Source organism: Salmo salar, chromosome ssa01 (assembly GCF_905237065.1).
Source record: "Salmo salar chromosome ssa01, Ssal_v3.1, whole genome shotgun sequence".
Lineage (NCBI taxonomy): Eukaryota > Metazoa > Chordata > Actinopteri > Salmoniformes > Salmonidae > Salmo > Salmo salar.
In genome coordinates this window covers 31,198,411-31,270,499 of record NC_059442.1, presented here as the reverse complement: position 1 = coordinate 31,270,499, position 72,089 = coordinate 31,198,411, and the positions used below count along the sequence as shown (strand labels likewise).

General features: G+C 45.3%; 2 protein-coding genes across 4 annotated transcripts; both read left to right on the top strand.

Moving 5' to 3' along the window:
* Positions 1-22,998: 22,998 nt before the first annotated feature.
* LOC106599624 (1-phosphatidylinositol 4,5-bisphosphate phosphodiesterase beta-1) lies at positions 22,999-62,218 on the top strand. 2 transcript variants are annotated; one of them, XM_014190918.2, is made up of 32 exons: positions 22,999-23,500; positions 24,258-24,335; positions 24,806-24,874; positions 25,120-25,260; positions 25,425-25,504; positions 25,675-25,728; positions 25,994-26,069; positions 26,241-26,341; positions 26,502-26,665; positions 35,374-35,520; positions 38,477-38,634; positions 40,412-40,494; positions 40,587-40,671; positions 40,849-41,035; positions 41,217-41,287; positions 41,418-41,517; positions 42,036-42,120; positions 42,802-42,926; positions 43,146-43,300; positions 43,446-43,610; positions 43,882-43,981; positions 50,646-50,750; positions 51,069-51,181; positions 51,321-51,459; positions 51,626-51,679; positions 51,781-51,997; positions 52,240-52,399; positions 52,465-52,541; positions 52,661-52,750; positions 52,884-52,941; positions 53,099-53,185; positions 60,020-62,218. In XM_014190918.2, exons 1-32 carry the CDS (start codon positions 23,402-23,404, stop codon positions 60,191-60,193), a joined length of 3,597 nt encoding a protein of 1,198 aa, XP_014046393.2. In that variant the 5' UTR covers positions 22,999-23,401; the 3' UTR covers positions 60,194-62,218. The 2 variants fall into 2 exon arrangements, 1 of the variants encoding a protein (XP_014046393.2); XR_006769608.1 differs by lacking the exons at positions 52,661-52,750; positions 52,884-52,941; positions 53,099-53,185; positions 60,020-62,218 and having other exon boundaries at positions 51,781-51,987.
* Positions 62,219-62,786: 568 nt separating this feature from the next.
* Positions 62,787-68,926, top strand: LOC106599634 (cell division cycle-associated protein 4). 2 transcript variants are annotated; one of them, XM_045716866.1, is made up of 3 exons: positions 62,837-63,006; positions 66,281-66,417; positions 66,738-68,926. In XM_045716866.1, exon 3 carries the CDS (start codon positions 66,747-66,749, stop codon positions 67,656-67,658), a length of 912 nt encoding a protein of 303 aa, XP_045572822.1. In that variant the 5' UTR covers positions 62,837-63,006; positions 66,281-66,417; positions 66,738-66,746; the 3' UTR covers positions 67,659-68,926. The 2 variants fall into 2 exon arrangements, with proteins under 2 accessions (XP_014046415.1, XP_045572822.1); XM_014190940.2 differs by lacking the exon at positions 66,281-66,417 and having other exon boundaries at positions 62,787-63,006.
* The last annotated feature ends 3,163 nt before the right edge of the window (positions 68,927-72,089 follow it).

Genomic DNA, 72,089 nt, shown 5'->3' with positions numbered 1-72,089 from the left:
CTGTCACTTGCGCAATACGTAAACAGCTGTGCTGCGCTGGCCTCCTTAAAAAAAACATCCCATGCAGGAAAAGCTCGTCTACGCGCGGTGGCGATCTATAGCAGTTATTTATTCAGACCCATAACCATTCAATCTTTGTGAAGAGAAGTGAAAGCCTGCATCTAATTCTAGTCCTACACTACCGGTCAAAAGTTTTAGAACACCTACTCATTCAAGGTTTTTTCTTTATTTTTACTATTTTCTACATTGTAAAATAATAGTGAAGACATCAAAACTATGAAATAACACATATGGAATCATGTAGTAACCAAAATAGTGTTAAACAAATCAAATTTGAGATTCTTCAAATAGCCACCCTTTGCCTTGATGACAGTTTTGCACACTCTTGGCATTCTCTCAACCAGCTTCATGAGGAATGCTTTTCCAACAGTCTTGAAGGAGTTCCTACATATGCTGAGCACTTGTTGGCTGCTTTTCCTTCACTCTGCGGTCCGACTCATCCTAAACCATATCAATTTGGTTGAGGTCGGGGGATTGTGGAGGTCAGGTCATCTGATGCAGCACTCCATCACTCTCCTTCTTGGTAAAATGGAGGCTTGGAGGTGGGTTGGGCCATTGTCCTGTTGAAAAACAAATGATAGACCCACTAAGCCCCAACCAGATGGGATGGCATATCACTGCAGAATGATGTGTTAGCCATGCTGGTTACGTGTGGCTACCACAGTGTGCCTTGGTTAAGTGTTCCTTGAATTGTGCCTTGAATTCTAAATAAATCACAGACGGTGTCACCAGCAAAGCAGCCCCACACCATAACACCTCCTCCTCCATGCTTTACGGTTTGAAATACACATGCAGAAATAATCCGTTCACCCACACCGTGTCTCACAAAGACACAGTGGTTGGAACCAAAAATCTCCAATTTGGACTCCAGATCAAAGGACAGATTTCCACCGGTCTAATGTCCATTGCTCAGGTTTCTTGGCCCAAGCAAGTCTCTTCTTCTTAATGGTGTCCTTTAGTAGTGGTTTCTTTGCAGCAATTTGACCATGAAGGCCTGATTCACACAGTCTCCTCTGAAAAGTTTATGTTGAGATGTGTCTCTTAATTGAATTCTGTGAAGCATTTATTTGGGCTGCAATTCCAATTCTAATGGTAGCTCTAATGAACTTGTCCTCTGCAGCAGAGGTAAGTCTGGGTCTTCCATTCCTTTGGCGGTCTTCATGAGAGCCAGTTTCATCATAGCGCTTGATGGCTTTTGCGACTGAAATTTTCCGTATTGACTGACCTTCATGTCTTAAATTAATGATGGACTGTTGTTTCTCTTTACTTATTTGAGTTGTTCTTGCCATAATATGGACTTGGTCTTTTACTATCTTCTGTATACCCCCCCTACCTTGTCACAACACAACTGATTGGCTCAGACGCATTAAGAAGGAAAGTCACCACAAATTAACTTTTAAGGTTGAGAGAATGCCAAGAGTGTGCAAAGCTGTCATCAAGGCAAAGGGTGGCTATTTGAAATATAAATATATTTTGATTTGTTTAACATTTTTTTGGTGACTACATGATTCCATATGTGTTATTTCATAGTTTTGATGTCTTCACTATTATTCTACAATGTAGAAAATAGTAAAAAATTAAGAAAAACCTTTGAATGAGTAGGTGTTCTAAAGCTTTTGACCGGTAGTGTATATTATTGAAGCTTGACATTAGGATGAAGATGAGGACAACAAAATGTATTTAATTTAACTGTTCGAAGCTTAGGAAGGAATGAAGAAACAACAGAGAGAGAAAAAGGTAGGCTAATAACATTAAGGGAAATATTATGAAAGGTATATCTGCGTCAGCCTGCTAATTATACAAATAGGCCCTATTATATTTCAAAATTAATATCAAATTAGCTAGCCTATACTTGTAACTTTGTAGGTCGCATGTGCTGCACCAGAATCGCATGTCCTCTTCTGTTTTATCATGATTTGTGTAATTCCAGTCCATATAATACAGTATAATACAATACAGTACAGTAATACAGTTCACACTCAAAAAGACTAGCCTACTGGAGCTAGTTTAATTTATTTACCCAAGAGAGCATATAGCTAACTACATCTATGGACTTTTATGTTTTTTTGTCATGTGTAATGCACAGTAGCCTATATCATATAGATAAGGGAGGATGATTTTTGTCTAATTGCCTAATTTCTGTTACAGCATATTGAATGTCTGTCATTCATATTCCATTCACCTAGCTCAATGTAACATCGATAGGTTTAGGCTGCTACATGATACTCAAATTTTCCTTATACCCATCATGAGCTGGCTACAACCTAGCCTATGATTAAAAGTTTACAACATAGGTGCACAAGTTGAGAGAAATTTGAGTAATCAAGGTGACAAACATTGACACATTTAATACCGCCTTGCACAATCTTGTCTGCATCCAGCTGATCTAGGATGTAATCATTAGTCCAACAGTTGCAAACAAGAGTTTTTATTGGACAAATCCAGGTATGTTTATTCCCGTTTTGTTCAATTTAAGAAACGTTTTTCAACAGAATCGGCGGAATGAATACACCCCTGATCACACATAAACACAGTTCACTTTCATATAGGAGGGTGCCTTGTAGTCAGACAAAACAAGTATCGTAACGGATATGGGACATTTTCTGGATACGATGATGATCGGAGTATTATTTGTAATTATTCGTGAAAAACGTTATTTTCGGGCAGGGGCGTAACTGTCACGTCCTGACCAGCAGAGGGAGGTATGGTATCAGTTTTGGGTCAGGATGTGGCAGGTTTTTTGTGTGTTGGGGGGTTTGTGTTGGTGATTGGACTCCCAATTGAAGGCAGGTGTGTTGAGTTGCCTTTGATTGGGAGTCTTGTGTAGTGGTGTGTGTTTTTCTTTGGGGTTGTGGGTAGTTGTTTGTGTGCACTGCATTTGTTTTAGCCTGCCACACTGTTGCCGTTGTGAGTATTGTTTTTTTGGTTTTCCAGTGGATACTTTACTTGTTTTTATCCATAAACATGAGTATCCACATTCCCGCTGCGCCTTGGTCCATTCCTAACGACGGTTGTTACAGAACTACCCACCACCAAACCAGGACCAAGCAGCGGAAGAGGAGGGAGCAGCGCCAGGAGGAACGAAAGGAATGGACCTGGCAGGACGAAAGACGATTCTGGGAGGACAAGTTAAGGGAGCTAAGGGAACCCGAGAGTCAGCCCCAATAATTCTTTTGGGGGGGGCACAAGGGCTGTTTGGCGGGGCGAGATTGGAGCCCCAGGCCAGCTCCCCGTACCCTTGTAGGGCAGACTGGACAGGTCCTGTGCTTTGGGGTTGGGGCTGTGGTGAGGCCTGGGATTTTCAGGCCGGTAGGCACAGTACCAGCGCCCCGCATGTGCCAGGGCGAAGTAGGCATCGAGCCGGAAGGGGTGATGCCAACCCTGCACTCAAGACCACCAGTGCGCCTCTACGGTCCGGTGTTTCCCGCCATACGCACTAGCATGGAGGTGCGTGTCTCCAGGCTGGCACGTCCAGTACCAGCCCCACGCATCAGGCGTCTAGTGCGTCAGCCTCACCAGTCAAGAGTCACCAGAGCTGTCTGCCAGTCAAGAGTCACCAGAGCTGCCTGCCAGTCAGGAGTCGCCAGAGCTGCCTGCCAGTCAAGAGTTGCCAGAGCTGCCTGCCAGTCAGGAGTTGCCAGAGCTGCCTGCCAGTCAGGAGTTGCCAGAGCTGCCTGCCAGTCAGGAGTTGCCAGAGCTGCCTGCCAGTCAGGAGTCGCCAGAGCTGCCTGCCAGTCAGGAGTCGCCAGAGCTGCCTGCCAGTCAGGAGTCGCCAGAGCTGCCTGCCAGTCAGGAGTCGCCAGAGCTGCCTGCCAGTCAGGAGTCGCCAGAGCTGCCTGCCAGTCAGGAGTCGCCAGAGCTGCCTGCCAGTCAGGAGTCGCCAGAGCTGCCTGCCAGTCAGGAGTCGCCAGAGCTGCCTGCCAGTCAGGAGTCGCCAGAGCTGCCTGCCAGTCAGGAGTAGCCAGAGCTGCCTGCCAGTCAGGAGTCGCCAGAGCTGCCTGCCAGTCAGGAGTCGCCAGAGCTGCCTGCCAGTCAGGAGTCGCCAGAGCTGCCTGCCAGTCAGGAGTCGCCAGAGCTGCCTGCCAGTCAGGAGTCGCCAGAGCTGCCTGCCAGTCAGGAGTCGCCAGAGCTGCCTGCCAGTCAGGAGTCGCCAGAGCTGCCTGCCAGTCAGGAGTCGCCAGAGCTGCCTGCCAGTCAGGAGATGCCAGAGTGGCCCGACTGCCCGGAGATGCCAGAGTGGCCCGACTGCCCGGGTCTGCCAGAGTGGCCCGACTGCCCGGGTCTGCCAGAGTGGCCCGACTGCCCGGGTCTGCCAGAGGTGCCCGCCTGTCCGGATCTGCCAGGGTGCCCTGCCTGTCCTCCGGCCCAGCCCGAGTGGCCCGCCTGTCCTCCGGCCCAGCCCGAGTGGCCCGCCTGTCCTCCGGCCCAGCCCGAGTGATCCGTCTGCCAGGGTCAGCCAGAGTGGCCCGTCTGCCCGGCGCAGCTATCGGCGCCACCGAAGTGGGCGATGCCGAAGGTGGAGCGAGGTCCACGTCCTGCACCTGAGCCACCTCCAGGATAGGTGGGTTGGGGAGGGAGGGTGTAGCACAGTGCCGTCGTTGACGGCAGCCACCCTCCCTTCCCTCCCTTATTGTTTAGGGGTTATTGTTTATTGGTTTTGTTGGGGTTGCATTTTTTTGTGTTTTCTGTTGTTGGGTGCATTCCGGGGTCTGCACCTTGAGGGGGGGGTACTGTCACGTCCTGACCAGCAGAGGGAGGTATGGTATCAGTTTTGGGTCAGGATGTGGCAGGTTTTTTGTGTGTTGGGGGGTTTGTGTTGGTGATTGGACTCCCAATTGAAGGCAGGTGTGTTGAGTTGCCTTTGATTGGGAGTCTTGTGTAGTGGTGTGTGTTTTTCTTTGGGGTTGTGGGTAGTTGTTTGTGTGCACTGCGTTTGTTTTAGCCTGCCACACTGTTGCCGTTGTGAGTATTGTTTTTTTGGTTTTCCAGTGGATACTTTACTTGTTTTTATCAATAAACATGAGTATCCACATTCCCGCTGCGCCTTGGTCCATTCCTAACGACGGTTGTTACAGTAACTTTGATTTTAGAAGTGAGGGGGACATAACCTGGCGGTGGGTCTGTGGGTCCTCCCTGAGAAGTGTTTGGGGAATCTAAAGCTCATTTCCTGCATTTCTACTAAGGCTGTCCCTTAGTCAACCAAGAGCAGTCTTTTCTTTCAAGCAATCAATTGGTCAATTTTTTTTAACATGTATATTTCCATATATAGACACACCCTATGTGTTTTAATAAAATCAACTAGGCTATATGTACTGAGATTGTCTGATTCTTTGAGCAGGCTGTTTGATAAAATAATTAAGACACACAAATGACTCAAGAGGGAGCCAGAGATAAAGATTGCCTAACCTGTTCTTGACTCTCCTCCCACTGCTGATGGCCTTAGAATATTCTGTCATTATGCACCTGAAGTTGCCGGTAATAGGCTATATCTGCGGTCGGCAACCTTTTCCATTTGGAGTGCCAATTTATGTTACCATTTCTACCAATCTGCGTGCCAGTTATGATTTTCATGAGCACAATTTCGTTGAACAGTTTCTTTTCATTAAAGTAGTCTTTGTATCTCAAAATCATTGTCCGTGGTTAATCTACAGTCTAAATTTAAATGAAAATCATACAAATCTAAAAAAATCTAAACTTTTATTGCCATTGCCAACTACGTCAAAATAGCCTACATAAAAACATTTCAGCCTGCATGTAGAAAATATCCTGATAAAAATAAATATCCTATAAATCACATTGGCTACGCATGGCCTGTCTGCAAGGAACTTGAAACATTGGATAAAATATTAGAGTTTCCTGCACCAGTGAGCTCGGGACAGACACAGCTGTAGGCTATTTGCGCAAGGGATAAGAAGTAATCAAATCAAATTGTATTTGTCACATGCTCCGAATACAACAGGTGTAGAACTTACCGTGAAATGCTTACTTACAAGCCCTTAACCAACAATGCAGTTCAAGAAAGAGTTTAAGAAAGTATTGACTAAATAAATTAAAGTAAAATCAAACAAAACAGGGAGACGGGTGAATCTGTAGACATGCTGAGATAAAATAACATTCTCTGACAGAATTCAGCCAGCCTTCAAATCAAATCAAATCAAATGTATTGGTCATATACATGTGTTTAGCAGATGTTATTGCGGGTGTAGCGAAATGCTTGTGCTTCTAGCTCCAACAGTGCAGTAATATCTAACAAGTAATATCTAACAGTTTCACAACCCAAAATACACGTAAATCGAAGTAAAGAATGGATTAAGAATATATACATCAACTCAGCAAAAAAAGAAACTTCCCTTTTTCAGGACCCTGTCTTTTAAAGATAAATAGTAAAAATCTAAATAACTTCACAGATCTTCATTGTAAAGGTTTAAACACTGTTTCCCATGCTTGTTCAATGAACCATAAACAATTAATGAACATGCACCTGTGGAACGGTCATTAAAACACTAACAGCTTACAGATGGTAGGCAATTAAGATCACAGTTATGAAAACTTAGGACAATAAAGAGGCCTTTCTACTGTCTCTGAAAAACACAAAAGAAAGATGCCCAGGGACCCTGCTCATCTGCGTGTACGTGCCTTAGGCATGCTGCAAGGAGGCATGAAGACTGCAGACGTGGCAAGGGCAATAAATTGCAATGTCCATACTGTGAGACGCCAAAGACAGCGCTACAGGGAGACAGGATGGACAGCTGATCGTCCTCGCAGTGGCATACCACGTGTAACAACACCTGCACAGGATCGGTACATCCGAACATCACACCTGCGGGACAGGTACAGGATGCCAACAACAACTGCCTGAGTTACACCAGGAATGCACAATCTCTCCATCAGTGCTCAGACTGTCCGCAATAGGCTGAGAGAGGCTGGACTGAGGGCTTGTAGGCCTGTTGTAAGGCAGGTCCTCACCAGACATCACCGGCAACAACTTCGCCTATGGGCACAAACCCACTGTCGCTGGAACAGACAGGACTTGCAAAAAGTGCTCTTCACTGACGAGTCGCGGTTTTGTCTCACTAGGGGTGATGGTCGGATTCGCGTTTATTGTAGAAGGAATGAGCGTTACACCGAGGCCTGTACTCTGGAGCGGGATCGATTTGGAGGTAGAGAGTCCGTCATGGTCTGGGGCGGTGTGTCACAGCATAATCGGACTGAGCTTGTTGTCATTGCACGGAAATCTCAACGCTGTGCGTTACAGGGAAGACATCCTCCTCCCTCATTTGGTACCCTTCCTGCAGGCTCATCTTGACATGACCCTCCAGCATGACAATGCCACCAGCCATACTGCTCATTCTGTGCGTGATTTTCTGCAAGGCAGGAATGTCAGTGTTCTGCCATGGCCAGCGAAGAGCCCGGATCTCAATCCCATTGAGCACGTCTGGGACCTGTTGGATCGGAGGGTGAGGCTAGGGCCATTCCCCCCCAGAAATGTCCAGGAACTTGCAGGTGCCTTGGTGGAAGAGTGGGGTAACATCTCACAACAAGAACTGGCAAATCTGGTGCAGTCCATGAGGAGGAGATGCACTGTAGTACTTAATGCAGCTGGTGGCCACACCAGATACTGACTCTTACTTTTGATTTTGACCCCCCCCCCTTTTTCAGGGACACATTATCCCATTTCTGTTAGTCACATGTCTGTGGAACTTGTTCAGTTTATGTCTCAGTTGTTGAATGTTGTTATGTTCATACAAATATTTACACATGTTAAGTTTGCTGAAAATAAACGCAGTTGACAGTGAGAAGACGTTTCTTTTTTTTGCTGAGTTCATATGTCAGAGTGGCATTGGACTAAGATACAGTGGCATAGTATAGAATACGATATATACATATGAGATGGGTGATGCAATATTTACACACAATTAAAGTGTCTAAGATACCGTAGAATAGTATAGAGTACTGATTACACATATGAGATGAGTAATGCAAGATTACAGAGATTATTAAAGTGGCTAGTGTTTCATTTTCCTTAAAGTGGCCAGTGATTCCTAATCTATGTCTATAAGCAGCAGCCTCTGATGTGCTGGAGATGGCTGTTTAACAGTCAGTGGTGTAGTATAGAATACAATATATACATATGAGATGGGTGATGCAAGATGTAAACACAATTTAAAAGTGACAAAAATACCGTAGAATAGTGTGGAGTGCAGTTTATACATATGAGTTGGGTAATGCGAGATACAGAAACATTATTAGAGTGGCTAGTGATCCATTTCTAAAATCACCAGTTTCAACGTCAACAGTGAAGTGGCGACTCCCGGGATGCTGGCCTTCTATGCAAAGTTGCAAAGAAAAAGCCATATCTCAGACTGACCAATAAAAAGAAAAGATTAAAATGGGCAAAAAGAACACAGACACTGGACAGAGGAACTCTGCCAGCATCCCGGAGTCGCCTCTTCACTGTTGAAGTTGAGACTGGTGTTTTGCGGGTACTATTTAATGAAGCTACCAGTTGAGGACTTGTGAGGCGCCACGACGGCCCTCAAAGAACTTCAGTGGACTTTATGCAAACTGGAAACCACATATCCTGAGGCTGCATTTATTGTAGCTGAAAGTTCTGGTGAGTTACCGTTACTCTAATATCCAATAGTTCTTCCCGGCTGTATGTAATGACACAAAACAATTCCTGAGCTAATAATGTAAAAAATAGTACATAAACAAAATACTGCAGAGTTTCCTAAGAGCTAGTCGTGATGCTGCCATCTCCATCAGCGCCATCATGTCAGATGATGCCAGAAGTTTCAAAGATTGAAACTATTTTAAGGCAGTCTGACAAACCTCAAGGTGATTTCCAAACTGTATCAAAGGTTGATAGTGGCTTTTCCTGATGACACAAAGCATGATCATAACATGCAAATATGTTCCCTTTTGTGTTTTATACCTTAAGCAGAGGAATGACATTTCTGAGTGCATGATATTTAGTTTCACTGGCATATATTATGTTCTATGGATGGTCTTAAACTGGAGTGATGTATGTCTGAGATTATGTGAACATGACTGGGCATTCAAACATATCTGTTTACATTCATCATCATCAATAGTGTCTGCCAGGTCTTTCTCAAATTTTTGTTTGACACGTTTTGTGTCATCAGGAAAAGCCGCTGTCAACCTTTGATACCGTTCGGAAATCAACTTGAGGTTTGTCAGACTGCCTTAAAATAGTTTCAATCTTTGAAGCATCTGGCTTGTCCAGTGTTTTCTGCACAGAGAGAATAAAGTGTTGTATCTATAAATGTTCTCCTGAGCGCCGTCACAGACTGGACTTCCCTGGTTGCCTGACCCAGCTGAGACCCCTGTCACCATCTGATCCTGCTCAGATGAGGCATGACAAAGAATTACCTTGGTGTAGATTTATACATTATATTATCCAAGAATAGAATCAATGGTTCAATCATTTAAATTACCATTATTCCCAGATCCCAGACTGTAGCCTACCCATGAACTCAGATGGAATTTTGTATCTGTTCACTGATTGTTATAATATAATGCAAAATTCACCTGAGCTCCGTAGACTGGTCTTCCCTGGCTGTCTGATGAGCATAGTATTTGTGTACTGACTGTGCACCTGACAGTATAGCTTGTAGAGCTGTTTATACCTTGTCATTGTGAAAAGTAGGCAGTTAGCTAGGGAAACTGACAAATCAATAGCAGTATGTTGCTATACTCACATTGCGCTGTCAAAATGTTAAAAAAAATTGTTTGGCCACTGGTTTCATCATTTGATTCGGGTCTAGTGTGATTGAGGCACAAATAATAGCTAAAGTTGGTGAGCTAGCTAATGTTAGCCAACTTTTGGTTAGCTCTAATAGTAAGGTTACATCAACTGAAGAAAACTAGCCAAGTTAATTTACTTCTGTTGAAACAGGACAAAAAGGCTACAAAACATTTCACACACACAACAGCTGTTAGATACAGTTAACCTGACAGATGGCTAGAGACTAGAGCTGAACTGGCTGTGGTAGCTACTAGCTAGTTTATTCTCTTCAGACAGAACTTCAGTCGAGAGGGAATTAAATATTACTGTAGCTAACGTTACATGTCAGTTACACTGATAGCTCAGCACTGGGAATATTTATATTTTTTCTGTTAAGTCAAACAGCAGTTACCTTGCCAGCTACATCATTCAAATAAAGTGTAGCCAGTTTCTGCTCTCATTGCTTTTATGACTTGGAGAAAAAGCGTAACACACACAGAGACAGCAGCACCATGCCTTTCAGAAGCTTTGCCTTCACACAGCCTGTCCACATGATCTGTGGTGTCTGCTTGGTCCTAAATCCAGCTGGCTGAAACCGGCCAAACAGCCTACCCAACCACTCTGAGGCGCCCGCATGATCCTAAAGCACACCGATGCCGCTTTTAGTATCACAGTGCAATGATAAAACTGGGGGGGACAAAAATTATATTTTAGAATGCAACTGTTTTCGCAGAATGCAACACCCTGTTTTCGGGTGCCAGCAAGCATCTTTTTCATGTCAGTCAGTCACAGAGTTTCTAAACCATACCGTACTGTCTTTGAGTCAGTCATGTTGGGTCTAGATAACTCAACTGGCTAGTTTGCCCGTCTGTAAAGAGAAGGGCGGGCTGTACGTTGATCCTGCTGCTCTGATTGGATAGAGTGAAGCTTTATTTCTTTGTCCACTTGCTTCATAATTTCACCTGGTCACTTTTCCTCGCATCGGTCTGATCATTTAGATTGCTGCTGCCTGCTACTATGATAAATCAAATGGCGAGGAGGTTTGCTATCACGCTATCAATATGCATAATATCTAACAAGTGCGGCAAGGGTAGAGAAAAAAGATTAAACTAATGCACATTCTGACAGCAAATTTGGCTGCCTGCTACAAGTTGAGGACACAAACACACCCACCCCTCCACACTACTCCTAATCTGTAGCTTTTTTGCAGTGAGAATGTGCAGGGAGGTATTTTGCCAACATCTATTTAAGCATATTTTTATTTATTTAACTAGGCAAGTCAGTTAAGAACAAATTCTTATTTACAATGACAGCCTAGGAACAGCTTAGTGGGTTAACTACCTTGTTCAGGGACAGAATGAAAGATTTTTACCTTGTCAGCTCGGGGATTCGATCTAGCAACCTTCCAGTTACTAGTCCAACACACTAACCACTAGGCTACCTGCCGCTACAGTTCTTTCTACACTACAGTTTTTTCCAATCACTAGTATCATCCGATCCGACTATCAACTGTCAATTTACGGATACGAGTATGGTGGCCATGTCGGCACACCCCTACTTTCAAAGCAACCACATACAAACAGCATGAGCACTTTGATTGTTGGATAATTCCTTCTCGCATCCATGCTCTCACCTCTTCCCTTCGCTTTTGGACTTCAGTGCACAACACATCAGCTGTCTGTGACCAGGTGAAAATACCTTTCCAAGCCATATCATAACCGCTACACACAGCCTACATCGTTGTCACCATATTAGCTAACATCAAGTCAGCATAACTACTAGAACTTACACATCAGTAAACCCGTTGTAATCATACAGTACAATGTACAGTTAGCAAGCAGTTTAGCAGCTACACGATCGTGCCCCGGTGGCAATAAATTAATAAAACCAAAAGCTTACCTTGACTTGGTTGAGTTCCAGTGTTGGATAGCCATAGCCAGCTAGGTAACATAGCATCACTCTCTGATTGAACCGGGTGTTTGAGTAGGCTAAACTAGCTAGCTGCATTTGATAGTAAGTGAAAGTGAAAAAAATATGAAATATAGCTAGCTCTCTCTCGCCCTCTCTCTTGCTTCTCCTTCATTTTTGAAGAAATTAATATGTTAAAAACTTTTCAACTATTGTCTTTCTCTCTCTTTGAGTCAACTACACACCACATGTTATGCACTGCAGTGCTACCGAGCTGTAGCTTATGATTTCAGTACTAGATTAATTCTCTGATCCTTTGATTGGGTGGACAACATGTACAGTACCAGTCAAAAGTTTGGACACCCCTACTCATTCCAGGCTTTTCTTTATTTTTTGTATTTTCTAGATTGTAGAGTAATAGTGAAGACATCAACACTATGAAATAACACATATGGTAACCAAAAAAGTGTTAAACAAATCAAAATATATTCTATAATTTAGATTCTTCAAAGTAGTCACCCTTTGCCTTGATGACAGCTTTGCACACTCTCCTGGAATGCAGTTCAATTAACAGGTGAGCCTTGTTAAAAGTTAATTTGTGGAATTTCTTTCCTTCTTAATGCGTTTGAGCCAATCAGTTGTGTTGTGACAAGGTTGGGGTGGTATACAGAAGATAGCCCTATTTGGTAAAAGACTAAGTCCATATTATGGCAAGAGCAGCTCAAATAAGTAAAGTAAAACAACAGTCCATCATTAATTTAAGACATGAAGGTCAGTCAATCCGGAAAATGTCAAGAACTTTGAAAGTTTCTTCAAGTGCAGTCGCAAAAACCATCAAGCACTATGATGAAACTGGCTCTCATGAAGACCGCCACAGCAAAGGAAAAGCCAGAGTTACCTCTGCTGCAGAGGATAAATTCATTAGAGTTAACTGCACCTCAGATTGCAGCCCAAATAAATGCTTCACAGAGTTCAAGTAACAGACACATCTCAACATCAACTTTTCAGAGGAGACTGCGTGAATCAGGCCTTCATGGTCGAATTGCTGCAAAGAAACCACTACTAAAGGACACTAATAAGAAGAAAATACTTGCTTGGGCCAAGAAACCCGAGCAATGGACATTAGACCGGTGGAAATCTGTCCTTCTGTCTGTTGAGTTCAAATTTGATATTTTTGGTTCCAACCACCATGTTTTTGTGAGACACAGAGTAGGTGAATGGATGATCTCTGTATGTGTGGTTCCCACTGTGAAGCATGGAGGAGGAGGTGTGATGGTGTGGCGGTGCTTTGCTGGTGACACTGTCAGTGATTTATTTAGAATTCAAGGCACACTTAACCAGCATGGCTACCACAGCATTCGGCAGCGATACACCATCCCACCTGGTTTGTGCTTAGTGGGACTATCATTTGTTTTTCAACAGGACAATGACCAAAAACACACCTCCAGGATGTGTAAGGGCTATTTGACCAAGGAGAGTGATGGAGTGCTGCATCAGATGACCTGGCCTCCACAATCACCTGACCTCAACCCAATTGAGATGGTTTGGGATGAGTTGGACCGCTGAGTCAAGAAAAAGCATCCAACAAGTGGTCAGCATATGTGGGAACTCCTACAAGACTCTTGGAAAAGCATTCCTCATGAAGCTGGTTGAGAGAATGCCAAGAGTGTGCAAAGATGTCATCAAGACAAAGGGTGGCTACTTTGAAGAATCTCAAATATAAAATATATTTTGATTTGTTTAACACTTTTTTTGGTAACTACAATAGTAAAACTAGTAAAAAATTAAGAAAACCCTGTAATGCGTAGGTGTGTCCAAACTCTTGACAGGTACTGTATGTCTCTGGGCTTAGCTATACCACAGCCTCTGCCATAGAAGCAAAACAGAGCATGGCTTTGTGTCCTTGGTTGCACCTTTGCAATGCAGAAAACCTCTCGTCAGTAGCTCAAATTGTTCAACACTAGAGACCTATTTTACCAGAGCTAAAAAAAATATATATACCTAAATTAACCATCAAGAGCAAGGAACTATCAAAACTATTTCAAATAAACCCTATTTAATTAATTTAAAAAACATACCGAAATGTGCAGTATGGATCAGATGAGATAGGGGTCATTACCACTAAATAAGTTCTGTGAATTTTATATCCTATCAAGGTGTGCCACGGTTCAAAAAAGGTTTTGTAACCACTGCTGTAGAGCATTAATAACACACTTTATTTGTGTGTTTGTGTGTGTTACTGCGTTGTTCTGTGGAATCATCCTCTCACCTGCTCTCTCCTCTTTCTGCTTATATCGGGAGGACAAAGGCAGTCTGCAAGAAGGACCAGCACCTACACACACAAACACAGAGAGAGAGAGAGACACAAGAATTGAAAGAAACTCTGTTGAGCGGAGGGGAGAGTTGAGACAGGATCAGAGCAGTTAGAGACGGTGTTAACAAAAACAAAAATAAAGTAAACTAAATGTAGTTGATCATTTAGTTTAGAATTAAGGTAGTTAAGAGGGCAAAGTTAATGTCAGTGTGGGCAGGAGTTGAGTTCCAAACTTTTAGGCGCTAGAAGACAGCTGGTTACACAAGAGAAGCTGAGTGCAGCCCACACACACACACACACACACACACACACACACACACACACACACACACACACACACACACACACACACACACACATCTGTCCTCCTGATGCCTCTCCAGTCTCCTCTGCCCAGTCCCGAAATAGCAGCCATCCTCCTACTCCCACTCTTACATAAGATCACATTTCACTGCAGAGAAACTCATCGAAGTGTGTGTTTGTGTGTCTACATACTCTAGTAGGTTGTAAGAGAGAGGTGATTTGGCATCTTTCTCAGAATGATGACATTGTCAACATGTTCAGTACCCTTCAAAAGCACGTTTTGTTACGTTACAGCCTTATTCTAAAATTGATTAAATTGTTTTGGGCTGTTGGGTGTTTAGTAATAGTAAAGTAGTAATACCATAATATAGTGAAAGTATTATTAGTGTGTAAATAACCAGTCCCATGAGCAGCCCAGTGACAAGTGTTTCCATGGCAAAGGAGAGGTAGGAGCCCCACGACAGCACGCCCAAATCCCACCTTGGATACCCATGAGTCCACTGCACACACACACACGTATGATTCTGTGTGTGGATCCTTTACACCATTCTATGTGTGTGTGTGTGTGTGTGAGAGAGATTGGGTCCCACCCTGATCCACAGAGAAAGCCTGAAAAGTCTGGCCATGCAGCTCATCCTGGAGGGAGGAGATCCACAAAGTCAATGGTAAAGTCAGATATTAGGTTACTGCCAGGTAATTGCCAAAATAATAGCACCTGCTTTCAATATACTTTGGATCCCTCATTTACTCAAGTGTTTCCATTATTTTGGCAGTTACCTGTATTTACAGAAGTGAAAATGAATATTTCCATGTTTATGTGTAATATACTGTATATGGTGTGTATATTTACAGAGGAGAAAGAAGGAGACTTTCACGAAGGCAGTGGTTCCACCTCCTCCCACCTAGTGTTAGAGACATACGCATGGAACTCCAACGCCTTACGGACAGACACGTACCTCCTCACGCTACCCTCTTTTACACTGTAAAATATACACACACACAGATAAATACTGTACACTTACATAGAAAGGTTAGAGGTTTACTGAGATACTAACTGGAAAATGGTTGGCTGTGTAGTAACCAAAAAAGAGAAAGCAGAGAGAGAGAGAGAGAGAGAGAGGAGAAATGGGGGTTAGAAGGAGACTCATAATCAACTTCATAATATTTCTATACCAGGCTGTTGTGTGACGTCCACCTCTCCTCCAAAAACCGCCATGGCTGCTGCCAGGCTAGAGAATCTCTCCTTCAGCTGGGCACAGGCTGGGCACCAAGGGGCAACACTACACACACAGACACGAACATCTATCTATGGACATAATGGGGATTCTACAGATGGGTGGCGAGATTCTCCAGACGGGTGGTTAAAAATAACCATGGCATATTTTGAACATTCTATGTTGTAGCTGCACCCATAGAGATTTATATTAAATTACTTGAGGGAAAATGGCAGCCATATTTCGTCAGGAAGAAATCCAAACCATTATAATTGGAATGAATGGCAGTAGAGGCATAATCTTGATTTTACTTATGGAGGAAAATAAAAATAAGGCATGTGATGTATCAGAACATGTGTAATAGAATCATTGTCAACCTAAAAGATTGTCATATAATTATAAATACAGTTTATACGGTAAAAAGAAATGGCATCTAAAATATATTTAAACATACCATAAATGTTTACATTTTGATAAGTTGTGAGTGCTATTATATCACAGGGGGTTGGTGGCACCTTAATTGAGGAGAACGGGCTCGTGGTAATGACACGGTTGCAGAATCACTGGAATGGTATCAAATACATCAAACACATTGTTTCCAGTTGTTTGATGCCATTCCATTTGCTCCGTTCCAGCCATTATTATTAGCCCTTCTCCCCTCAGCTGCCTCCACTGTATTATATGATACAATATCAAGTACTTGTTGCATTTACAACTTGTCTAAGTTCTATCATCAAATGATGTCAGCCAGTGTATGGTTGTGGATTGACTGTGTTGGTTGAATGGAATGTTGGCATATTGGCAGTTCATTTGAAAAATGTATGGAATCATTCCTATAAAACTGTCTGGCTCGTTACCTAACAAAGATACTTCTTCAAATTCATCATTTTGCAATTACTATGAGACAACAGTTACACTGTCTGTCTGTATGTCTGTCTGTCCCTATATGGAACATTTACAGTGCTTTCAGAAAGTATTCACACCCCCTTGACTTTTTCCACATTTTGTTGTGTTACAACCTGAATTGAAAATTGATTAAGTTTGTCACTGGCCTACAGACAATACACCATAATGTCAAAGTGGAATTATGTTATTTTTTAAATGTTTACTAATTAATGAAAAATGAAAATCTGAAATGTCTTGAATCAGTAAGTATTCAACCCCTTTGTTAAATAAGTTCAGGAGTAACATGTCATGCATTACAAGTCACCTAATAATTTGCATGGACTCACTCAGTGTGTAATAATAGGGTTTTATATGATTTTTGAATAACTACCTCATCTCTATACCCCACACATACAATTATCTGCCTCGCAAAGGGCATATATTGGTAGATGGGTAAAAAAAAAAAGCAGATGTTGAATATACCTTTGAGCATGGTGAAGTTATTAATTACACTTTGGAAGGTGTAGCAATACACACAGTCACTACAAAGATGCAGGTGTCCTTCCTAACACAGTTGCAGAAGAGGAAGAAAACCGCTCAGGGATTTCAACATGAGGCCAATGGTGACTTTAAAACAGTTACAGAGTTTAGTGGCTGTGATAGGAGAAAACGATGGACATTGTAGTTACTCCACAATACTAACCTAATTGACAGAGTGAAAAAAAGAAAGCCTGAACAGAATAAAAATATTTCAAAGCCTGCATCCTGTTTGCAACAAGGCACTAAAGGAATACTTGTCCTGAATACAAAGTGTTGTGTTTGGGTCAAATCCAGTACAACACATTACTGAGTACCACTCTCCATATTTTCAAGCATACTGGTGGCTGCATCATGTTATGGGTATGCTTGTAATCATTAAGGACTGAGGAGTTTTTCAGTATAGAAAATAAATGGAATGGAGCCTGCTTCAGTCTGCTTTCCAACAGACACTAAGAGACAAATTCACTTTACAGCAGAACAATAACCTAAAACACAAGGTCAAATCCACACTGGAGTTCCTTACCAAGAAGACAGTGAATGTTCCTGAGTGGCCAAGTTACAGTTTTGACTTAAATCTACTTGAAAATCTATGGCAAGACCTGAAAATGGTTGTCTAACAATGATCATGAACCAATTTGACAGAGCTTGAAGAATTTTTATAATGGACAAATTATATAAATCCAGGTGTGGAAAGCTTACCCAGAAAGACTCACAGCTGTAATCACTGCCAAAGGTGCTTCTACAAAGTATTGATTTAGTGGTGTGAATACTTATGTAAATTAGATATATTTTCAATTAATTTGCAAACATTTCTAAAAACATGTTTTCACTTTGTCATTATGGGGTATTGTGTGTGGGTGAGGAAAAACATATATGTAATCCATTTTGAATTCAGACTGTAACTCAACAAAATGTGGAATAAGTCAAGGGGTATGAATACATTCTGAAGGCACTCTCCATCCATAGTGACCGTTCAGTTAGTGTCAGTTATTGTCAGGACGCCTGTCTCTGTTTCTGCTACAGCAGAATCCACAATTGAGCTGAGTAATATTATTAATAAGGACAGGAGTGGTTGGACAAGTTGACTACATGATAATTTACATGAAGGTGAATGAATAATACATGGCAGTTTACAGGAACGTTTTGGTTTCAACTGTGCCATGTTGCTGTGCCCGAAACTGCCTGAACTTTTAAACACGGAGGTAACAAACAGTGATTATTTTAAGGTGGACCAGCTCATCTGGCAGCCAAGTGTTTCTGTCATGTGTGTGTGTGTGTGTGTGTGTGTGTGTGTGTGTGTGTGTGTGTGTTTGTAGTCGGATACATCAGAGCCAGATCTTAACAAGATATGTTTAACATACACTCATCTGTGCAATATACAGTTGAAGTCGGAAGTTTACATACACCTTAGCCAAATACATTTAAACTCAGTTTTCACAATTCCTGACATTTAATCCTAGTAAAAATTCCCTGTCTTAGGTCAGTTAGGATCACCACTTTATTTTAAGAATGTGAAATGTCAGAATAATAGTAGAGAGAATGATTTATTTCAGCTTTTATTTCTTTCATCACATTCCCAGTGGGTCAGAAGTGTACACACACTCAATTAGTATTTGGTAGCATTTCCTTTAAATTGTTTAACTTGGGTCAAACGTTTCGGGTAGCCTTCCACAAGCTTCCCACAATAAGTTTGGTGTATTTTGGTCCATTCCTCCTGACATAGCTGGTGTAACTGAGTCAGGTTTGTAGGCCTCCTCGCTTGCACACACTTTTTCAGTTCTGCCCACAAATTTTCTATAGAATTGAGATCAGGGCTTTGTGATGGCCACTGCAATACCTTGACTTTGTTGTCCTTAAGCCATTTTACCACAACTTTGGAAGTATGCTTGGGGTCATTATCCATTTGGAAGACCCATTTGTGACCAAGCTTTAACTTCCTGACTGATGTCTTGAGATGTTGCTTCTTTATATCCACATAATTTTCCTCACTCATGATGCCATCTATTTTGTGAAGTGCACCAGTCCCTCCTGCAGCAAAGCACCCCACAACATGATGCTGCCACCCCCATGCTTCACGGTTGGGATGGTGTTCTTCGGCTTGCAAGCCTCCCCCTTTTCCCTCCAAACATAACGATGGTAAATATTGCCAACAGTTCTATTTTTGTTTCATCAGACCAGAGGACATTTCTCCAAAAAGTACGATCTTTGTCCCCATGTGCAGTTGCAAACCGTAGTCTGGCTTTTTTATGGCGGTTTTGGTGCAGTGGCTTTTTCCTTGCTGAGCGGCCTTTCAAGTTATGTCGATATAGGACTCATTTTACTGTGGATATAGATACTTTGTACCTGTTTCCTCCAGCATCTTCACAAGGTCCTTTGCTGTTGTTCTGGGATTGATTTGCACTTTTCACACCAAAGTACGTTCATCTCTAGGAGACAAAATGTGTCTCCTTCCTGAGCGGTATGACGGCTGCATGGTCCCATGGTGTTTATACTTGCGTACTATTGTTTGAACAGATCAGCGTGGTACCTTCAGGCGTTTGGAAATTGCTCCCAAGGATGAACCAGACTTGTGGAGGTCTACAATTTTTTTTTTAGAGGTCTTGTCTGATTTCTTTTGATTTTCCCATGATGTCAAGCAAAGAGGCACTGAGTTTGAAGGTAGGCCTTGAAATACATCCACAGGTACACCTCCAATTGACTCAAATGATGTCAATTAGCCTATCAGAAGCTTCTAAAGCCATGACATCATTTACTGGAATTTTCCAAGCTGTTTAAAGGCACAGTCGACATAGTGTATGTAAACTTCTGACCCACTGGAATTGTGATACAGTGAATTATAAGTGAAACAATCTGTCTGTAAACAATTGTTGGAAAAATGACTTGTGTCATGCACAAAGTAGATGTCCTAACCGACTTGCCAAAACTATAGTTTGATAACAAGAAATTTGTGGAGTGGTTGAAAAACGAGTTTTAATGACTCCAACCTAAGTGTATGTAAACTTCTGACTCAACTGTTTAACATACGGCAGGTAGACTAGTGGTTAGAGCGTTGGACTAGAAAATGGAAGGTTGTGAGATCGAATCCCCAAGCTGACAAGGTAAAAATCTGTTGTTCTGCCTCTGAACAAGGCAGTTAACCCACTGTTCTTAGGCTGTCATTGAAAATAAGAATTTGTTCTTAACTGACTTGCCTAGTTAAAAATAAAGATAAAAAACAAAAATAGCACAATAAATGGGCTTGTAAATTATGATAGAACACACATCTAAGCAATGTGAACATGACAGAGAGAGGGATATGCTTGAGTCTTTTATTCAGCTATCACCAAATTATTATATTTACAAATATATATATATAAAAATCCACTCTGGGCAAATGGCCTGTGGCACAAAAGGAAAAATAGTTTACATCGCTGCTACTTTAGCCATGTGTCATATTAAGTAAAAGCACAGCTAATGAAATGTACCATTAAGGTAAGACTTTACTTGACACCCAGCGTCATACCACGTTATGACACTGTCATAACCATGTCATAATATGTCATAACAGCTGATATAACTTGTTATAACCTGTTATAATGTGGTCATAACACTGTCATGACACATATTTAGACCTGTTGTGACACATATTGCGTTATTTTATGGCTGGTTATGACACCTACTTAAAAGTGTCAAAACCCACAAAACATTCCATTACACCATAGCCTGCGTGTCAACAGTATGTTTATGTTGTAAATATATATATATATATTTTTTAAATGGACCATGTTAAATTATCATTGTAATTGCGCACACATTGATGTCAGACATGCACCTACCCCAAATGCTCTGTTGCTGATGACTGGGATGAATGCAGGAGCAGATTTCAGGAGCAGGACAAGACATCTTATTTTTGACTGATGACTGATATAAAGACATGTACTGTACGTGATAGGCCTATCTGGCTGATATGATTATGATGGTCATAATGCTTCTTGACAGTGTCATAAAGTATATTTTCTTAGTCCAAGTAAAGTGACACAGGATGGTCATAACACTTCATGACAGTGTCATAAAATGTTATTTAAAATATTATGAAAAAAACATGACTGTGAAGAATTCATTACAACAACAACTAAGGATTTAAGAAATAAACTTTCAACAATAGGAAACTTCTTGGCAGGGAAAAAACTAATTTGAATAAATGTGGGCACTTTTGACACTCTTATGCAGGTGTCATAACCAGCCATAAAATAAGGAAATATATGTCACAACATGTGTAAATATATGGGTCATGACAGTGTTATAACCATATTATGACAGGTTATGACAAGTTATGTCAGCTTTTCTGACATATTATGACATGGTTATGACCATGTCATATCGTGTTATGACACTGGGTGTCAAGTAAAGTGTTACAAAAGTTAATATATTTTGGAAGGATTGTACAGAATCATACCTCAGCAGGGTAGAATGCCAACACAATCAAATGGCATAGACATTAGCACCACGGGGTCGGAGGGAGCTGGCCAGGGAGTGGCCTCAGCATCTGGCTTGGAGCCTTTGTGGTGGTCGCATCAGTTGCATTGTAGAGTTTCCGCCCCATATACCTGTTGTTAGTTGGAAGAATTTTAGCAGGATGATTGGTGGGCAGTATTCTAAAGCATGGGGGGAGGTGGTGGTATGAGAGTGTTCCCCACATACCCAGGATACATCCCCAACAGGGAGGAGGTGGTACATGCTTCTTCTGTAAACACATTTCCAAAAATATTAGTAACATTCTCACAGTTAAAATACAACCGTCCACTACTTTAAATTGACATGAATTAAAGTGAATACCTCACCCTTAGTCTGAACCAGCCACCACTTTTTGGTGTCTAAATTATGGACAGCAGGGGTCTTAGGCTCAGCCACCGGCTGGCTGCCAGTTTGGCTCTGAGGGTGGCCCTTGGGGTGGTTCACCACTGATAAATGAATGGTTAGATGAAGCATCACAATTATCATTTGGTCACTCAATGCGTCACATGTTACAGTCACTTAACAGGGCCCATCACATAGAAATAGAATCCATGGATTCTATGGCCCATCACGTTTCCTATCTTTTCATATTATGTTTTTTTGTGTACTGCACCACTGAAACTGGCTCTGAACTTGTTCTTAACAGACTTACCTAGTTAAATATAGGTTAAGTAAATAAATATATAATAAATTATGATGATTTATCCAATGCCAGAATCATGGCACAGGGAAACAAAACACAGATTGTGTGTATATTGTACTGCAGAAATGTAAAGGGCACGCTGTCTGCCTGTTTGTATGTCCTCTCCTCTCTTCTCCAGTCATCATCGCATCCACATTGTAACAACACTATTCTTTATTTAGTACTGGATGAGAGTAGAGGGTACACATAAGCCTTTGGTTCCTGTATGCATACACGCACGCACACATACACACACACACACACACACACACACACACACACACACACACACACACACACACACACACACACACACACACACACACACACACACACTATATTAACCACACACACACACCATATCAACTAAATAAATGCTGTAGCTCGCCCACACACTCAGGACTCTTCACCCCTTGAGGATGGAGTGGGAGAGTAGGAGCTGAAATAGCTCCTGCAGTAGTCCTGTACACACGCGCACTGTCCACAGGTCAAGCTTTTTAGGATTCAAACCCTTGCAACCAACCATGATGGAAAACCTGTACAGGTATGTATGGTCCTGTGGTATGGTGCTGCACGTGGGAGCCCATACCCTCTGTATTGTTTTTGATGATTATTTGATTAAAAAAAATAGATACAATTTATTATGGATCCAATAAGTTGTCTACATTGGTTTCATATCATCTCTCTCTCTTTGTCTGTCTGTGTATGTGTGTGTCTGTGTGTGTGTCTGTGTGTGTGTGTGTGTGTGTGTGTGTGTGTGTGTGTGTGTGTGTGTGTGTGTGTGTGTGTGTGTGTGTGTGTGTCTGTGTGTGTGTGGGCGTGCAGGCTCCATACGCATGTCAGAGTGAGTCAGTGTGTGGAGGCAGTAGCAGTTATGTCTAACAGAGCGAGCTGACAGATAGAACAGGACAGCTAGTACTATATTATCCTGTTTTACACTAGGTATACAAGAGGACACTGATACTAGAAGAGTAACCCTAAGACAGTCAGCCAGTACAGTAGGACGCATTATACTAAAAAGGAGTTTACTGTTGATTCTACAGAACTGACTAGACAGGGCAAAGGACACCGTTGATTGTAGATGGATATGCAGCTTGTTTCAGTGATGTAAATACCAGATCACTATCATCCAACCCTCTCAGTCTACTGACTAAAGAGGAGAGAAGAGGAGAGCAAGACAGGAGAGGAGAAAGAGTATAGACGGAAAGGGAAAGAGGACTTCCCGCGCTGCTGATTGAAGGTGTGTGTGTACCATGGCAGGGGCTCAGCCAGGGACACATGCTCTGAAGCTTAAACCCCCGACCGTCCCCAATACTCTGCAGAATGGCAGCCGATTCATGAAATGGGATGATGTGAGTATCAGTGTGTGAGTGTGTTGTTAACACTCCTTTTAGGAATGATAAGTGCTAGACATTTAAGATCAAAATGTGCACACACTTGACGTTTGTGGTTGTGATTACACATATAATGTGGTTGCAAATATGTTGTAACGTGTGTGTGTGTGTGTGTGTGTGTGTGTGTGTGTGTGTGTGTGTGTGCGTGCGTGCGTGCGTGCGTGCGTGCGTGCGTGCGTGCGTGTACATGTATGTACGTGTGTGTACGTGTGCGTGTTTGCAAGAATGTGTGTTGGTATGTTGAAGGTTTTAAGCACAGAGCAAGGATACAGAGAAATGTGCTGGCATGTTGCTATGGTAACTGCCATGGTTAAAATCCCTCCTCGGTTAACCGAAATGTTCCACCACATAAAAGAGAGAGATAGATAGAGCAAGAGAGATAGAGAGAGAAAGAGGGAGAGAGAGAGAGTGTGTGTGTGTGCATTGGTGCGTACGTGTGTGTGTCAGTATATATTTCTAAGTAAAGAGGTAATTTGGGACCGGAGTGATTCATGCTTATGCAACGCCTTAGTCAAACCCAACTCAGCTTCAAACATGCGCACACACACACACACACACACACACACACACACACACACACACACACACACACACACACACACACACACACACACACACACACACACACAATACAACATATTCACAACCACACACAACCAACAATGCCAAGTGTGTGTGTGTTTGTGTGTGCTAATCTCTGTCTCCATGTGGTCAGGATCTCTCAACAGTGACTCCCATCACCCTGACTGTGGATCCACATGGATACTTCCTTCACTGGACTGACCAGAACAAGGTACACACACACACACACACACACACACACACACACACACACACACACACACACACACACACACACACACACACACACACAGGAGCTAAGTGGAGGAGACGCCATGCTGTCTCTCACTTTGGGACTCCCACTGTGTATTCTGCTTCCTGCTGGAGCTTTGTGTGTGTGTGTGTGTGTGTGTGTGTGTGTGTGTGTGTGTGTGTGTGTGTGTGTGTGTGTGTGTGTGTGTGTGTGTGTGTGTGTGTGTGTGTGTGTGTGTGTGTTGTGTGGTGAGTGAGTGAGTGAGTGAGTGAGTGAGTGAGTGAGTGAGTGAGTGAGTGAGTGAGTGAGTGAGTGAGTGAGTGAGTGAGTGAGTGAGTGATGAATATTTTAACACCCCTCGCACTCCTTCTCTCATGTCTTTACTCCCTCCCTCATTATCTCTCTATCCTTTTTTCTCTCTGTCTTTCTCCCTTCTATCTCTCCTGCAGGAGACAGAGTTGTTAGACATCACCCATATAAAGGATGCCAGAACAGGGAAGAGCACCAAAACACCAAAGGTACTTAACCCCCAGGACCTCCGAATCTTGACCCAAGCGTGTCAAACCAGGCTCCCGTTGGTTTTCATCACTGCCTTTGATTCATAGTCTGATTCCCTAGCCAATCAGCAATACTAATCAGTAACACTGATCAATGATGTACCATGTTGAAATGAAAACACATTTTGAGGACTGGAGCTGACACCCCTGATCTAACCTGTGACCTTGACCTCTAACCGCTAAACTCTGAACTCTGTCCTCTCTAGGAGGCAAAGCTGCGTGAGCTGCTTGATGTGGGGAACCTAGTTGGTCGTATAGAGAATCGTTTGTTGACCATAGTCACAGGACCGGACATGGTCAACATCACATACCTCAACTTCATGGCCCTGCAAGAGGAGGAGGCCACGGTACACACACACACACACACACACACATTTACATATACACGCGCACGCACACACACACACACACACACACACACACACACACACACACACACACACACACACACACACACACACACACACACACACACACACACTGTCCCTCTCTTTGTCTCTGTGTTGTATAGGAGTGGGCTGAGGAGCTGTTCTCTCTGGCCTCCAACCTGTTGAGTCACAACATGAACAGAGAAACAAGTCTGGAGAAAGCGTGAGTCTATCAGGAAAATTAATTTTGGGGCTGATTAAATCTTTACGGCATTTAAAAAGGAAACGCGGGTGCCAGACAGATCTGTGATAGCAATGGAGATCACTGGAAATGTTGGTGTGACAGAAGTGTATTTATTCCTGTCTCCCTTTTTCCTAATCTTTCTCTAACAGGTATGTCAGACTGACCCTGCAGCCAAACTCAGAGGGGCGGATCCCAGTGAAGAAGTGAGTGAATCCCATTGGTTCCTCAATCATTTTAGGGGATCGTCCTGAGCAAGGTGTTGTGCAGAATCACTGATCTATATAAATTACCTGGTATCCCAAATAACCACTCATTATAGGATCAAAATTTGTGAATCTGTGCAGCGCTTTGCTCAGGGCCCATAACTTCGAACACTAATTGTCACTCCCGTGTCTGCTGATTAACTTCCTGTGAATCCGGCGGGATGTGGTTGGTTTATATTGTGCATGTCCTGCCCCTTTTATCCAGCATCGTCCGCATGTTCTCAGCGGACAAAAAGAGGGTGGAGACGGCTTTGGAACACTGCAACCTACCATTTGGACGGGTATAGATTATAACTATGGAATACTATATAATATAACAATCTATACAATATTAAAGTTGGTAGTGGTGGTATTTTAACTGGTAGTTATTTCCTCTCACACGCAAGCCAACTATTTAAATGATCACTTCTTGAAACCTGAATCATCTCAGTGGTATTTGTGTTCCTCTGCAGAGTGACTCTATTCCCCTTGAGGACTTCACCCCTGACCTTTACAGATCTTTCCTCTCCCACCTCTGTCCTCGGCCAGAACTCAGCTCAGTTTTCTCTCAGCAGTAAGTACTGATACTACCTCCTGGCACCCAGCTCTAAACCCTGACCCTTTCTGATCCTTCCTCTCCGATCCTCTGCTGTTCAGCCAGAACTCAGCTCAGTCTTCTCTCAGCAGTATGTACAGTCACTAATTCCTGACTATTTCTCTCTCTCTTTCTGTAGAGGTGCTAAGGGTGCTTACCTGTCGGTGGATCAGATGACAGAGTTCATTAATGAGAGGCAGAGAGATCCTCGTCTGAATGAGATTCTGTATCCTCCTCTCAGACCCTCTCAGACACAGACCCTGATGGAGAAATATGAACTCAACCACAGCCTGCTCAAACAAGGTGTGTGTGAGTGTGTTTTGTGTGCATGCGTTTGTGTCTAAGAGTAAGCTTGCGTGCATGCATGTATGCATACTTGGGTGTGTGAGATATGAGTGTCTTTGTGTATATACAGTGCATTCGGAAATTATTCAGACCCCTTGACTTTTTCAACATTTGTTACATTACAGTCTTACCTTTACAGTTTTCCCTCATCCCTCATCAATCTCAACACAATACCCCAAAATGACAAAGCAAAAATAGGATTTTAGAAATTTATGCAAATGTGAAAAAACGAATAGCGGAAAAATCACATGTACATAAGTATTCAGACCCTTTACTCAGTACTTTGAAGCACCTTTGGCAGCGATTACAACCTTGAGTATTGGGTATGACGCTACAAGTTTGGTACACCTGCATTTGGGGAGTGTTGCCCATTCTTCTCAGCAGATCCTCTCAAACTCTGTCAGGTTGGATGGGGAGCATTGCTGCACAGCTATTTTCAGGTCTCTCCAGAGATGTTCGATCAGGTTCAGGTCCAGGCTCTGGCTGGGCCACTCAAGGACATTCAGAGACTTGTCCTGAAGCTACTACTGCGTTGTCATGGCTGTGTGCTTAGGGTCATTGTACTGTTGGAAGGTGAACCTTCACCCAGGTCTGAGGTCTTGAGCGCTCTGGAGCAGGTTTTCATTAAGAATCTCTCTGTCCCTCGATCCTGACTAGTCTTCCAGTCCCTGCCGCTGAAAAACAACCCCACAGCATGATGCTGCCACCATCATGCTTCACCGTTGGGATGGTGCCAGGTTTCCTCCAGACGTGACACTTGGTATTCAGGCCAATGAGTTCAATCTTGGTTTCATCAGACAAGAGAATCTTGTTTCTCATGGTCTGAGAGTCCTTTAGGTGCCTTTTGGCAAACTCCAAGCAGGCTGTTATGTGTCTTTTACTGAGAAGTGGCTTCCGTCTGGCCACTCTACCATAAAGTCCTGATTGGTGGAATGTTGCAGAGATTGTTGTCCTTCTGGAAGGTTCTCCCATCTCCACAGAGGAACTCTGGAGCTCCAGAGTGCCCATCGGGTTCTTGGTCGCCTTCTTGACCAAGGCCCTTCTCCCCCGATTGCTCAGTTTGGCCGGGTGGCCAGGTCTTGGTGGTTTCAAACTTCTTCCATTTAAGAATGATGGAGGCACTGTGGTTTTGGGGACCTTCAATGCGCGGAAATGTTTTGGTACCCTTCCCTAGATCTGTGCCTCAACACAAACCCGTTTCGGAGCTCTACGGACATTTCCTTCGACCTCATGGCTTTGTTTTTGCTCTGACATGCACTGTCAACAGTGGGACCATACAGTGGGGGAAAAAAGTATTTGATCCCCTGCTGATTTTCTACATTTGCCCACTGACAAAGAAAGGATCAGTCTATAATTTTAATGGTAGGATTATTTGAACAGTGAGAGACAGAATAACAACAAAGAAATTCAGAAAAACACGTCTAAAATGTTATAAATTGATTAGCATTTTAATGAGGGAAATAAGTATTTGACCCCCTCTCAATCAGAAAGATTTCTGGCTCCCAGGTATCTTTTATACAGGTAACGAAATGAGATTAGGAGCACACTGTTAAAGGGAGTGCTCCTAACCGCAGCTTGTTAACTGTAAAAAAGACATCTGTCCATAGAAGCAATCAATCAATCAGATTCCAAACTCTCCACCATGGCCAAGACCAAAGAGCTCTCCAAGGATGTCAGGGACAAGATTGTAGACCTACACAAGGCTAGAATGGGCTACAAGACCATCGCCAAGCAGCTTGGTGAGAAGGTGACAACATTTGGTGCGATTATTCGCAAATGGAAGAAACACAAAATAACTGTCAATATCCCTCAGCCTTGGGCTCCATGCAAGATCTCACCTCGTGGAGTTGCAATGATCATGAGAACGGTGAGGAATCAGCCCAGAACTACACGGGAGGATCTTGTCAATGATCACAAGGCAGCTGGGACCATAGTCACCAAGAAAACAATTGGTAACACACTACGCCGTGAAGGACTGAAATCCTGCAGCGCCCGCAAGGTCCCCCTGCTCAAGAATACATATACATGCCCGTCTGAAGTTTGCCAATGAATATCTGAATGATTCAGAGGACAACTGGTGAAAGTGTTGTGGTCAGATGAGACCAGAATGGAGCTCTTTGGCATCAACTCAACTCGCCGTGTTTGGAGTAGGAGGAATGCTGCCTATGACCCCAAGAACACCATCTCCACCGTCAAACATGGAGGTGGAAACATTATGCTTTGGGGGTGTTTTTCTGCAAAGGGGACAGGACAACTTCACTACATCAAATGGACGATGGACGGGGCCATGTACCGTCAAATCTTGGGTGAGAACGTCCTTCCCTCAACCAGGCTCATTGAAAATGGGTCATGGATGGGTATTCCAGCATGACAATGACCCAAAACACACGGCCAAGGCAACAAAGGAGTGGCTCAAGAAGAAGCACATTAAGGTCCTGGAGTGGCCTAGCCAGTCTCCAGACCTTAATCCCATAGAAAATCTGTGGAGGGAGCTGAAGGTTCGAGTTGCCAAACGTCAGCCACGAAACCTTAATGACTTGGAGAAGATCTGCAAAGAGGAGTGGGACAAAATCCCTCCTGAGATGTGTGCAAACCTGGTGGCTAATCAAATACTTTTTTCCCCCACTGTATATAGACAGGTATGTGCCTTTCCAAATCATGTCCACAGGTGGACTCCAATCAAGTTGTAGAAACATCTCAAGGATGATCAATGGAAACAGAATACACCTGAGTTCAATTTCAAGTCTCATAGCAAAGGGTCTGAATACTTTTGTAAATAAGGTGTTTCAGTTTAAAATGTTTAATAAATTAGCAAGTTTCTAAAAACCTGTTTTCACTTTGTCATTATGGGGTATTGTCAAGGGTGTGTGTACTGGTGGCGAAGTCAGGTGCAGGAGAGCAGAGAGTTGTGAACAGGCGCACACTTTATTCAGGCTGGAGTGAACAAACAGACGGACTCAATCTGTGTCAAAACCTCCAGCAAAAAGGCAAAAGTGCAAAGCGCGAAAAACACTCACCAAAGCTAATGTACCAAAAAAACATACAACGTGCACAAACACGGAACATGGAAACATAGCCTGGCGCGTAACAATAACCAGATAACAACAAACAATTTCACACAAAGACATGGAGGGGAACAGAGGAATAAATACATGCATTGTGATTAGGGAATGAAAACCAGGTGTGCAGGGAACAAGACAAAACAAATGAAACAATGAAAAATGGGGCGGCGATGGCTAGAAAGCCGGTGACATTGACCGCCGAACGCCGCCCGAACAAGGAGAGGAGCCGACTTTGGCGGAAGTCGTGACAGTACCCCCCCCTTCGCGCGCGGCTCCAGCGGCACGCCAACACCGGCCTCGGGGACGACCCGGAGGGCGATCCGGCCGGTGACGGTGGAACTCCCGCAGCAGTTCAGGATCCAATACATCCGCCACCGGAACCCAGCAGCTCTCCTCCAGACCGTACCCCTCCCACTCCACGAGGTACTGAAGGCCCCTCGCCCGATGCCTCGAATCCAGGATGGAACGAACGGATACACCGGGGCCCCCTAGATGTCCAGAGGGGGCCGAGGAACCTCCCGTAGATTCCTGGAGCGGACCAACCACCACCGGCCTGAGGAGAGACACATGGAACGAGGGCTTAATACGGTAATCGGGGGGAAGCTGTAACCTGTAACACACCTCGTTCACTCTCCTCAGGACATTGAATGGCCCCACAAACCGCGGACCCAGCTTCCGGCAGGGCAGGCGGAGGAGCAGGTTTCGGTTCGAGAGCCAGACCCAGTCTCACTGCGGTGATGGTCCGCGCTGGTCTTTTGGCGCAGCGCGGCTCGGCCGGCTTCCCATGTCTCCTCCGCGCGCCTGAACCAGTTGTCCACCGCCGGAGCCTCGATCTGACCCTGATGCCAAGGCGCCAGAACCGGCTGGTACCCCAATATGCTTTGAAAGGGGGAGAGGTTAGTGGAGGAGTGGAGGAGTGGCGGAGCGAGTTCTGTGCCATCTTGACCCAGGGAACGAACGCCGCCCACTCCCCCGGCCGGTCCTGGCAATAGGACCGCAGAAACCTGTCCACATCCTGGTTCACTCTCTCCACCTGCCTGTTATTCTCAGGGTGAAAACCCGAGGTGAGGCTGATCGAGACCCCAGATGTTCCATGAATGCCTTCCAGACTCTCGACGTGAACTGGGGATCCCGATCAGAAACTATATCCTCTGGCACCCAGTAGTGCCGGAGGACGTGTGTAAACAGGGCCTCTGCAGTCTGTAGGGCCGTAGGGAGACCGGGCAGAGGGAGGAGACGCCAGGACTTAGAGAAATGATCCACAACGACCAGGATCGTGGTGTTTCCCTGTGAGGGAGGAATATCGGTTAGAAAATCCACCGACAGGTGTGACCAAGGTCGTTGTGGAACGGGTAAGGGATGTAGCTTACCTCTGGGCAGGTGTCTAGGAGCCTTACACTGGGCACACACCTAGCAGGAGGAAACATAAACCCTCACTTCCTTTGCCAAGGTGGGCCACCAGTACTTCCCAGTCAGACAGCGCACCATCCGACCGATCCCCGGATGACCAGAGGAGGGTGACGTGTGGGCCCAATAGATCAACTGGTCACGGACAGCAGACGGAACGTACAGACGCCCGACGGGACACTGGAGGGGAGTGGGCTCTGTACGCAACGCCTGCTCAATGTCCGCGTCCAGCACCCACATGACCGGCGCTACCAGGCAGAAGGCCGGGAGTATGGGAGTCTGATCCATGGGCCGCTCCTCTGTGTCATACAGTGCGTCTGCCTTCATATTCTGGGAACCTGGTCTGTAGGACAGGGTAAACACAAAAAGGGTAAAGAACATGGCCCACCTTGCCTGACGAGGATTGTCTCTTCGCTGCCCGGATGTACTCCAGGTTGCGGGGGTCAGTCCAGATGAGGAAAGAGTGTTTAGCCCCCTCAAGCCAATGTCTCCATGCCTTCAAAGCTTTAACCACAGCCAACAGCTCCCGGTCCCCCACATCATAGTTTCGCTCCGCCGGGCTGAGCTTCTTCGAGAAAAAAGAAAGCACAGGGGCGGAGCTTCGGTGGCGTGCCCGAGTGCTGTGAGAGCACGGCTCCTATCCCGGCCTCAGACGCGTCCACCTCCACTATGAACGCCAAAGAGGGATCCGGATGGGCCAGCACGGGAGCCGAGGTAAACAGAGCTCTTAGGTGCCCAAAAGCCCTTTCCGCCTCAACCGACCACTGCAGACATACAGGACCCCCTTCAGCAGTGAGGTAATGGGAGCAGCCACCTGGCCAAAACCCCGGATAAATCTCCGGTAGTAATTGGCAAACCCTACAAACCCTAAACCCTAAAAAACGCTGCACCTCCTTTACAGGAGGTTGCAATGCGGTCACTCTCCATCTCCACCCCTGATGTGGAAATGCAATACCCTAGGAAGGAGACGGCCTGCTGGAAGAACAGGCATTTCTCAGCCTTGATGTACAGGTCATGCTCCAACAGTCGTCCAAGTACCCTGCGCACCAAGGACAAATGCTCGGCGCGTGTCACGGAGTATATCAGAATGTCATCGATATACACCACTACACCCTGCCCGTGCAGGTCCCTGAAAATCTAATCTACAAAGGATTGGAAGACTGATGGAGCATTCATCAACCCGTACGGCATGACGAGGTACTCATAATGGCCTGAGGTGGTACTAAATGCCGTCTTCCACTAATCTCCCTCCCGGATACGCACCAGGTTGTACGCGCTCCTGAGATCCAGTTTAGTGAAGAAGCACGCACATCTTTTTACAGAAGGCCAGAGCCAAATCGGCATATTCTGGGGGGATGCTCACGGTGGAGACCTGGTCTGGACTTTCCACCATGGTAGCACCAACGGAAACCCCTACACACCTCCCCGAGCACTCTCGCGGCCACCCCGTGAGAGCCCTCTGTTGCCAGGAAGTGGGGTTATGACGAGCCAACCAGGGAAGGCCTAGTACCACGGGAAACACAGGAGAGTCAATGAGGAAGAGACTGATTCTCTCCTCGTGACCCCCCTGCGTCCTCATGGCCAGGGAGATGGTGACTTCCCTGATTAGCCCGGACCCTAATGGTCGACTATCCAGAGCGTGTACCGGAAAAGATCTAACCACAGGAATAATGGGGATCCCTAAACTAAGGGCGAACGCTCTGTCGATAAAATTCCCAGCTGCGCCTGAATCGACAAGCGCCTTATGCTGGGAATGCGGGGAAAACTCAGGAAAACAAACAGGTACAAACAGATGGACAACAGAGGACTCTGGATGAGAGTGGTGCAGACTCACCTGGGGTGACGCCAGAGTGCCCTGCCTACTGCCTCGACTCCCAGAGGGACCAACCCGGCACCGACCGGCAGTGTGCCCTCTGCGGCCACAGAGGGTGCACGTGAAGCCCCCTCCTCCAGCCTCCCTATGCGCAGCCCCTCCTAGCTCCATGGGCACCGGAGCGGGGGTGCTGGAAGATGGAACCGACAGAGCCCCCTCTGGACATCCGCGGGTGACCAGCAGGTTATCCAACCGGATGGACAGATCCACCAGTTGGTCAAAAGTGATGGTGGCATCCCTGCAGGCCAACTCACGTTGGATGTCCTCGCGCAGGCTGCATCGGTAGTGGTCGATGAGGGTCCTGTCGTTCCACCCTGCTCCGGCGGCCAAGGTCCGGAATTCCAGGGCGAACTCCTGGGCGCTCCTCGTCCCCTGCCTCAAATGGAAGTGCCGTTCCTCCGCCACTCTACCTTCCGGCGGATGGTCGAAGACGTCTCGGAAGCGACGGGTGAACTCCTCGAAGTGGTCCAACGACAACCAGCTGCCTCTAATTGGAGGTCCTACCAAAACCCCAACATAGAAATAGAAAACTAGATTTAAACATAGAAATAGAAAACATAGAACCTAAACCAAATACACTGAAACACACAAAACAAACACCCCCTGCCACGCCCTGACCAAACTACAATGACAAAATAACCCCTTTTACTGGTCAGGACGTGACAGTACCCAAGACCCCCCCCAAAAGGTGCAGACCCCGACTGCACCTCAAAAACAAAAACCCCACAAAAACAACCCCAAACTTAAAGGGAGGGAAGGGAGGGTGGCCAGTGCTCCCTGTGCTACACCCCCCCTTCCCAATCCTCCCACTATGGAGGTGGCTCTGGCTCTGGGCGTAGCTCCCGTTCAGAAGACTCTAGGCTGGGAAGCGTTGCTGGAGCCTCCTGGCTGAGGAGCGTCGCTGGAGGCACCTGGCTGAGGAGCGTTGCTGGAGGCTCCGGGCTGAGGAGCGTCGCTGTAGACTCCGGGCTGAGGAACGTTGCTGGAGGCTCAGGGCTGAGGAGCGTCGCTGGAGGCTCAGGGCTGAGGAGCGTTGCTGGAGGCTCAGTGCTCACAGCAGGCACTGGCTGTACCGGGTTATGGAGGCGCACTGGAGAGTGAGTGCGGGGAGCAGGAACAGGACGTACTAATGACCGAGTGCTCACAGCAGGTACTGGCTGTACCGGGTTATGGAGGCGCACTGGAGGCCTGCTGCGTGGGGCTGGCTTTGGAGGCGCCAGACTAGTAACACACACCTCGGGGCGAGTGCAGGGAGCAGGAACAGGACGTACTGGACAAGGCAGGCGCACTAGAGGCCTGGTGCGTGGGGCTGGCTTTGGAGGCACCAGACTAGTAACACATACCTCAGGGCTAGTGCGGGGAGCAGGAACAGGGTAAACTGGACCGAGGAGATGCACTGTTGGCCAGATGCGCTGCGCCGGCGCACTTCTCCCTGGCTGCCAGCCAACTCTCGCCCGGCAACGCTGCGGAGCCCTTATTGACCGCACCGGACTGTGCGTGCGTATGGGCGACACAGTGCGTATCTCCGCATAACAAGGTGCTTGCTTGATCCGTCGCGCCCCATAATAAGCATGGGGAGTTGGCTCAGGTCTCCATCCTGACTCTGCCCAACTCCCCGTGTGCCCCCCCCAAAAAAAAAACATTTGGGGGATGCCTCTCGGCCTCATGTAGCTCCCTTAATTTCCTCTCCCAGAAACGTCGTTCTGCCTCCCACGTCCATCCTTCTCCTCGGTGGTCCAATCCCCGCTGCTTGGTCCTTGTTTGGTGGGTGGTTCTGTCATAGGCGTCGTAAGGATTGGACCAAGGCGCAGCGGGTAAAGTGCTCATCTTCTTAATTTATTTAAAGATAACACTTGAACAAAATAAACAAAACGATGAAACAGTTCAGTAAGGCAACACATACTATACAGGAAAACAACCACCCAGAAAACACAAGTGAAACAAACCCCAACTAAATATGGCCTCCAATTAGAGGCAACGACAACCAGCTGGCTCTAATTGGAGGTCCTACCAAACCCCAACATAGAAATAGAAAACTAGATTTAAACATAGAAATAGAAAACATAGAACCTAAACCAAAAACACCGAAACACACAACAAACACCCCCTGCCACGCCCTGACCAAACTACAATGACAAAATAACCCCTTTTACTGGTCAGGACGTGACAATTGTGTGTAGATTGCTGATGATTTCTTTTATTTAATCCATTTTAGAATAAGGCTGTAACTTAACAAAATGTGGGAAAAGTAAAGGGGTCTGAATACTTTCCTAATGCACTGTAACCCTCCATTGTGTGCATGTGTGTGCCTGTGTGTTCTGTAGGCCTGATCACGTTGGAGGGGCTCAGCAAGTACCTGGTGTCTGATGAGAACGGAGTGATTCCTCCTGAGAAGCTGGACCAGTCCGAAGACATGACCTTCCCTCTGTCTCACTACTTCATCAACTCCTCACATAACACCTACCTCACAGGTACACACATGCACGCCCATGCGCACACACACACACATTAGTGATTTAGGGTCATGAAATATTGTGTGGTTGAGGGGTGGGTGGGTGGCTGGTGGGTGGGTTGAATAAAGAGAACACAATACCTTAAATCCATAATGTACTGTATCATAAATGTATAATTATTGTGCCATTTATATTTATAGGCTACTTTGAGGTTTTTCTCTCATTATTTTAGGTTATCTGGCATTAGTGCGTATGCCTACGCTTTAGGGCCTAACTGTAGCCTATGCACGCCAAATAGCCTTTATGCCAATCACGAAATGCTTTTGGATACGGGCAGAAAAAGTTCATGTAGATCCACAGAGGCAAAAAGGACAATCTTGAGTGTAATTCAATAAAAGAAACGCTGTGAAATGGAGAGTTAAAAATAAAGAGAAGGGAGGGCAAGAAAAGTAATGTTTGGAAAGATTTGAAGTGGTAAGAGGATGACGATGGTGACAGGTGTGCATAATCAGCAGTCTGGTGACCTAGAGGCCAGAGAGGGAAGGTTCCCGAAGTGCGGGAACCTGTTGAACCGGCTGGGGCGCAGGAGCCCGGCGACCTAGAGCGCAAAAGAAGGAGTAGACGATACAGCATCCCCTCTCCGACACGCGGCTCCAGCCGCAGGACGCCGACCAGAGGGACGTTCCGGGGATCAGGAGCGGATCTGTCGCCTCCGTAGGGGCACAGGAACCTGACTAGCAGCCTGAAGCGCAGGAGCCTGCCGAGCCTTGGAAGGCATGGAAGCCTGACGAGCTAGCTGAGGCATCCTCGGTAGACTCGGCAACAGACACTTGATCCGCCAACTGAGTCTTGACACCCTGATGTACCGGCTGAGGCATAAAAGCCTGTAAAGCAGGCTGAGGCATCCTTGGTTGCTCCGGCAGTGGAACCCAGACCTGATGTCACCTCCAACACACAAAAAAAACCACTCCCTGATGCTTCCCTTTGGTGAGGTGTTATTCTGTAAGCAAGTACAGGGAGTTCATATTTAATAAATAAATGGAACATAATACAAAACAAGAAACACAAAAAGCACACAGACATGAAACAGAAACAATAACGCCTGGGGAAGGAACCAAAGGGAGTGACATAAATAGGGCAGGTAATCATGGAGGTAATGGAGTCCAGGTGGGTGTCAATAAGCGCTGGTGCGCGTGTCGATAGTGACAGGTGTGTGTAATAATCAGCAGTCTGGTGACCTAGAGGCCAGAGAGGGAGTATATGTGACACATACAAGCCAAACTGAAATCTTATCAGAAACATCTTGGGTCGTTTTCATAGCTTTCTATTTCCTTACAACCGGTCAAACTGATGTCATTTGGACATTTTGCATAGAAAATCTTTCCTGGTTTTTGTTGTTGTCGAGTTATTGTATTTTCTCCCAGGTCCCCAAATGTCTTTGCTCCGCAAAAGAAGCAGAGATGACAGAGATAACTTTACCGATGTCAATTAGAATGAAGCATTCATTCTATTGATCTAAGACATTATTCTGGTGAGCAAGGGTTTATTTAGTCTTCTAAGGAAACATAATGACAGAAGAGAAGGTGCATGTATGTAATGATAGATAAGTTGATGAACAAATATAAATTATAACCGGAAACATATCTTCAGTGCATTCAGAAAGTATTTTGTTATCTTACAGCCTTATTCTAAAATTTATTAAATTGTTTTTTTTTTAAATCATCAATCTACAGTACACACAATACCCCATAATGACAAAGCAAAGACACATTTTGAGATGTTTTTGAAAATTATAAAAAATACAAAATTGAAATATCAGATTTACATAAGTATTCAGACCCTTTACTCAGTACTTTCTTGAAGCACCTTTGGCAGCAATTACAGCCTCAAGTCTTCTTGGGTATGACTCTACGTGCATGGCACACCTGGGGAGTTTCTCCTATTCTTCTCTGCAGATCCTTTCAAGTTTTGTTAGGTTGGAAGAGGAACATCGCTGCATAGAATTTTTCAGGTCTCTCCAGAGATGTTTGATCAGGTTCAAGTCCGGGCTCTGGCAGGGCCACTCAATGACATTCAGAAGCCACTCCTGCGTTGTCTTGGCTGTGTGTTTAGGGTCGTTGTCCTGTTAGAAGGTGAACCTTCGCCCCAGTCTGAGCTCTCTGGAGCAAGTTTTCATCAAGGATCTCTCTGTACTTTACTCCGTTCATCTTTCATTCGATCCTGACTAGTCTCCCAGTCCCTGCTGCTGAACAACATCTACACAGCATGATGCTCCCACCACCATGATTCACTGTAGGGATGGTATTGGCCAGGTGATGAGCAGTGCCTGGTTTCCTCCAGATGTGACGCTTGGCATTCAGGCCAAAGAAGTTCAATCTTGGTTTCATCAGACCAGAGAATCTTGTTTCTCATGGTCTACGAATCCTTTAGGTGCCTTTTGGCAAACTCCAAGTGGGCTGTCATGTGCTTTTACTGAGAAGTGGCTTCTGTCTGGCCACTCCACCTTAATGTCTTGATTGGTGGAGTGCTGCAGAGATTGTTGTCCTTCTGGAAGGTTCTCCCATCTTGACAGAGGAACTCTGGAGCTCTGTCAGAGTGACCATGGGGCTCTTGGTCACCTCCCTGACCAAGGCCCTTCTCCCCCGATTGCTCAGTTTGGCCGGGCGGCCAGCTCTAGGAGGAGTCTTGATAGTTCCAAACTTCTTCCATTGAACAAACAGCTGACCCTGGCATCACACACACACACACACACACACACACACACACACACACACACACACACACACACACACACACACACACACACACACACACACACACACACACACACACACACAGACACACAGACACAGACACACACACACACACACACACACACACACACACTATTTGTTGACTCACACAAATCTAATCTGTGTGTAGGCCTATATATATTTATAAATATGTGTGTGTACGTGTATGTGTGTGTGTGTAGCGGGGCAGCTGGCAGGTAGTTCGTCAGTGGAGATGTACCGTCAAGTGATGTTGGCAGGCTGTCGGTGTGTGGAGTTAGACTGTTGGAAAGGACGGACCACAGAGGAGGAACCAGTCATCACACACGGCTTCACCATGACCTCAGAGATCTGCTTTAAGGTACACACACGTCGCACGCCGCTCGCACGCATACACAAACACACACATGCTCTGAAATCTCCTGCATCAAGGCTAACTCCATTCGTCTGTGTCAAGGCTACATTAGTCTTCGCCTTGTCTCTGCTTCTAAAACTGTTCATTTTATTCAGATATAGTCTATATCGGACGCGGCAGGCCACTGCAGTAAGCTGAATTCACTGTCATGTTCGTGGAACCATTCCTGGACAATCCTAGCTTTGTGTCATTGGGCATTATCCTGCTGAAAAAATATTTTCACTGATGGATACACTGCTGCCATGAAGGGATGCACCTGATTGGCAATGTGTGGCTCAGTTAGTTGGGCATGGTGCTTGCAACACCAGGGTTGTGGGTTTGATTCCCACGGGGGACCAGTGTGAAAAATAATAAATGTATGTACTCATTACTGTAAGTTGCTCTGGAGAAGAGCGTCTGCTAAATGATGTAAAAATGGCAATGATATCCTGGGGCATTCAAACATTGCTCCACTTTTATCAAGGGGCCAATGTGTGCCATGAAAACACACCCCACACCATGACACCATCACAACCTGCCTTCAATGTTGACACGGTGCGTGATAGATGCAGTAGTGTAAAAATACTTTAAAGTACTACTTAAGTCGTTTTTTGGGGTATCTGTACTTTACTATTTCTATTTTTGACAACTTTTACTTTTACTTCACTACATTCCTAAAGATAATTATATACTGTTTACTCCATACATTTTCCCTGACACCCAAAAGTACTCGTTACATTTTGAATGCTTAGCAGGACAGGAAAATTGTCAAATTCACACACTTATCAAGAGAACATCCCTTGTCATCCTACTACCTCTGATCTGACAGACTCACTAAACATATGCTTCATTTGTAAATTATGTGTTAGTGTTGGAGCATGCCCCTGGCTATTTGTAAATTAAAATAAACAAGAAAATTATGCTGTATGGTTTGCTTAATATAAGGAATATGAAATTATTTATATTTTTACTTTTACTTTTCATACTTGGGTATATTGTAGCAATTACATTTACTTTTAATACTTAAGTATATTTGAAACCAAATACTTTTAGACTTACTCAAGTAGTATTTTACTGGGTGACTGACTTTTACTTGAGTCATTTCATATTAAGGTATCTTTACTGTTACTCAAGTATGATAATTGGGTACTTTTTCCACCAGTGGATAGATGCATGTGCTCTTGTGGTTTTCTTCATACCCTCATCCTCCCATCAGCGTGAAACAGCAGGAACCAGGATTCACCAGACCAGGCAATGTTTTTCAAATTCTCCAGTGCCAAGTGTTTTCGTTCCTTAGCCCACTGCAACGGCAGTTTCTTGTTTTTTGCTAAAAGAAGTGGAACTCTATAAGGTCGTTGGCTGCCATACCCCCATTTGTGTCAATGTACGATGAGTTGTGCATTCTTTTCTGGGCCTTTGGGCACAAATGTTGTACTGTCAGTTGACAAACTGTTGCCCATCTGTTGCTCTGCACAATTCATGTCAGCCTCCTTTTTCTTCTTTCATCAATTACCCGTTTTTGACCACTGGCCTGCCATTAGCTGGATGTCCTTTGGGTGGTGGACTATTCTTGAAACACGGGAAACTGTTGAGCGTGAAAAACTCAGCAGCGTTGCAGTTCTTGACACACTCAAGCGTTGCAGTTCTTGACACACCTAATGTTTTGTACACTCAGTGTATATATGTGTAATAACCAACTATAACCAACTAACCAACTATTATAACTTCTCCTTTTACTCTACAGGAGGTGATTGAGGCCATCGCTGAATGTGCTTTCAAAACCTCTCCTTTTCCTGTCATCCTGTCCTTCGAAAACCATGTGGACTCGTGAGTGAACATATATATTAATAGGCGAATATATTAGAAAATATTTGGTGAACTGCTCTTTAATCCTGACCCCTGACCTCTAATCCTAACAGGCCAAAGCAACAAGCCAAGATGGCAGAATACTGTAGGTCGATTTTTGGAGATGCACTACTGATTGACCCACTGGAGAAATATCCTGTAAGTTTTTAGGACACATGCGCACCCCACACACCACACACACACACACACACACACACACACACACACACACACACACACACACACACACACACACACACTTGCATGCATGTACACTGATATGTGTGTGCGTTGCTTGTGCGTGTGTGTGTGTCTGTTTGTTTGTGTGTGTGTTAGCTGGAGTCTGGGGTACCCCTGCCAAGTCCTCAGGAGCTGATAGGTAAGATCCTCATTAAGAACAAGAAATCCCACAAGCCCTCGGCTGCCCATGGCAACAAGAGAATGGCAGAGCAGCCAACCAACCAGAGCGTAGCAGCAGAACAGGCAACAGATGAGCCCTCGTCTCCTAGCAACATTACAGAAGGTGAGGCTGTCTGCAAGTGTGCTCTAATGCATCAAAATTATGATAATAATAATAATAATCATGTTCATCGTCTAAATCACTATCATCACAGCTGGTGAGGCTCTCTAGAAGCCTTTTATAAGAAATGACAACAACAACAAAAACACTTTTAGAGTATATGAAAATGTAAACATTCTTTCAGGAGAAATAGAGGCTGAAGACGATGATGATGACGATGATGATGACGATGACTGTAAGAAGACATCAGATGAGGTGAGTTCAGTAGCTTGTACTCTGCTACCATGGTTACTTGGTTACCCTTTAACACTGCTGATGTAGGTTAGAGGGGAGTGTCAGGGTTAGGGTAACATGGCTGCCTGTTATGTGATGACTTTGTCTCCAGGGGACAGCAGAGGAGCGGGAAGCCGTAGCCACAGAGGAGATGTCCACTCTGGTCAACTACGTCCAGCCCACCAAGTTTAACTCCTTCGAGGCGTCCAAAAGTATGCTGGCTCACTGCATATACACTGAGTATACCAAACATTAGGAACACATTCACATGGAACTCATGTTGGCCCATGTTGATTCCAATGCTTCTCAAAGTTGTGTCAAGTTGTCTGGATGTCCTTTGGGTGGTGGACCATTCTTGATACACATGGGAAACTGTTGAGTGTAAAAAAAAACAGCAGTGTTGCAGTTCTTGACACAAACTAGTGCGCCTGTCACCTACTACCATACCCTATTCAAATGCACTTAAATGTTTTGTCTTGCCCATTCACCCTCAATTGTCAAAAGGCTTAAAAATCCTTCTTTAACCTGTCTCCTCCACTTCATCTACACTGATTGAAGTGGATTTAACAAGTGACGTCAATAAGGGATCATAGCTTTCACCTGGATTCAATTGGTCAGTCTATGTCATGGAAAGAGCAAATGTTCTTAATGTTTTGTATACTCAGTGTATACACATATATGAGCGCATAAACACACAAATGCATAATAAACCATTATGTTCTTTCCCCAGAGGTTAATCGCAGCTTTCAAATGTCATCATTTGTGGAGACTAAAGCTCTGGAGCACCTCACGAAGTCGCCCGTGGAGTTTGTGGAGTATCCTTAAGATTCAGCTACCCTCTAAATAACCCCAACAATAACCCAGAACCCTAACTCTACTTCAGTATTAGTTTGTAGTGTGGTTGATTACTTCCCTCTTAAGGGTTTGCTTTGCTCTCTATTTTAGCTAATTCCATTGAAGATTAGCAGCAGTTAAGTCTCATCAATGCAGTTGACTAATATACAGGCCCTACTCTACACTCTTAGAAAAAGGGTTCCAAAAGGGTTCTGTGGCTGTTCCCATAGGAGGACCCCTTTTCAGGTAGCACTCTTTTGGGTTCCATGTAGAACCCCTATGTGGAAAGGCTTCTACATGGGAACCAAAAAGGTCCTGTCTGGAACCAAAATGGGTTCTTCAAAGGGTTATCCTAGGGGACAGTCAAAGAACCCTTGTTGGTTCTAAGATCAATCAATCAATCAAATGTATTTATGGATTCAGCCGATGTCACAAAGTGCTATACAGAAACCCAGCCTAAAACCGCAAACAGCAAGCAATTCAGACGTAGAAGCACAGTGGCTAGGAAAGACTCCCTAGAAAGGCAGGAACCTAGGAAGAAACCTAGAGGGGAACCAGGCTCTGAGGGGTGGCCAGTCCTCTTCTGGCTGTGCCGGGTGGAGTGTTCTAGTAAGAGTGTTCTTACTATAATGTAATGTCATGTCTTTAACATGTCCTCTCAGATATAACAAGCAGCAGTTGAGTCGTATCTACCCTAAAGGCACTAGGGTGGACTCTTCCAACTACATGCCACAACTCTTCTGGAACGCTGGCTGCCAGCTGGTGGCGCTCAACTTCCAAACTATAGGTGAGGCCTGCCTACTTCACCTGTGACCCCTGACCTCTCTTAACCTCTGACCTCCCCATGAACTCTGTCTCTCTCTCTTTCTTTATCCCTCTCTCTCTCTCTCTCTCTCTCTCTCTCTCTCTCTCTCTCTCTCTCTCTCTCTCTCTCTCTCTCTCTCTCTCTCTCTCTCTCTCTCTCTCTCTCTCTCTCTCTCTCTCTCTCTCTCTCTCTCTCTCTCAGATCTGTCTATGCAGTTGAACCTGGGCATGTATGAATACAATGGGAAGAGCGGCTACAGACTGAAACCAGAGTTCATGAGACGACCAGACAAACACTTTGACCCATTCGCTGAGAGCACCGTGGACGGCATTGTGGCTAACACAGTCAAGGTCAAGGTAGACATTACAGAATACTCTAACCATAACCATAACCCAACCAACACACTGTCTGTCAAGGTTAACCAATTAACCAGTTACTGTAGTTTAGACTAAGTGTGGATATAAAATTAGCCCATTTAAACTGAGCGTCTCTCTCCTACAGATAATATCAGGCCAGTTTCTGAGCGACAAGAAGGTAGGTGTGTACGTAGAGCTCGACATGTTTGGTCTTCCTGTGGACACCAGGAGAAAAGCCCTGAAGACCAAGACATCCCAAAGCAACGCTATCAACCCTGTCTGGGACGAGGACCCAATCATCTTCAAGAAGGTGAGACAACAGTATGACCAACTGGGTTTGAACCCAGGTCGCCTAAATGCCATAAGACTGGACTGTGTTAGCCCTCTGAGCTAAAGCCTAGGCATTAGCTCCGAGAGCTAACTCAAATCTTCATGATTCAGGCAAACTGTATAACCATAGGTAGCGTATAATATTGAAGTGTAACAGTTTAACTGTGTAAAACTGTATTATTTTAGCTGTATAACTGTGTATAATATTAAAGTATATCCATGTATGACTGTGTCTAATTGTGTTTTTGCAGGTGGTTCTCCCGACATTGGCCTCTCTGAGGATTGCTGCATTTGAGGAAGGAGGAAAGTTCATAGGTCACCGTATTATCCCTGTGCCAGCCATACGGCCCGGTAAATCAAATCAAATCAAATTGTATTTGTCACATACACATGGTTAGCAGATGTTAATGTGAGTGTAGCGAAATACTTATGCTTCTAGTTCCGACCATGCAGTAATATCTAACAAATAATCTAACAATTTCACAACAACTACCTTATACACACAAGTGTAAAGGAATGAATAAGAATATGTACATAAAAATATATGGATGAGTGATGGCCGAACTGCATAGGCAAGATGCAGTAGATGGTATAAAGTACAGTATATACATATGAGATGAGTAATGTAGGGTATGTAAACATTATATAAAGTGGCAATGTTTAAAGTGGCTAGTGATACATTTATTACATCCAATTTTTATTATTAAAGTGGCTAGAGATGAGTCAGTGTGTTGGCAGCAGCCACTCAATGTTAGTGATGGCTGTTTAACAGTCTGGTGGCATTGAGATAGAAGCTGTTTTTCAGTCTCTCGGTCCCCGCTTTGATGCACCTGTACTGACCTCCCCTTCTGGATGATAGCGGGGTGAACAGGCAGTGGCTCGGGTGGTTGTTGTCCTTGATGAACTTTTTGGCCTTCCTGTGACATCGGGTGGTGTAGGTGTCCTGGAGGGCAGGTAGTTTGCCCCCGGTGATGCGTTGTGCAGACCTCACTACCCTCTGGAGAGCCTTAAGGTTGTCGGCGGAGCAGTTGCCGTACCAGGCGGTGATACAGCCCAACAGGATGCTCTCCATTGTGCATCTGTAAAAGTTTTGTGTTTTTGGTGACAAGCCAAATTTCCTCAGCCTCCTGAGGTTGAAGAGGCACTGTTGCGCCTTCTTCACCACGCTGTCTGTGTGGGTGGACCATTTCAGTTTGTCCGTGGAACTTAAAACTTTCCACCTTCTCCACTACTGTCCTGTCAATGTGGATAGGGGGGTGCTCCCTCTGCTGTTTCCTGAAGTCCACGATCATCTCCTTTGTTTTGTTGACATTGAGTGTAAGGTTATTTTCCTGACACCACACTCCGAGGGCCCTCACCTCCTCCCTGTAGGCCGTCTTGTTGTTGTTGTTGTTGGAATCGGCTAAACTTTGAACATTGAGATATTAAATAAATGATAGAGACGAAGCCTTGAATAGAAAGAATCTGTAGCAACCCAGAAGGCTTTGGAATGTGTTTGATGGAGGAGAGGAGAGCGATATGTTGATATAGGGAAGACAGATGGATATCTGTGGATTAGGTGAAGGAGGGGTAAGGTCAGGAGGTGAGGGGTGAGGTCAGTTCCCCTTAAGGGAGTAATCAGGGTTAGTATCTGGTTACCTTCTTTCTCTTGGGTGTAAACTAAGGATGGAGAGAGGGAGTGTCTTAGGTAGGATGTATATAACTGTGATGTCTGAAATGTTTTGCTGTCTGATTACAGCTGTACAGAACCTTTGGGAATTATTAAACTTTACATTTACATTTACGTCATTTAGCAGATGCTCTTATCCAGAGCGACTTAGAAATTGGGGCATTCACCTTATGATATCCAGTGGAACAAGCACTTTACAATAGTACATCTATATCTTTTTGGGGGGTGGGGGGGGGGGGGGGTTGAAGGATTACTTTATCCTATCCCAGGTATTCCTTAAAGGGGTGGGGTTTCAGGTGTCTCCGGAAGGTGGTGATTGACTCCGCTGTCCTGGCGTCGTGAGGGAGCTTGTTCCACCATTGGGGTGCCAGAGCAGCGAACAGTTTTGACTAGGCTGAGCGGGAACTGTGCTTCCGCAGAGGTAGGGAGGCGAGCAGGCCAGAGGTGGATGAACGCAGTGCCCTTCTTTGGGTGTAGGGACTGATCAGAGCCTGAAGGCACGGAGGTGCCGTTCCCCTCACAGCTCCGTAGGCAAGCACCATGGTCTTGTAGCAGATGCGAGCTTCAACTGGAAGCCAGTGGAGTGTGCGGAGGAGCGGGATGACGTGCGAGAACTTGGGAAGGTTGAACACCAGACGGGCTGTGGCGTTCTGGATTAGTTGTAAGGGTTTAATGGCACAGGCAAGGAGCCCCGCCAGCAGCGAGTTGCAGTAATCCAGACGGGAGATGACAAGTGCCTGGATTAGGACCTGCGCCGCTTCCTGTGTAAGGCAGGGTCGTACTCTGCGAATGTTGTAGAGCATGAACCTACAGGATCGGGTCACCGCCTTGATGTTAGCTGAGAACGACAGGGTGTTGTCCATGCTCACGCCAAGGCTCTTAGCACTCTGGAAGGAGGACACAATGGAGTTGTCAACTGTGATGACGAGATCATGGAACGAGCAGTCCTTCCCCGGGAGGAAGAGCAGCTCCGTCTTGCCGAGGTTCAGCTTGAGGTGGTGATCCGTCATCCACACTGATATGTCTGCCAGACATGCAGAGATGCGATTCGCCACCTGGTTATCAGAAGGGGGAAAGGAGAAGATTCATTGTGTGTCGTCTGCGTAGCAATGATAGGAGAGACCATGTGAGGATATGACAGAGCCAAGTGACTTGGTGTATAGCGAGAATAGGAGAGGGCCTAGAACTGAGCCCTGGGGGACACCAGTGGTGAGAGCACGTGGTGCGGAGACGGATTCTCGCCACGCCACCTGGTAGGAGCGACCTGTCAGGTAGGACGCAATCCAAGAGTGAGCCGCGCTGGAGATGCCCAACTCAGAGAGGGTGGAGAGGACGATCTGATGGTTCACAGTATCAAAGGCAGCAGATAGGTCTAGAAGAATGAGAGCAGAGGAGAGAGAGTTAGCTTTAGCAGTGCGGAGAGCCTCCGTGACACAGAGAAGAGCGGTCTCAGTTGAATGGCCAGTCTTGAAACCTGACTGATTTGGATCAAGAAGGTCATTCTGAGAGAGATAGCAAGAGAGCTGGCCAAGGACGGCACGCTCAAGAGTTTTGGAGAGAAAAGAAAGAAGGGATACTGGTCTGTAGTTGTTGACATTGGAGGGATCGAGTGTAGGTTTTTTGAGAAGGGGTGCAACTCTCGCTCTCTTGAAGACGGAAGGGATGTAGCCAGCAGTCAAGGATGAGTTGATGAGCGAGGTGAGGTAGGGGAGAAGGTCTCCGGAAATGGTCTGGAGAAGAGAGGAGGGGATAGGGTCAAGCGGGCAGGTTGTTGGGTGGCCGGCCATCACAAGTCGCAAGATTTCATCTGGAGAGAGAGGGGAGAAAGAGGTCAAAGCATAGGGCAGGGCAACGTGAGCAGGACCAGCGGTGTCATTTGACTTAACAAACGAGGATCGAATGTCGTCAACCTTCTTTTCAAAATGGTTGACGAAGTCATCCGCAGAGAGGGGGGGAGGTGGATTCAGGAGGGAGGAGAAGGTGGCAAAGAGCTTCCTAGGGTTAGAGGCAGATGCTTGGAATGGTAGAAAGTGGCTTTAGCAGCAGAAACAGAGGGTCTCGAGCTTAATGACAAGTTTGGAGGGTACTATGGTGTTAAATTCTGAGCTGTAGTTGATGAACAGCATTCTTACATAGGTATTCCTCTTGTCCAGATTTGGACAAGTTTGGGCAGTGTGATTGCGATTGCATCGTCTGTGGACCTATTGGGGCGGTAAGCAAATTGGAGTGGGTCTAGGGTGTCAGGTAGGGTGGAGGTGATATGGTCCTTGACTCGTCTCTCAAAGCACTTCATGATGACGGAAGTGAGTGCTACGGGGCGATAGTCATTTAGCTCAGTTACCTTAGCTTTCTTGGGAACAGGAACAACATTATATTTACATGTCACGTCCTGACCAGTATAAGGTTAATTGGTATTGTAGTTTGGTCAGGACGTGGCAGAGGGTATTCGTTTTATGTGGTTCGGGGTGGTGTGTTTTGTTGAAGGGGCATTTGGTTTAAGTATTCCGGGGTTTTTGGGCACTGTTTGGTTTTCTGGTATTCTATGTTTAGTCTAGTATGTCTGGTTCTATGTTTGGTTAATTAGGGTTGGGACTCTCAGTTGAAGGCAGGTGTTGTCTATCTGCCTTTGATTGAGAGTCCCATATATTAGGGTGTGTTTGTGTTTGTTATTTGTGGGTGATTATTCTGTGTTTAGCCTTGTGCCTTACCAGACTGTTTTTTGTCGATCGTTCGTTCTTTGTTATTTTGGTGTTCATTTTATTAAAAAGCAAGATGAGCATACACATACCTGCTGCGTTTTGGTCCTCCATTTCCAACGACAAGCGTGACAGAATCTCCCACCAACAATGGACCAAGCAGCAGAGGAAGGAGCAGAGGGACTTCGAGTTGGACTGGCGGGAGAAGTGGACCTGGGAGGAAGTTCTGGACGGGGCCGGACCTTGGCACCAGGCTGGGGATTATCGCCGCCCGCAGTGGGAAATTGAGGCAGCCAAGGCAGAGAGGCGGAGGTACGAGGCCATGGACGCGCTGAGGGAGAAGCACGAGAGGCACCCCCAAGAAAAAATGTGGGGGGGGCACACGGGTAGTTTGGCTAGGCATAGGAAGAGCCGGAAGCCAGCTACCCGTGGTTATATGGAGGAGCGTATGGGGTGGAGAGCGCCATGTTTCGCTGAGGAGCGCACTATCTCACCCATACGCACGCACAGTCCGGTGCGCGTTGTTCCAGCCCCTCGCAGGTGCCGTGCTAGAGCGGGCATCCAGCCTGGTAGGAGGATGCCTGCGCAGCGCATCTGGTCGCCGGTACGCCTCCGAGGACCAGGCTACCCAACTCCCGCTCTACGCACGGCTACCATCAGGCCCCTGCACAGCCCAGTCTGCCCTGTACCAGCACCCCGCTCGTACAGGGCTACTAGTTCCATCCAGCCAAGACGGGTTGTGCAGGAGGTAAGATCAAGACCGACTGTGCGCCTCCATAGCCCTGGGTTTCCAGCTCCTGTCTCTCGTGCGGACCCGGAAGTGCGTCAGCCCAGTCCGACTCGTCCTGTTCCCGCTCCCCGCACTAGCCTTCAAGTGCGTAAACCCAGCCACGCCAGTCAACAGTCACCGGAGCTGCCCGCCAGTCAACAGTCGTCATCAGAGCTGCCCGCCAGTCAACAGTCGTCATCAGAGCTGCCCGCCAGTCAACAGTCGTCATCAGAGCTGCCCGCCAGTCAACAGTCGTCATCAGAGCTACCCGCCAGTCAACAGTCGTCATCAGAGCTGCCCGCCAGTCAACAGTCGTCGGAGCTGCCCGCCAGTCAACAGTCGTCGGAGCTGCCCGCCAGTCAACAGTCGTCGGAGCTGCCCGCCAGTCAACAGTCGTCAGAGCTGCCCGCCAGTCAACAGTCGTCAGAGCTGCCCGCCAGTCAACAGTCGTCAGAGCTGCCCGCCAGTCAACAGTCGTCAGAGCTGCCCGCCAGTCAACAGTCGCCAAAGAGGTCAGACTGCGCTGAACTGCCGGAGTGGCCAGACTTCGCTGAACTGCCGGAGTGGCCAGACTGCGCTGAACTGCCGGAGTGGCCAGACTGCGCTGAACTGCCGGAGTGGCCAGACTGCGCTGAACTGCCGGAGTGGCCAGACTGCGCTGAACTGCCGGAGTGGCCAGACTGCGCTGAACTGCCGGAGTGGCCAGACTGCGCTGAACTGCCGGAGTGGCCAGACTGCCCTGAACTGCCGGAGTGGCCAGACTGCCCTGAACTGCCGGAGTGGCCAGACTGCCCTGAACTGCCGGAGTGGCCAGACTGTCCCGAGTTGCCAGACTGCCCAGAGTTGCCAGACTGCCCCGAGTTGCCAGACTGCCCCGACTGTCCCGAGTTGCCAGACTGCCCCGACTGTCCCGAGTTGCCAGACTGCCCCGACTGTCCCGAGTTGCCAGACTGCCCCGACTGTCCCGAGTTGCCAGACTGCCCCGACAGCCTGGAACGGCCTGAGCCGGAGCCACCTCCAGAGATAGGTGGGTTGGGGAGGGGGGGTGTAGCACCGTGCCGTCGTTGACGGCAGCCACCCTCCCTTCCCTCCCTTTAGTAAGGGGGAATTTTTTTTTTGGTGTTGCTTGGGGTTATTTTTGTTAAGGTGCTTCCGGGGTTAGCACCTTTAAGGGGGGGGGTACTGTCACGTCCTGACCAGTATAAGGTTAATTGGTATTGTAGTTTGGTCAGGACGTGGCAGAGGGTATTCGTTTTATGTGGTTCGGGGTGGTGTGTTTTGTTGAAGGGGCATTTGGTTTAAGTATTCCGGGGTTTTTGGGCACTGTTTGGTTTTCTGGTATTCTATGTTTAGTCTAGTATGTCTGGTTCTATGTTTGGTTAATTAGGGTTGGGACTCTCAGTTGAAGGCAGGTGTTGTCTATCTGCCTTTGATTGAGAGTCCCATATATTAGGGTGTGTTTGTGTTTGTTATTTGTGGGTGATTATTCTGTGTTTAGCCTTGTGCCTCGTTCGTTCTTTGTTATTTTGGTGTTCATTTTGTATTTATTAAAAAGCAAGATGAGCATACACATACCTGCTGCGTTTTGGTCCTCCATTTCCAACGACAAGCGTGACATTACATTACATTTTAGTCATTTAGCAGATACTCTTATCCAGAGCGACTTACAGTAGTGAATGCATACATTTCATTTAATTTCATAAAAAATTTTTGTGCTGGCCCCCCGTGGGAATTGAATCCACAACCCTGGCGTTGCAAACACCATGCTCTACCAACTCAGCTACAAAAAATAGTTTTGTGTTTCTTTCTCTCTGTAGTCCTTATTGTCCTCTGTTGTCCTCTCCTGTCCTTGGGTTATTAACTATGTTCTGTCTGTCTCAGGTTATCGCTACATCGGCTTGAGGAATGAGAAGAACCAGTCTCTGATTCTGCCTGCTGTGTTTGTCTACATTGAAGTGAAGGATTATGTCCCAGACACCTTTGCAGGTAGGTCTGGTGTACGACAATGCCTATTAGACCTGGAGGTCTCTATATAAGCTTAGTACCAGCTTAGTCATCAGTGGTAAGGAACATGTGCATGTGTGGCAGGAATATCTGGCCTCAGAGAAGTAGTCTTTTTCGTCAGTTTGCCCACATTGCATCAAGGCTAATCCCTAGTGTGTGTGTGTGTGTGTGTATGTGTATGTGTATGTGTGTGTGTGTGTGTGTGTGTGTGTGTGTGTGTGTGTGTGTGTGTGTGTGTGTGTGTGTGTGTGTGTGTGTGTGTGTGTGTGTGTGTGTGTGTGTGTGTGTTTGTGTGTGTAGATGTGATCGAGGCGCTGTCTAACCCTATCCGGTATGTGAATCTCCTGGAGCAGCGGTCCCAGCAGCTGGCTGCTCTCACCCTAGAGGAAGGGGAGGAGGAGACCAGCAAAGAGGTTTGTGGTCGAAAGGGGGTTATGGACAGTAAAAACGGGTTCTCCTCGATATACATGCATTTACAAATACTGTTGCATTGCTGTTGTTGCTAGTGTTGATTGTAATGTTAAATGTTGTTGATGTTTTTGTGTTATAAAGGTTGAGGCTAATGCTGATCAGCCAGGGCCCACTGAGCCAAAAGCGAACCTACGACCTGCTCCTCTGGAGAACGGTCTCAGCCCCAGCCCTACCGTCACACCCAGGACTCCTACTAACACACCTCAGCCTGCAGCCACAGGTAACCCTGTAACCCTGGACTTCTGACTCCTGACCCACCAACTTCTATCTGCCAAAGTCACACCCAAGACTGCTACAATGTCACCGCAGATGTATTGACATTCATTAATTTTCCAATTTAAATGGTGTGCCGCCAACCAATAATAGTGTTTTTGTTGTCTTTTCAGAACCAGCCAAACCAGCGTTGAAGACTGAAGACATGGTGCAGAGCGTTCTGATAGGTCAGAGGGATCAGGGGAAGGGATTGTGTGTGGTCAGTATAAGACATTGTGGCTGTGGTGTGTAGTCTATGTGCTCAACTGTGTGGTCTCTGCCGGTTCAGATATGGAGGCGGCCACACTAGAGGAGCTCAGGCAACAGAAGCTGATCATGCGGGAGCAGAAAAGACACTACAGGGAGATGAAGGATGTGGTGAAGAGACACCATAAGAAGACTTTGGAGATGGTGAAGGAACATACCACCAAACACAACCAGGCTAAGAACCAACACACACGCAGACACAACGCTCTACTGAAGACTAAACAACATGGTAAGACAAGGTAGGTAGGGTGGAGGGTGGAAGTAAGGTAGAGTGTTACATTGTGTGTGTATGTGTGCGTTGTCCATAACCCTGACTCATGTCCCTTGTGTGTGTGTGTGTGTGTGTGTGTGTGTGTGTGTGTGTGTGTGTGTGTGTGTGTGTGTGTGTGTGTGTGTGTGTGTGTGTGTGTGCGTGTGTGTGTGCGTGTGCGTGTGCGCACGTGTGCGTGTGTGTGTGTATGCGCGCATGTGTGTGTTGTAGAAGTTTGACGCCTGGAGGGGAGGCTGAACTGAAGCAGTTTGATGAGGAGGGAGAGGACCAACTGGGGGAGCTGAGAGAACAACAACAACAACAGCTACTGGAGCTGAGGCAGGAACAATACTACAGCGAGAAATACCTCAAAAGAGAACATATCAAACAGGTAACACACACACGCACATTAATACATTATATAACTGTACATTCTAATACTCACCACTATTGCAGCTGATGGAGAAACTGACTACGGTGACTGAGGAAAGCCAGAACAACCAGATGAAGAAATTAAAAGACATTTGTGACAAGTGAGTTTGACATGACTGTGACACGTCAGTTTAACAGAGACATAAAGTGAGTGTATTATAGAGATATAATTGTAAACAATTCTATAAAATATCTAATTTGTGATGCTCCACCGTTGTAGAGAAAAGAAAGACCTGAAAAAGAAAATGGAAAAGAGGAGAACAGAGAAAATCAAAGAAGCAATGACGAAAGAGAAGCACTTGGCTGAAGAGTAAGAGAGAACTCTCTGTGTGTGTGTGTGTGCGTGCGTGCGTGCGAGCATGCGCGTGTGCGTGTGTGTGTGTGTGACAGAGAGATAGAAATACTGCCTATGTGTATGATTGTATTTCTTCTTCTGTTGTCAGGGAGAAGTTGGAGATCAACAAATCATATGTGAATGAAGTGGTACAGAACATCAAGAGGGTAAGGATGAAAGAGTTTGGGGACAGACATCACTCAAAACTCTTGTTGATGAATCATCTTCGTGACGTCAAGTACTGTTATTTTCCTGAGAAGTGATAGCGATTCCAGGATCGAGTGGTCCAATCACTGAAGGTAACCTCTCTGTTCTCTGCTCTAGCTGGAGGACGCCCAGTCAAAACGTCAAGAGAGACTGGTGGAGCAGCACAAAGGCATCCAGCAGCAGATTCTGGATGAAAAACCAAAGGTGACACACCAACTAAGCCATGACCTCTAACCTTTAACCCCGTAGCCCTTATTTATTTAACCTTTATTTAACCAGGTAGGCCAGTTGAGAACAAATTCTCATTTACAACTGCGACCTGGCTGTAACGGCTGCTGGGAGAGAGAGTAGACCAAGGCGCAGCGGAGTTAGTGTTCATCATGATTTTTAATTAGAACAAAAAGAGAACACTACAACTGAACAAAAAACACGACAGCCAAACAGTCCTGTTAGGAAATGATCTCAACAGAAACAGAAACAATTACCCACAAAACCCCAACGGAAAAACAGGCACTTATGTGTGACTCCCAATCAGCAACAACACTCTACAGCTGTGCCTGATTGGAAGCCACATGGCCAAAATCAACAAAACAAACCAACATAGGTAAAGAGCATAGAACGCCCACCCAATGTAACACCCTGGCCTAACCAAAATAAAGAACAAAAAACCCCTCTCTATGGCCAGGGCGTTACAGTACCCCCCCAAGGTGCAGACTCTGGCCGCAAAACCTGACTCTGAAGGGGAGGGTCTGGGTGGGCCTTCTACGGCGGTGGCTCAGGTGCGGGACGTGGCCTCTGCTCTACCCTCGGCGACGCCCTCTTAGGTGGCGGGCGGCGATGGCTGCGCCCGGCTGGCGGGCGTCCCTGGCGGCTCCGGCGGCACTGACCCAGGATTCACCAGGATGAGGAGAAATGTAAGAGGCCTGGCCCTAGGCGCAGGCACAGGACTCACCGGGCTGGCGGGCGGCTCTGACTGCTCTGGACAGGCGGGCGGCTCTGGCGGCTCCGGACAGGCGGGCGGCTCCGGACAGGCGGGCGGCTCTGGCGGCTCCGGACAGGCGGGCGGCTCTGGCGGCTCCGGACAGGCGGACGGCTCTGGCGGCTCCTGACTGGCGGACGGCTCTGGCGGCTCCTGACTGGCGGGCGGCTCTGGCGGCTCCTGACTGGCGGGCAGCTCTGGCGGCTCCTGACTGGCGGGCAGCTCTGGCGGCTCCGGACTGGCGGGCAGCTCTGGCGGCTCCGGACTGGGGGGCAGCTCTGGCGGCTCTGGACTGGCGAGACCCACTGGAGGCCTAGTCCTGGGAGGTGGCACAGGACGGACCAGGCTGGAGAGATCCACTGGAGGCCTGGTCCGAGGAGGAGGCACAGGATAAACCGGGCTGTGGGGGAGCACTGGAGTTCTAGACTTTACGCTCTTTACCCATACTCCAGGCTGAATGCCCACTTTGGCCCGGCACGGGCGGAGAGCAGGCATTGGGCGAACTGGACCCTCCCAGCGCCCTGGAGACACAGTGCGCAGAGCCGGTGCAGGATACCCTGGCCCGAAAAGGCGCACTGGAGACCAGACGCGCTGAGCTGGCACAACCCGTCCTGGCTCGATGCCTGCCCTCGCATGGCACTGCGGGGGGCTGGTATGTAGCGCACCGGGCTTTGAACGCGTACTGGGGACACCGTGCGCTTCAACGCATAACACGGTGCCTGACCAGTACCACGCTGCTTCCAGTAAGCACGAGGAGTTGGCCCAGAATTCCTTCCTGGTTCCGCCACACTCCCCGTGTGCCCCCCCCCAAAAAAATGTGGGGGCTGCCTCCCGTGTCCGTTGCACTCCCTCTCTTCGTACCAGCGCCTCTCAGCTCTCGACTCTTCTATTTCCCATTGCGGGCGGCGATAATCCCCCGCTTGAGCCCATGGTCCTTTCCCATCCAGGATTTCCTCCCAAGTCCACGACTCCAGATAACTCTTCTCCTGGTTCTTAACCTTGCTCGGCTCCTTACTCCGCTGCTTGGTCTTCTTGTGGTGGGTAATTCTGTAATGGCTGCTGGGAGAGAGAGTAGACCAAGGCGCAGCGGAGTTAGTGTTCATCATGATTTTTAATTAGAACAAAAAGAGAACACTACAACTGAACAAAAAACACGACAGCCAAACAGTCCTGTTAGGAAATGATCTCAGCAGAAACAGAAACAATTACCCACAAAACCCCAACGGAAAAACAGGCACTTATGTGTGACTCCCAATCAGCAACAACACTCTACAGCTGTGCCTGATTGGAAGCCACACGGCCAAAATCAACAAAACAAACCAACATAGGAAAAGAGCATAGAACGCCCACCCAATGTAACACCCTGGCCTAACCAAAATAAAGAACAAAAAACCCCTCTCTATGGCCAGGGCGTTACACTGGCCAAGATAAAGCAAAGCTGTGCGACAAAAACAACACAGAGTTACACATGGGATAAACAATTGTACAGTCAATAACACAATAGAAAAATCTGTATACAGTGTGTGCAAATTAAGTAAGGAGGTAAAGCAATAAATAGGCCAATATTGACGAAGTAATTACAATTTAGCAATTTACACTGGAGTGATAGATGTGCAGATGAGGATGTGCAAGTACAAATACTGGTGTGCAAAAGAGCAGAAAAACAAAAACAAATATGGGGATGAGGTAGGTAGTTGGCTGGTTGATGGGCTATTTACAGATGGGCTGTGTACAGCTGCAGCGATCGGTAAGCAGCTCTGACAGTTGATGCTTAAAGTTAGTGAGGGAGATATAAGTCTCCAACTCCAGTGATTTTTGCAATTCGTTCCAGTCAATGGCAGCAGAGAACTGGAAGGAAAGGAGGCCAAAAGAGATGTTGGCTTTGGGGGTGACCAGTGAAATATACCTGCTGGAACGCGTGCTACGGGTGGGTGCTGCTATGGTGACCAGTGAGCTGAGATAAGGCGGAGCTTTACCTAGCAAAGATTTATAGATGACCTGGAGCCAGTGGGTATGGTGACGAATATGTAGCGAGGACCAGGCAACGAGAGCATACAGGTCACAGTGGTGGGTAGTATATGGGGCTTTGGTGACAAAACGGATGACACTGTGATAGACTGCATCCAATTTGCTGAGTAGAGTGTTGGAGGCTATTTTGTAAATGACGTCGTCAAAGTCAAGGATCGGTAGGATAGTCAGTTTTACAAGGGTATGTTTGGCAGCATGAGTGAAGAAGGCTTTGTTGTGAAATAGGAAGCCGATTCTAGATTTAACTTTGGATTGGAGATGCTTAATGTGAGTCTAGAAGAAGAGTTTACAGTCTAGCCAGATACCTAGGTATTTATAGTTGTCCACATATTCTAATTCGGAACCGTCCAGAGTAGTGATGCTAGTTGGGCGGGCAGGTGCGGGCAGCGATCGGTTGAAGAGCATGCATTTCGTTTGACTAGCATTTAAGAGCAGTTGGAGGCCACGGAAGGAGTGTTGTATGGCATTGAAGCTTGTTTGGAGGTTTGTTAACACAGTGTCCAAAGAAGGGCCAGATGTATACAGAATGGTGTCGTCTGTGTAGAGGTGGATCAAAGAATCACCCACAGCAAGAGCGACATCATTGATATATACAGAGAAAAGAGTCGGCGCAAGAATTGAAACCTGTGGTACCCCCATAGGGACTGCCAGAGCTCCGGACAACAGGCCCTCCGATTTGACACACTGAACTCTATCTGAGAAGTAGTTAGTGAACCAGGCGAGGCAGTCATTAGAGAAACCAAGGCTGTTGAGTCTGCCAATAAGAATGCGGTGATTGACAGAGTTGAAAGCCTTGACCAGGTCGATGAAGACGGCTGCACAGTACTGTCTTTTTTCGATGGCGGTTATGATATCGTTTAGGACCTTGAGCGTGGCTGAGGTGCACCCGTGACCAGCTCGGAAACCAGATTGCATAGCGGAGAAGTTACGGTGGGATTCTAAATGGTCGGTGATCTGTTTGTTCACTTGGCTTTCGAATACTTTAGAAAAGCAGGGCAGGATGGCTATAGGTCTGTAACAGTTTGGGTCTAGAGTGTCTCCCCCTTTGAAGAAGGGGATGACCGCAGCCGCTTTCCAAACTTTAGGAATCTCAGATGATACAAAAGAGAGGTTGAACAGACTAGTAATAGGGGTTGCAACAATTGCGGCGGATAATTTTAGGAAGAGAGGGTCCAGATTGTCTAGCCCAGCTGATTTGTAGGGATCTAGATTTTGCAGCTCTTTCAGAACATCAGCTGTCTAAATTTGGGTGAAGGAGAAGCGGGGGGGCTTGGGCCAGTTGCTGCGGGGGGTGCAGAGCTGTTGGCCGGGGTTGGGGTAGCCAGATGGAAAGCATGGCCAGCCGTAGAGAAATGCTTATTGAAATTCTCAATTATTGTGGATTTATCAGTGGTGACAGTGTTTTCTAGTCTCAGTGCAGTGGGCAGCTGGGTAGTAGGTATTCTTATTCTCCATGGACTTTACTGTGTCCCAAAACTTTTTGGAATTAGTGCTGCAGGATGCACATTTCTGTTTGAAAAAGCTAGCTTTTGCTTTCCTAACTGACTGTGTGTATTGGTTCCTGACTTCCCTGAAAAGGTGCATATCACGGGGACTATTCGAAACTATTGCAGTACGCCACAGGGTGTTTTTGTGCTGGTCAAGGGCAGTCAAGTCTGGAGTGAACCAAGGGATGTATCTGTAATTAGTTCTACATTTTTTTAAATAGGCATGCCTATTTAAGATGGTGAGGAAAGCACTTTTAAAGAACAACTATGCATCCTCTACTGACGGGATGAGGTAAATATCCTTCCAGGATACCCGGACCAGGTTGATTAGAAAGGTCTGCTCGCTGAAGTGTTTTAGGGAGCGTTTGACAGCGATGAGGGGTGGTCGTTTGACCGCGGACCCATAACGGATGCAGGCAATGAGGCAGTGATCGCTGAGATCCTGGTTGAAGACAGCAGAGGTGTATTTCGAGGGCAAGTTGGTCAGGATGATATCTATGAGGGTGCCCATGTTTAAGGATTTGGGGTTGTACCTGGTAGGTTTCTTGATAATTTGTGTGAGATTGAGGCCATCTAGCTTAGATTGTAGGACGGCCGGGGTGCTAAGCATATCCCAATTTAGGTCACCTAGCAGTACGAACTCTGACGATAGATGGGGGGGCAATCAATTCACATATGGTGTCCAGGGCACAGCTAGGAGCTGAGGGGGTTCTATAACAGGTGACAACAGTGAGGGACTTATTTCAGGAGAGATGGATCTTTAAAAGTAGAAGTTCGAACTGTTTGGGCATAGACCTGAATAGTATGACAGAACTCTGCAGGCTATCTCTACAGTAGATTGCAATTCCGCCCCCTTTAGCAGTTCTGTCTTGATGGAAAATGTCATTGGGGATGGAAATTTCATAGTTTTTTGTGGCCTTCCTAAGCCAGGATTCAGACACGGCTAGCACATCAGGTTTGGCGGAGTGTGCTAGAGCAGTGAATAAAGAAAACTTAGGGAGGAGGCTTCTGATGTTAACATGCATGAACCCAAGGCTTTTACGGTTGCAGAAGTCAACAAATGAGAGCGCCTGGGGACACACAGGGCCTGGGTTAACCTCTACATAACCAGAGGAACAGAGGACGAGTAGGATGGGGGTACGGTTAAAGGCTATAAGAACTGGTCGTCGAGTGCGTTGGGAACAGAGAATAAAAGGAACAGATTTCTGGGCGTGGTAGGATAGATTCAGGGCATAGTGTACAGACATGGGTAAGGTAGGGCGCGAGTACAGTGGGGGTAAACCTAGGCATTGAGTGACGATGAGAGAGGTTTAATCTCTGGAGGCGCCAGTTAAGCTGGGTGCGGTCTCCGCATGTGTGAGGGGTGGGACAAAGGAGCTATCTAAGGCATGTTGAGCAGGACTAGGGGCTCCACAGTAAAATAAAACAATGAGAGCTGCCCTAAACAACAGTATACAAGGCATATTGACATTAGAGAAAGGCATAAGCAATCACAGGTGTTGATTGGGAGAGCTAAGACAACAACGGGTGAGACAACAATGGGTAAACAGCTAGGACAACAACAACGGGTATATGGCGATGAATGGGCAGGGAGGATCAGTTAGCTACACACGGGATCTGAGTTTGAGGCTGGGGCAGACAGATAAACAAAATGAAGTACCGTGTTAATGGACAGTCCAGCAGGCATCGGCTGTATAGCCGAGTGATCATAGGGTCCAATGAGCAGCACGAGATGAAACGGAACCGTTCAGTAGTTGATTACTACGTTGAGCGAGCGGGAGACACGGCGTTCAGGGAGCTAGCAGGCCGGGGCTAGCAGATGGATCATCACCAAACATCCACGACGCAGAGGCCGGTTGAGAGCACATCGGCCGAGTTACGTCAGCAGACCAGCAGACCAGTCGTGATGGATCGGCAGGGCTCCGTGTCGACAAAGGGTCCAGACCAATTGGCAAGAGAAGTGTTGTAGTTGGTGTACTTCGATTGCTAGCCGGGAGATGGACCTAGCTCAGGGCTAAATGGTGCATGCTTCTGGACAAGGCCGTTAGCCACAATAGCTCCTCGGTAGCAACTAGCTAGCTGCGAAGATCTGGTGTAATGGTCCAGAGCTTGCGGCAGGAATCCGGTGATGTAGTGGAAAAAAGCAGTCCGATATGCTCAGGGCTGGTATCGCGCTGTGCAGACTGGCAGGTATTGTCCGGGCTATCCAGACTAAAGCTGCAGGAGTCCAAGCTAAAGTTAAGACCACTAACAGAGGCTAACAATGACTAAATAGCTAGTAGCTAATTAGCTGGCTAACTAATGATGGAGGTTCCAGTTATAACGTCTAAAGAAAAATTGCTGACCCATACCACATTGGGTGAGGCGGGATGCAGGAATGTATATTTATTTTGAAAATGGAAAAAAGAGATTGAAATGTATACAAAACCCCCCGCAAAAGACAATATTTACATGGGACGAAAACAAACACGTCTTACTGCTGCGCCATCTTGGATTACCATAAACCGCAAACGCCTAACTCTAACCCCTGACCTCTGACCCCAGCTGCAGGGTGCGGTGGAGGCGGAGTACCAGGAGAAGTTCCGCCTGTTGCCGGGGGAGATCCAGGACTTCCTGCAGAACAGAAAAGGAGGGGTCAAAGGTCATGTCGTGCCCCGCCCCTCCACCCCTCATGACACGCTCTCTGAGGAGGAACTAGATGAGGACCGAAGGGAGTGAGAGAGAGAGAGAGAAGGCGAGAGGGAGGAGAGAGAATGGGAAAAAGTCCATCCTTTTCATACTCCTACTCTGTAACCCGGAAAACGATGAGTGGTTGAGTGGTCGAGGAGAGTGTCAATTCGTTAGTAGGCGAACTGAGAAGTATGCTCACCTCCTCAATTACCTACTTTGGCAGAGGATGCACAAAAGTATCCTCCCGGCGGCTAGCGCAGGAGTATTTAAAAATCTGCCACACCCCCTTTGAATCAGCTGTTGTTTTCTCAAAGGAGAGAAGCATGAACACATTTTATCTATAAAATGTGTTGCACAGCAAGCTACATTTGTTTTTATCACTTTACACATATATTTTGGGATTCCACCCCTGTAAATATAATTTGCCTGATAATGTGAAAGTGGAGAAGGAGAGTCTCATTTCCTACAAGTGGATTTGTTTCCATATTTCCTCTCCTCGCCTCCACTCCTCGATTACCTTTGACCTTTTTCAAAAGCAGGCGAGCAGTGGATGGAGGAGAGGACATGAGGAGTCGAGCAAAACCAATGGAGGTTCTGCCAGAGAGAGAGCTTTTCTTCTTAATGAATGCTGGTTTAGTGATGCACTCTACAGGTAGTCCGGGACAATGTGTATTGTCATGTTATCTGCAGCATATTAACCATAACTTTTTGATAGTTGAGATTTTATATACAGTATACTAATATTGCTACATTGTGCTCTCTTGCCTTAGAGGACTCATAAGTAGGCCTAGTGGCCGAGCAGAGTGTGTTGCATGAGGCCAGCAAAGCACGTTATTATTCTACTGACCACATCTTGACCTCAGACACGGTCCTGTTGTTCTGACCGCATGTGATTCTTATCTGGTCATGGGGTTGTGGTAGTCAGTGGACAAGGGAGAGGCTTTTTGCTGAATTTCTATTTGCACTGAAATGTAGACCATTTGCTTCTCTTTGCAACACTCCTGGCTGTCTGTGCTTATCTCTTGAAAGACGTTGCTACTGAAAAGGTTTGTTTAATTGTTTTCTACTTGATATTAATGCTTTTAGAGAGTTTTATATGCAGAAATTTTGCTAATGACATTGATATGTTATTTTAAAATAATGAGCTGTTGATTGTAGTGGTTCCTTACAGTTTCAGGGATGCATGACTTTATGCAGTATTTTTATTGAATGTTTCAAATGTACTATTATATGGTTATTAACATGGATGTACTGGTTCAATCATAATTAATGACTGTAGTTTCATTTTAGTTTATGTTAAGTTATATTTAATACAATGATATCCCAAACCATTTCCACCCCTAACTCATGTCTTACTCCTGATGTAGTGTAAAATAACCAAATAAAATGTCAGATCCAACAAATATTTAAGAAGCGGTTTCACAGGGGACCAACAATGTGTTGCAACTGGCTAAGTATGTTTTTGTTTGGTGATTTATTTGTATTTGTTTAACTTTTATGACATTATCTCGAATACTGTTAATGTTAGGGGACTGGGTTAAGGTGAGGACATTTGTCTTGTGTATGTGCTTTGCCCAGAATTTGTCAAACCCCTTATTTTAAATATTGCATCATAAAATATGTTTGACTATTTTTCTGGGGTTGGATGTAAGTTTTGATAAAACAACTATAGGCCTAGTATACCGTAGTAATTACAAAAAATGAAGTTGTACATGAATTCCTATGAAGAAAACCTACATTTCTCAACATGTTATGGAATTACAAACTGTGTTTAAGTCTGTTTTTGAATACAGGTTTCAGGTAATTATATTAATATTTCTGATGTATATAATTGTATTGGGTTTATTTGTATATAGTTGCATTTGTTTGATTGTAGTACTATATTGAATAATGATAAGATAAGTCAAATATGTTGGGTGTTACTAGTAACTATGTTACTAGTAAGAATTATTTGTTGATATGTTTAACTTTAAAAGTTCTCATTTGTATAGAGCCTTAGCTCTCAGTAATGATTTGCCCCTTGTTTTTGTGATTACTTGAACCACATTTATGAATAAAATATTTATTCTGAAATGAGATGTGTGTATTTTTTTGTTAAAAGCATACATTCACACAACCTAACTTGTACCCACAAATGCAAAAATGTTATATTGAAATCACTGACATAAGGTTATTTTAACAGCCATACAAAACCATATAAAATCGACAGCTCTTCCGGCTGGATAGACGCTTGACAAATCAGTCAATATTGGCAATAACAGTGTTGTGCCAGCGTATGGTGCCACCACTGAGTTTTTGGACAGGCACATCCACTAACTGCAAACTCAGAGTCATTTGTAAAAAATATGCATTTTTAATGATTCCTTGGTAAACCACAGCCTTGGACATTTTGAACAATATAATAAATAAAAGCTCAATGTCATTACATTCTGTATAACTCGTCATAGTTGTTTGCATTTAATGTTGACCATTTTTCACAGTGGAATTGTTTTCTTCTGTGAATTAACCATTTCCTCCCATATGTACTGAGGTCCGCAGTGATTACAGTCTGTGCAGTTGTGTGAAGAAACGCACGTGACCTTTGATTTACATGTTGCGTTGTTGTTTTTGTGCCTTTTGAGAGTATACCTTTTGTTCTGGTGCTCTAATTCAAGTGACAGCATGTCGATCAAGATGCATGGAGCCCGCCCCCTTCATCCTTCCCCCCATTCCGCCACCCTCCCTGCTCTCTGGCCGTAGCAAGCAGCAGTGAAGACGAGGTAGTTTTGAAGCCGTGGCATTAATGATCTCATCTCAGCCTGATCTCCGCATCCTACAGAGGATCTTATGACCAACACCGGAATAAAGTAAAATAAACGAAGGTACGTTGAATGTATTTATTTGTTAGGATTGATACGAAATATTTATTCCCGAAACTCTTAGCAAATGTTAGTCTGGTGAGGCGGGGTGGGGGGCTAGCTATGTTAGCTACACATTTATGAAGGTAGCTAAACCATTTTGTAAAGCAGAAGTATACACGCCAGTTTGGGAGAGTTGATAAATTATTTAGTTGGAAAAAATGAAGTTTTGTAATTTGAAAACGGTGTCATAATTTATCCCCATTTTATCTCGATGAGTAGGAATTGGCTAGCTAGCTAGTTATTTCAAAATGGCCTCATCTCCATTGTCGCCCCAGCTTCCCTTTTGCTCGAGCTAGACAAAGCATGCGGTGCAGCTACCAGAGAAGGCCAATAGCGATTGCAATGGGTGCAATGTAAATAACTGATTTAATTTTGTAAATTTATTTTTTATTAACCTATTATGAATTGCAGGATGCACCCTCGCACTGTTGGGTAGTCAGATAATTTCTCCATTCAAATAACCATAAGCGGCCGTGGAAATATCGACGTCAGTACTGTGGGGGAGGGGAGCCAATTCCTAGGTGGAGCCATAGACGAGGAGGAGGATCTCTCTCTGGTGGAGCTGTTGCTCTTTGAAGTTTAGTGGTGTAAACTGAGACATAACACAGGGTACTTGCAACAAGCACAGCCTACAGGATGGAGGTTCCCTCCTTACATGTGGCACTGACAGACTCATTGATTGGAGTAATCAGCAAAAGACAACCTTGAAGTGTTGTATGTTGTCTTGATCTATGTTTTGTTTTTATAGCCACATTAACCTATTTGATCCTTTTTTCCATGGATATGGCCTAACAGATTTGTATTGAACAGTCCTTTTTAGGTTTGCAGTATTTTATAAGGAGCAATAAGGCCCCATCCTCGCACCAGTAACTCATTCTTGTCACATAATGATTGCACCTCTTTTTCCTTGTTTTCAGATATCCAATCAGCTAGACTTCCTTAGTAGAAACCCGTTGTTTGTGGGGATTGGTGAATTAACATGAACACAGTGTTGTTGTTACTTGTGTAGTATTTTGCTTCTTAGTTAGAAATTATCCTTTGTTTTTGACAGGCTTCACTGAGGTAAAAAAAAAAAGAGAGAAACGGAGAGAGTACATTCATGTCTGCCGCAAATTTTTATTTTTTTATAGGGTACCTGGCAACGCCCCTCATGAATTGGACTAGAACATTTGCAGCTATACAAATACCATTTGGGTTCTAGCAACTTGGAACACACAAACATTTGCTGAAGTTTTCAGTTTTCTTGTACTTCAGAGGTTTGTGTCAAAAACCTACTGTTCATACATTTTATCTGTGGTCTGATGCAGGTCCATTTGCAGTGCTCAGTTGTTGCAGTTAAAATAATCTTACATTTCAGTAAGGGCACCAGTCCAATTGTGTGACAGAGTATTTCATCATAGTTTATTTATGGCTAATGACATTAGAAGCATTTTACCACCATCTAGTAAAAGCAATAGTTAGGTGGTGGGCCATAAAGTCTGCATTCAAGTTAGGTTCATTAACACAGTCAAAGCACTCTCCTGGTTACTTCCAATGGTAAAAATATACAGTAAATGCAAGTGTCACCTTGTGATAGCATTTGTTGCTCCAGTGGTAAGATGCCCACTAGGGTAGGACCAAAGCTAAATGTTCTCCCCTGGCCAGACTGATTGATTGTGCCCCTGTGATGTCCACAGTGTACCCCTACAGCTCTAGAATAGATACAGGACATTGCTAATTAGGAACGTTGCTATTATCAACTGTGTGCTTTTTTGCTATCAAGTATAGCGTTAAAATAATCTATACTGAACAAAAATATAAATGCAACATGTAAAGTGTTGGTCCCAGTTTTCATGAGCTGTAATAAAAGATCCCAGAAATTTTCCATATGCACAAAAAGCTTATTTATCTCCAATTTTGTGCACAAATTTGTTTACATCCCTGTTAGTGAGCATTTCTCCTGACAGGTGTGGCATATCAATAAACTGATTAAACAGCATAACACAGGTGCACCTTGTGCTGGGGACAATAAAAGGCCACTCTAAAATGTGCAGTTTTGTCACACAACACAATGCCACAGATGTCTCAGGTTTTGAGGGAGCGTGCAATTGGCATTCGGAATGCAGTAATGTCCACCAGAGCTGTTGCCAGAGAATTGAATGTTAATTTCTCTACCATAAGCCGCCTCAACGTTGTTTTAGAGAATTTGGCAGTACGCCCAACCGCAGACCACGTGTAACCACGCCAGCCCAGGACCTCCACATCCGGCTGCAGGATCGTCTGGGACCAGCCACCCGGACAGCTGATAAAACTGAGGAGAATTTCTGTCTGCAATAATGCCCTTTTTTGGGGAAAAACTCGTTCTGATTGGCTGCAAGGCTGCACCCCTGCCCAGTCATGTGAAATCCATAGATTAGGGACAAATTAATTTTTTCTATTGACTGATTTCATTATATGAACTGTAACTCAGAATTTTTTTTGCATGTTGCGTTTCTTTTTGTTCAGTATATTAACTACAAATGTTTGTTGTTTTGAAACTATGTCTCTTGTCTGTTTTAGTTTTCTTTATTGCATACTTACCTCCTGTTTTTATATCCTTTGTTGCTTCGTGGATGGTTGATCCATGTAGCAGAGTAGTAACGCCAATCAATGCCCTACCCAGAGCTCTCTCTGAGGGGACGCCTTTCCTTACAGAAGTTCCTTTGTTTTAGTCTTATGGGAAATGTAGTCACACCAGGCTCATGTCCTGTGTTCTCTCCCTACTCTGCTCTCCCCGGCTTGTTTGTCCCTTGGAGCCAGCAGCCGACCCTGTTGTTTTGAGGCAAGTCTTCTGATATCTTCTCATTCAGGCAGAGATACAGCATCGGGAAGGTTAATGTTAACTTTTCCTCCTTTCCCTGTAATGACATTCTATCAGTTCTAGTTTTCGGAGCATGGTATGGTGTGTGCATATCTCAAACATAATATCACATTAAACCTGTGTGGTTTCATTTGACTTTTCTCACCCAGTATGTGTCCTGTTCTCTTTTGTACTACCGGAGTGAAGTTGTTAACTCACTTTTGCCCATAATTAGGAGATGTCTGACGACAGGTGGCAGTGGGGTGGGATGGTGTGTGTACATGAGCTGATTGTGTTTTTTTTAGAAAAGTCTGACCTGTCCTGACTTTGACCACAGTGATGGCAGGTGGTTGGTAACATGCTGTATTTTCGGTGGTTCAGTGGGTCTGTTAAAAGTGTGGTTGTTCCGCCCAGCAGGAGCCTTGCTTCAGACTGGCCTAAAATGGGCAGAAAGGGTGCAGAACAAAAGCTGCTTGTTGCTTGTACAAAAGTACTGAAGCGCTGCAGCCGGGACCAAGCTGCTATGCTAATGCCTGTGCCTCTCAACAGGAAAGGTATAGCAAACTTTCAGAAAAACAAGCCATTTATACTGTAGGCCACTACATGAATATTTAGCTAACCTTCTAGAGATTCTTCATCACAGAATTCTCTTACCAATTGAAATTCAGCTTATCACCTTAATAGTTTGTCCTTATGCCACACACTTCAAACATAACACCACACATAAGTTCATTCATTTTTAGAATGTACTTTTGATAAGTAAAATTCTGCAAAACAACAGTCTTTCATGATACCATGTGTGTTTGTGTCAGAATGGTAACGTTTTTGTGACAGATTTTTCGTCAATAACACTCTCCGTCTCCCCTCACCCCAGAGAGCCAAAATGTTCCCGAAGGGCACGAAGCGCAAGTTTTCTGACTCCGGGGATGAACCTGCGGCAGGCGGTGAGGATGTAAACCAACCGAGTTCGGTGGCTGTAAGGATGCTGTCATCCTACAGCCTGCAGCGGCAGTCCCTGCTGGACATGTCCCTAATCAAGCTGCAGCTGTGCCACATGCTGGTGGAGCCCAACCTGTGCCGTTCAGTGCTGATTGCCAACACGGTGAGGCAGATCCAGGAGGAGATGACCCAGGACGGCACCTGGCAGATCATGACCCAGGCCCTGAGTGCTGCCAACGCTGCTGCCCAGTGCTCTGCAGACCGCCTGGTGGCCACCGAGGTGCTGTGTCGGCAGACCGAGGCAACCCAGGGGGAGCAGGTACTCAAGCCCTTCCCAGCGGTGGGGTCAGAGGGTTGCCCTGCAGAGGAGGAGGAGGAGGTGGTGGTGGAGGAGGAGGGCGAGGGGGGGGTGACCATGTCCACGGTTTCCCCCCAAGCCCCAACCTCCTACCTGCCAGGCACCTTTGGCATGGACCCCTGCTGGGAAGAGGAGAATGGTGAAGATGAGGAGGAAGATGAGGACAGTGAGGAGTGTGGGTCTGGTTCGGAGGAGGGAGACAGTGACAGGCTTGTGGAGGACTCCAGGACAGCAGAGCAGGTCTTTGGCACGTTCGAGATCAAAAACCCTGCGCCCAGCCCCGACCCTGCCCTGGAGGAACTGTTTTCAGACGTGGATGCGTCCTACTACGACCTTGACACGGTGCTGACAGGCATGCAGAGTGCGCCTAAGATGGGGCCCTACGACCTCCTGGAGAGCCTGTCCTCCCATGGGCCCTCACCCCTCAGCTCCAGCACCAGCTGCCGATCAGACCTCAATGAACTGGACCACATCATGGAGATCATAGTGGGCTCCTGAGAAACAACACATTCCCATTCATACAGACTTGGTAGACGCTTTACAGACAATGCACATGGTGCGTACATGGATATGGTGTTATTATTATACATTCAGACGTTGAGGGTTTATGAAATCAATAACTTATTCAGTGTTACCACATGCAGGTGTGCATCTGTTAGTGGGCAGAGATTACAGCATATACCATTATGATTTTTCTTATTTACATACTTTTCTATGTTTCCTTTTATCATACAATCTATTTTTCCAGTTTTGTTTTAATTTATTTTTATGTATGGACTGAAGAACAATGTCATTACACTACACACGAATAGAGACCGGAACATCCAAACCTTTGAAGCAATGTATATTTTCCTAAAGACTAAAACAAATATTAGTGAAATAGATGGATATTGTACGTATATATGTATATTGAAATATATTTTTTGCAACATACAGTTTGGGAAATGTACCAGTATGACTACATCTAATCCCCCCCTCCTATTTTTAATCTGACAGAGATTTTGAAATGTTAATGTAGCCAGATTCGACCAGTCTTCCTATGGTTTGGTATAAAGTAATTGTCTCAAGACAGAGACTCTCCTGCTTTTTCAGGCACGTTTTTTCCCCCTGCTTGATTTGAATCCATCTCTTACGACCTAGACTAGATTTGTTCAAGTATTAACAGAAACTCTTACTTGATATCAGCATTAAGAAGCCATATTTTCTGATATTTGTGTTATTACAAATTAAGAATTATGGGTTGACCCATTAAGTTATTACTTTTTAATTTATTTAATTTATTAAATAGACACAAACATGCCAAGTTGCTTTTAACTGAATCGTGTAGACCCATGTGATATATTTTATATATCACATGGGTCTACCCAAATCCTCCCCCCTTTTCAAAAAGAACTATGGGCCTGGGTTTACTATTCACTATGCAGTTCATTTGTGAAATGATATTTTGTACAGAATTCATCCATAGAAATGTCAACAACAAAAATGTTTTTTCCCCACCATTTTTTGGGGATGTACAAGCAACTGTCTTTCTAAAGATTTTTCAAACTGTCTTCTTATCATGATTAAGAGATTACTCAGGCAAACCGTACCAGTTAAATCCGACAGTATTACTCCGGTCATTACTACCGCAACACTCTTCTCTGAATGATGTCACTCTGCTTCAAACAGGAGCTAGAATTTCAACAATTGTAAAGTATATGCATTTTTATATTAAGAAAATGTAGCATCTTTGTAAATATTTTTTATAATAAAAGGTGCAAAGTTAATTGTGTCATTTATTTTATTTTTTAATTAGATAAAATGTATCTGTTAGTTTAAGGATCAACCCTTTTTTTTTTTTCAATTTTCGTCTAAAATGACATACCCAAATCTTAACTGCCTGTAGCTCAGGACCTGAAGCAAGGATATGCATTTTCTTGATACCATTTGAAAGGAAACACTTTGAAGTTTGTGGAAATGTGAAATGAATGTAGGAGAATATAACACAAAGAAGAAAAAAAAAAAATCCCTAGTCCTTGCTGATGATAAGCATGCCCATAACATGATGCAGCCACCGCCATGCTTGAAAATATGAAGTGGTACTACTCAGTGATTTGTTATGTTGGATTTACCCCAAACGTAACGCTTTGTATTCAGGACAAAACGTTCATTTATTTGCCACATTGTTTGCAGTATTACTTTAGCGCCTTATTGCAAAAAGGATGCATGTTTTTGAATATTTTTTTATTCTGTACTAGCTTCTTTCTTTTCATTCTGTCATTCAGGTTAGTATTGCGGAGGAACTACAATGTTGATCCAGTTTTCTCCTATCACAGCCATGTAACTATTTTAAAATCGCCATTGGTCTCATAGTGAAATCCCTGAGCGATTTCCTTCCTCTCCAGCAATTGAGTTAGGATGGACGTCTGTATCTGTGTTGTGACTGGGTGTATTGATACACCATCCAAAATGTAATTGAGAACTTCATGCTCAAAGGGATATTCAGTGTCATTTTTTTTTTACCTATCTACCAATGGGTGCCCTTCTTTGCGAGGCATTGTAAAATGTCCCTGGTCTTTGTGGTTGAATCTGTGCTTGAAATTCACTTCTCGACTGAGGGACCTTACAGTTTGTGTGTGGGACAGTGACGGGGTAGTCATTCAAAAATCATGTTCACCACTATTATTGCACACAAGAGTGAGTGCATGCAATTTATGTGACTTGTTAAGCACATTTCTACTCCTGTAATTATTTAGGCTCGCCATAACAAAGGGGTTAAAAACGACATTTCACTTTGACATTATGGGGTATTGTGTTTAGGCCAGTGACACAAAATCTAATTTTAATAAATGTTTAATTCAGGTTGTAACACAACAAAATGTGGAAAAAGTCAAGGGGTGTGAATACTTTCAGTGATGGTGAAGGCACTGTTCCTATTCCATGCATCCATCTGTAACTGTGTTTGGATGGTTGTTACAACCTGTCACACCTGATCTGTTTCACCTGTCCTTGTGATTGTTTCCAACCCCCTCCAGGTGTTGCCCATCTTCCCCATTATCCCTGTGTATTTATACCTGAGATCTCTGTCTGTTGCCAGTTTGTCAGGTCAACCAGCGCTTTTGTTTTCAGGTCCTGCTTTTCCCAGTCTCTCTTTCTCGCCCTCCTGGTTTTTGACTCTTGCCTGTCCTGACTCTGAGCCCGCCTGCCTGACCACTATGCCTGCCCCTGACCTTGAGCCTGCCTGCTAACCTGTACCTTTGCCCCACCTCTGGATTGTTGACCTCTGCCTACTCTGAGCCTGCCTGCCGTCCGGTACCTTTGCCCCACCTCTGGTTTACTGACCTCTGCATGCCTTGACCTGTCTTATTGCCTGCCCCTGTTGGAATATTAAACCATTGTCAATTCGACGTTTCTGCATCTGGGTCTTACCTTGATTCCTGATACAACCACCGTTGTAACAGTAACACAAGTCTGGTTTGCACTCCGAGAACCACTACGTAGTAGACTGGATACAGTGTATTTCAACACATGTAAAAAGTTCCAACCTTAGAGAATGTGTTGCACATTTCCCAGCCCTGTGAGTGGTTAATACCACCCACTGACGATTATAATATTGAGGGAGTTCGATTAAGTGCACCGTGCTATCAAATGCAGTAGCTCCATAATACAGGTCCAGTTGCCTAGGGGAGAGGGGTAAGTTGAGACATTTTTTTTTACATTCAGCCTCACTCTGTCAAGGGAAGTATAGTGTTCTTTCTAACAAAGATATCTACATATATTTCAGGATGTTGTGTATTCTTGGAAATAATCAGAATGAATTTAAACGTTTCATTTTTGAAAACAGGTTGTCCCAAAAAAGTGTGTTTAGTATGGGGTAAGTTGCACTGCGCAACAGGGTAAGTTAAGCAGCCTACACATTTCTGTACTGAATTAAATATTACCACTACCCCACTACCATATCTTTACTTCCCAAACAATTCAACACAATCAAAATCGCATTTTTGTATTTTAATAATTGTAAGCATCTTTTAACACAGGTTTAACACCTAACAAACACTGTAATTTTATACTTTTAACATACCTCATATCTGAGCAATAATGCCTTACATTACGCCTGGAAAGAAAACACTTCAACTTGCCATTGGCTCTACTTACCCCATGGCCATTGGCTAAACATATCTGAAGACACAGCTACAAGGATGCACTTTCATGCTAGGTTTAGGACCTCATATTGAAGCTTATAGAGACTCCAACTGATGTATAGACCAATCTTAAAATTATCTACTTTGGTTTCGATACAAGCATCATGGAACCTCTAACACAATAAATTAATTTGACTTGGTGAAAATGAGTTTTTGGGGCCTAACTTGCTTACCAGAGTAGTGTCAACACTGAATAAACTCTTTGTAAATGATGAACATAAAAATCTAGATGCATCATTCAATCTAAACTCAAGCTCATATTTAGTTGTTCTTACACATTAACAAATTCATAAATACAGTGGTTAAGTAGCTCACTAAACAGCGAGTACAAGTTGAATATGTAGGCTAATATAGTAGCCAATCAACTCACTGAACAAGAAAGAGCCTTCTATCACAAACTATATTTAAAACCGTATGAAGACAGGACTCAAATTATGTATAGATGTACATTTCATACTTAAATGTTGATCAATGAAAGTGATAGATATCCTTCCTGTCTAGATTCATGTTGGGTCGTGGCGTGAAGTGGAAGCGGAGCTGTAATGAAGCAGACGGGCTTATGGTCTATGGGCCAGAGAAGGCTGAGGTCCAGGTTCAGGGTGGGTCTTCTTACCTGCAGCAGCGCCAGCTGGTGCTCAGCCTGTGCCTGGATAAGCTACAGCGCAGTTAAACAGGAGTGGAACTCAGCCTGTATCGCTCAGTGCTGCTGGTGAATACCTTGAGGCAGATTCAACAGGACATGCAGAGG

Coding starts and splice junctions, on each gene's coding strand:
- LOC106599624 (XM_014190918.2), top strand. CDS start 23,402: ATGGCAGGGGCTCAGCCAGGGACACATGCTCTGAAGCTTAAACCCCCG. Junction 23,501..24,257: donor GATTCATGAAATGGGATGAT/GTGAGTATCAGT, acceptor CCATGTGGTCAG/GATCTCTCAACAGTGACTCC. Junction 40,672..40,848: donor ACCCACTGGAGAAATATCCT/GTAAGTTTTTAG, acceptor TGTGTGTGTTAG/CTGGAGTCTGGGGTACCCCT.
- LOC106599634 (XM_014190940.2), top strand. CDS start 66,747: ATGTTCCCGAAGGGCACGAAGCGCAAGTTTTCTGACTCCGGGGATGAA.